Here is a 72089-nt window from a genome sequence, read left to right on the forward strand (position 1 = left end):
AAGTTTGGCATTTAAGCTCATGAGTATTTTGATAATTTTTATAAAGATGATACTGTAAATGATAAAATGAGATATTCATTGATTTCATATCAAAACTTGCGAGAAGGCTAAGGTATTTCTTTAGAGTAAAAATTTAAGCGTTCAAGGTAAGTAAACATTTGTAAATTCCTCCTTAATGAAATAAATTACATGATAGTTGGTATAGGCATCTTTCAATATAATTTCATGTGTTTTAAGTATGCTAGTTTTATTTATCTTGAATAGAACAATGTTTAGCATGCTTAGGGATCCATAAATTGTGATGTTCAGTATGATGCTTAAATATGATATTACATGTTGCATGTTTTTTTATTCATGGCATGATTTAATTATGAATATATCCTGTGTAGAGAAAATCATGACAGTTTTTCATTTATAAGATTGATGTATGATGTTAAGAATTGAGAGTAGAGTTCCAGAGTTTTGGGGTAGGAATTATCCTGAAAATATCATGCTTATGCTTTGAAAGGGGCATTGTAAGTGTTATGACTTAATAAATCTGTGGTGGATTGCTATCCTTAAAGTTTTGATATGTGATCACGTGTTAAAAAGTAGTTAGTGGACATACAGTAATGATTGTGTAATACACTAACTTTAAGATATGAATGTTGAAAAAATAATATGTATAGAATAACCACATAGAGCATAATAAAGAATTCTACTAGGAGGCATGGTCTAGGGCATTGTTAAAGTATATACCTTAGGAATATCTAAGACGTTCCTAGGTGACCCTTAGGGGTTAAAACATTGCCAACTAGACACATGTAGGATGTGGCATGAACCACAAAACCTTGAGAGTAGGTATAACTCCTTGAGACACCTTGGGGGCAAGCATAGGTCCTTGAGTACTTTGGAGATAAGTATAGCCACCCTGGCTCTTCGGCTAGCTACTGATTGAGCTCTTTAGCTCAAGGCTTGCAACCGGCGAGAAGCTGCAGCATTTGTGTTCATAATCTAGGTCTGTTTAGACTATGTTGTTGTGAGTAATTCATATGTTTAGCCAACACCGTAGACTCTAAGTTGTCTACATGGGTTGCTACGCTCGAGGAGGTTATGTCTGAAATAACCGATTAGAGTAGAGCATGAGTTTGAAAATGATGATAGAAATACGGTTAAAAGGGGGATCAAATTTATAAACATGTGTGTATAATTAGAAAACTAAATTAAGACTAGGAGCTTAGAGATCACTACAGTTCTAACGGTTGTATCTATTTGTAAATGGAATCTTACTGGGTTGTAGACTCACTCTCTCTCTTGGTTGCAACTGTAGGTTCTGTTTATGATAGTTGTATTTGGATGGTTTTGACATTGTAAATGGTGTATGGAGCTTCAGTTATTGGATAAAAAATAAAAATAAAAATAAAAATGGTTTTTGAGGTTGTTAGAGAAATTTTCCTCTGAGAACTAACTTCTACTAACCTAAGCTCGAGAGGTCCCGGATTGGGTTGTTACATTTATAGCCAGAGGCAACTCTTTACATTTCTTCATGATATCTCTGTCGATGCTCTTAACTCCATCAAGTTCTCTCTCTCACCCTTTTTTCCTTAGTGCCTCTGTCAGGAACAATGCCCAACTTTGGTCCTTTGATATGTATTTCAGTTCATGTATTCGAGATGCCTTCATCCTCCTTGCAGTGTTCCTGTTTCTAGTGGTGATGAGGACCCTACTCCCAGATCCACCAGTTTGCAAAAGACCATTCAACTCACTCCACCAATGGTGATCCCATACGTCGTCAAGAACAAGCAGAAACCTTTAGTCTTTCAAATAGTTGCTTATCTCTGAATGCAAAGAACTCAGTCGGGTGAACTTGTCAGCGTCGCTCTATTTGCCACCAACATACTCCAATATCTTCCTTGAGAGGTCCAACGATTTGGGCTTTTTCGATATACAAACCCATATGCCTATTTTAAAATATTCTTTCACAACATTACTGTTGTAGAGCTTCTTTGCAAGGGTGGTCTTTCCAAGTCCCACCATACCAACGATTGCTATAATGGAAAGCTTCCCTTCTAATTCTTGTGGCTCTTCCATCAACCACTTGGAGACCAATTCTTCATCTTCTTCCCTGCCAACAACTCTTGACTCAGTGATGAACATAGCAGTCTCCCCGTTCTTACCCCACATCTTGCTTATATTCTTGCCTAAACCTGCCCATTCCTCAAGCTCGTAACGATCTTTTTGGTTGTGAAGCATGTTAAGCCTCTGATTAATCTTTTTCAGCTCATTGGCAGTTTTGTAGAGGAAAGGGACATTGTAGCATTGAAAACAAGATGGAAGAAACCTGCATACCTTTGTCTGTTATTGTTTGTCACTGTCAACCTTGATCTTATACAGGTGGATCACGTCTTGGGTTTGAGTGTCTCTAAGGACAGCTTCAATGGCTCTCAACTCACTCTGCAATTTTGTCAATTCATCTTTTACGAAAGTGACTTCTAAGACTAATCTTGCATACATTTTGCACTTTTATTCATCTTATTTCATGCATGATCCAATAAAAAATTACTTTAAAACCCCATTTTTATTGTTAGTTTTAAGAAACTATATTGAAATTGAATTTATCAAAAAATCATGTATTTCAAAGCTACGTTTTTAGTGTTTTTATTAGTTTTAGATTTTTTTAATTATATTTTAATTAGGTTAGGTTTGAATTAGTCAATATTAATTAGTTTAGGAAGTCATGTTTTTTTAGAAAAACATGTTTTTCATAAGAGACCTTGTTTTGGAAATTATAAAAAAAAATTAGACTCTTTTTGAAAAATCTATTTTAACCTAATTAGAGCATTATAAATACAACTTTTGCAGCAAGAGGAGACATTTTTCCATATTAGAGTTCACCCCCCCCTCCTTCTTTCCCCTCTCTTCTCTCTCTCCCTTGCTCTCTCTCGCTCTTTTGCTGATTTTTTTCTCTCCTTGTTCTCCCCTTCTTCTTCTTCACCTTTTTCTTCCAGCTTTGAAACCTTTCGTCATCGGCAACTTCTTCCTCTTTATCGGGGCAGCGTGGATGCAGCTGGATTGACCATCTTCTCTCCTTAACCCTTCCATCGGAGGTGATCCATGACAGGTTGTTTCTTTCTCTCTCTTTTTCATCGTAGATTTAGGTTTTGCATAGCATAACGCATTGCATCGCATATAGTTTCGTAGATCATCACATCATCTGAATATTCATCTAGGTTAGTTTATGTTTTGCATCTGAAAATAAAATAAAATAAACGAAAAATATATTTTGTTTTGATAGTCTAGCTGTTTCTTGAATTAAGTATTGAATAATCGTGTTTTATAGGTAGATCGTTAGTGTTAACATAGGGTTTCGTATATTTTTTTGAGTTTCTTGATTAAGTTCTTGATTACCTTTAGGTTAGATCTAGTCTAGAATAACTTGTTTCGTGTTGGTTTATTTCAATGTTCTTTAGATCAAATAAATAATGTTTTCTTCATTAGCCGATATATTTTCTTTTATTGCATTATCGTTCTTTGTTAAAATAGGGTAGATTAAAATTAGGCATTTTCTTTTGTTAGTAAATAGTTAGTTTTACTTTATTTTATTTCCAAAAAAATTTCTTTTCATAAATTAGAGTAGAAATAGTCATTTTTTTATTATCATTTTTTTTTCATTAGTTGGATTTCATTTAGTCGATCGTGAATAGTAGTGTTTTTCTAGTTGCTTCAATTCACGTTTTTTTTTCAGCTTAGATTTGGAATAACTCCAGTCAGTTACATTAATAGCAATTCATGTATTCATTTTAGGATAGAGTTTTATTTATCATGCACATGTAGTTGAATCAGGATAGCCGGTTTTGCTTTACCGTTTCATTTGAATTTCTTTTGCATAGCTAGGTGATTTTCATTGTCGTTTGCTGTAGCATTAGATCCATTAGTTAGAATAACTGAATTTAATCTTGTCAATATTCTGGTAGTAATATCTTTTGGTAGTTAGTATCCCAGCAATGTTTCCTTTAACATGTCTTTCTTGTTTTTTTTTTAGTTTTGGAAACTTGTGCAGCAACGTTTTTAGTTTTTTATTAGTCAGTTTTGCATATAACGTTTTTAATTTTTGTCTTTACTAATCGTTTGTTTTTAGTCGGTTTGCCTATTACATGTGGGCTGAGCGTTAGATTTAATGGTTACTTAAGATTTTGGTTTTATAATGCATAGGTAGTTAAAATATCAATAGTCGATTGCTGTTTACTTTTAATAGCTTCTTTCATGTCTAAACGAAAGCCTTTGAAAGATCTTTTTCATACATAGGTTAGATTACTTAATTGCATAATTTTGTCTTTTAATGGGTATTAGGTCCAGTTGTGTGATTCACGTTCAGCTAATCTAGTCTTCATTTTATTATCCATCTTGCATATAGTTAGCATTAGCCTTAGTTGATTATTCAAATTAACCGAGTAGCGTGGTTTCATTTAGCCGATTTTTCTTTAGTCTTGCTAATTGTTTTTCTTTATCAACTTGTTAATGTTAATTAATTAATTAGTTTAGCTGAGTGCTTTCTTGATTTTTTTAGAGTATTTTAGTTTCTTGATTTCTTGAATTAATTTAGCCCTTAGTTTGTTACATTAGTTACATTATAGTTAGTTAGGTGGTTTTGCTATTTTGTCTTGTAGTGATAGTTTGTTAGTAGTTAGTTCATAGTTTAGTTCATGCTTGGTTTAGTTAATTAATTCAAATCTTGTTTTTGCTGAATTTGTTAGTCATTTTCTTGTTAGTTTTCCTCGTACTGCTTTGTTTTGTATTTTTTATTTTTGCAGGAAAGCGGTTGGATGTGGGGTGAGCTCCTTTTCATACCCTCTGAGGTCCCCTCAGGCCCTCAGAAGTGCCTTCAAAGAACCCTAAAGAAACAAGGAAGGGGGCACAACCAATAAAAAGGGAACACAAATGGGACAAAAAGACTTGAAGCACTGAAGCCTTTTTCTTTCTTTTTAGATTAGGATTTCATTTATTTATTAATTAGATCTACAATAAGTCATTTAATTATTTGTTTAAGTCCTTTGAGTAGGGGCAGCACTCTCTTAATTATTTTATTTAATTAATTTTTTTTATTCTTCAAGGCAATAAAGAGTAGTGTAGATTGTGTGTTGAATACAAAGTATTTTCCGTTCCCTGAAATCAACTCGGACTCCACCACTCGTGCAAGTCGATTTTTTTTAATTTTGGTGTCTGGCTTTTACTTGATTTTATTTAAAAATATTGTTTTAAAAAGGGTTTTCATAAAACTCACACCAAAGACCACCTCGTGGGGCGAGGCCAATCACCCCCTTCAACGAGATTGAAACCACCCCCTCTTCCATGAGAGAGAGCTTTGCCTCGGAGCCCCAAGTTTTGAAGCACAGAGAATGATGTTCTCATGGATCAGATCCCGGGAAGTGATTCCCCGATCGAGCAGCCAAAGCCAAATCTCTCTCTCTCTCTCTCTCTCTCTCTCTCTCTCTCTCTCTCTCTCTCTCTCTCTCTCTCTCTCTCTCTCTCTCTCTCTCTCTCTCTCTCTCTCTCTCTCTCTCTCACTCACTCACTCTTATGCTTCGCACCGTCATAGGAGGAACGATGTTCCGTCTATCTCCATTGGGGGAGTCACCTACTCTGTCTGTAATGTCTTATCCGCGGTTTCTCATTATTTTAAGACTCTTTATGCTGCTCTGACTTCCGTGGAAGGCTCCATTGGTCTTGTTTTTGTTCAGACTATCGATCAAGCTCAGGCCAGAGCAATGCAAATAAAGTTTGCTTACGCTAAAATTATTTCAGCTATTAACGATCTATCGGGTTGGAAAGCTCCTGGCTACGACGATTTTCATGTGGATATCTTCTGTATTTTTTTGTCATGCATTAGAATTGACATTATCAACGTTTTTTCTGAGTTCCATCGCAATTGCAGGTTGTCGGTCCACACACACACTTAGCCATTATCTCTCTCATCTCGAAGGGTGAGGCTGCATCTGATATCTCGAGGTTTCGTCTGATTTTGGTTATGTGTGCTCTATACTGTATTATTGCTAAGGTTTTGGCAAATAGGCTGAGAGCCGTAGCTACTCAAATTTTCTTAGACGCTCATTTCGCCTTTATCCCCAATTGGAGGATTCAACACTCTTTCATCTTGTCCTCGAAAGTCATTCACTCTTTGCATATCAGCGACCAACCTTACTTCTCTCTCAAGCTTGACTCCCATAAAGCCTTTGACTTGGTTCATTGGCCTTTCTTATTTCATATGTTATCCAACTTCGGTATCGGTCAACGTTTCTCTCGCTGGGTGAGCGAGTTGGTGACTAATGTTCACTCTATGATTAAGATTAACGGCGTTAGAGGTGGGTAGTTCAAGCTTGAGTGAGGTATTTGGCAAGGTTGCCCTCTCTTCCCCTTGTTATTTAACGCCATTGTGGAGGGTCTCGTGGTGTTGTTCAAGCAGGCAGTTGACAAGCGCATAATTGACCCCATTGACATCCAGGAATTCCCTCATCATATTCTTACTTATGTTGATGACATGATTCTTTTTAGGCGTGCATCCGTGCAGCAGATGCTGAGATTCAAGTTTATCCTCCAATTTTTTCTCTACCTTTCGAGTTTATCCCTTAACGACAGTAAATATTGCATGTCCATGTTCAATGCCCACCCTTCTATGTTGGTCATTGGGCAACAAATTTTTAACTATGTGACATCGAATTTACCAATTTCGTACTTGGGTTTCCCATTACAAGTGAAGTGCATTCCTTCAGTCGCATGGACTGCCACTATTCAAAAAGTCAAGAACAAAATTTTCTCCTGGCAAGCATCCTACATTTCTATCGCTGGACGGCTTACTCTTATTAGACACGTTTTGTCCAGTATCTCGAAATTCTTTATGTACATGTTTCTAATGCTCGTGGGTATGGAAAAGTTGATTTCTCATTTGATGGCAGACTTTCTTTGGTCTGGATGCCAACTCCAGACTAAATGTCACCTGGTCGGCTAAAACACATTAGTGTTACTGAGGCGTATGGCTGGTCTGGGGATTTTCGCTCCCAGACACAGGAGTATTGCTCTTGTTGTGTAGCAATGTTGGTTGGCTCACCATCCAGGCAACCTGTGTGCTCCCCTAATCCAGGCTAAATACGATTCCCTCGACTCGCTCCTTCATAGCCATCGACCCACCGGTCTGCAGCTCTCGCACTTGAGTCGCATGTGGCTAAAGGACCTGTCCTTCTTTAGAGTCCAAAGTGGAGATTTTGGCTCTGTTGTGCAATTTTTGCAGTGGGCAATTGAGCCTAGCAGCACTTTATGCACCAAAATTTATATCGGTCTTTACTTCCTTCTGGGGTTGACTGGCTTCCCAAGCATATTTTATGGGCTAAGGGCTCAACCCCCCGCTCTCGATTCTTAGCCGGGTTAAATTTGCACGACAAGGTTCAAACAGACAACTTCCTTAAAAAGGTGGGTTTTCAATATCTTAGTAGGTGTGTGTTTTGCCAAGAGGCAAAAGAGTCCACCTACCATCTATTTTGTGTCTGCCCAATCTTTGTGGACATTTTTAAAAGTACGTGGAATAAGTCGGACATCATTGTGAGACAGGAGTCTTTCACGCTAGACCTTTTGTTGGGCCCCCCACTGATTCAAAGTTGCAAGCGGTGAAGGTTGATATGGAGAACTTGGCTTCTAACTACCTGGTGGGCTGTTTGGATGGCTCGCAATAATGCGATTTTTGTCAAATTCTGGTTCTCTTCAATAAGCTCGTTCATTGCATCATGGTTGATGTTTACGCAATCCTGCGCTTGTTCTCCGATGTTCTAACCCCCCCCCCCCCCCCCCACACACACACACACACACACATGTTGCTCTCTTCTCTTCAGGACCCTGGTTGATCCTAGTGTTTTGTGTTTACCTTCTGGCTCTCGGCCCGCTGTTTTAGGTTTTTTTTTGCTTTCTGTCTGTTGTATTTTGTTTTCTTTGTCCGTGGGCTCAACTTTGTGTTGATCCCCTGTCGTCGTAATGTTGCCCTCTCTCTCTCTCTCTCTCTCTCTCTCTCTCTCTCTCTCTCTCTCTTCTTTTGATTAAATTTGAACATTAAATATTGTTGTTTGACGACTTCAACGCTACCTGATTATTATTGAATCGAGCTTGAATATTTAGTTCTTATCTGAAGCCCATCCGAATACAAACCGGGTGGGTTCGAGTTAAATTGAGTTACGCCACGACCCACATCCACATGGCATTGTGAGGCAATCAAACCTGACCTGAACCTGAATTCTCGAGTATGGATATGAAAAATGTTGACCCAAATAATATTCGGGTAGACCCAGGTCCAACCTAACAATATGGAGGCTGGGTTTGGGTCATGATTTTGCCGGGTACCAAACCTGAGTATCTTATATGTGTTTTTAATTAAAAAAAAAACTGAAATTATATGGGTCTAGATTACATTTTTGCGATCAGACAAAACCCGAACCCGGTGATTTGTTGTTTGGGTGGGTTCAGATTACTCTAATGGGTTGGATACCCGACCCATTGACAATCCTACTTTTTTTTTAAAATTTATAACCCAAAGAAACTGTACCCAACAAGAAGACCAGGTCTGCCATACCTACGGTTGTCAAGGCTAGGACTCTTGCCCCAGGTCTATGCTACACATTGGCTTGCACAAAGGAGCCATGCCCATGAGAATCGAACCTTGACTACCTGTCTAACAGCCAAGGCCCCACCCACTGCACCAACCCTCGGCTTGTTAAAGACAAAAAGGCTCCCTTTGCCCCCTCAATTGGGAATCAGATGAGGGCTTCTAACTATGTTCATCGATTTTATATTATGAAAGTAAAAAACCTCTAATTATTAACAAATCACTACATTTAATGTGGCATGTTTTTCCTTAAAAACTCAAAACTTCGCCACTGTTGGCAAAATATTGTTTTGCCAGTGTGCGATGTTGAAAGATCGATGGAGTTGACAAAAACATCCTATCGTGAAAGGTGTTGAAATGTGTTGTTTGAGTTACCAACACCATTCCTAATGCATTTTTTTAGCGCCACTATTCTTCAACAACGAGAGAATATGAGAGCATGGCAAAAACCACAACACAACCTTTGATTCAAGGCTCTCAAACATGGCCTGCAGAAACCTAATCCCACAACACAACCTCTGATTCAAGGCTCTCAAACATGGCCTTAATAAGGTTCGCATAAAACCTAAACATTTTATGAATTTACAGATGAAACTTGCATCTATTTTGAGAGAGAGAAAGAGCTCGCTTCACTTCTCAAATTTAAATGGAACGATTTTACCAGAGCGTACGTACGATTTGATATACAACCATCAACGTAACATTAACCAAGTCTTTATAAAATAATCTAAAATTTCAAACTTGAAATTTGATGGGGGCCGCGCGAACGCGTTTCCCCTCTTACCACAAATTATAACGTCCGCTCTCCCACTTGGGAAGATGGTGGAGAGACGCTCCTCCTGAGTGAAATGGAAGCCGCCTCCCTAGGCAATCGGCCTTCTTGATCGCCGATAGACCCCGTCCAGGTAAGTATGACTCCCACTCCAACCCCGTGGCCTTTTATAGCCCATCACCCGCCTTGCATTTCTTCCGATTCTTCGATATGGGACTAATGTTTATCGCCCCTCCTCTCGCCCACCACCACCTCTTTTATTATATACAACTACCTTGGTACTGCTATCAGGAATAAATACAAGCTAAGTCTCTGTTACTCATTTAATGCCTATAGGGATGTCAACGGGTTGGATGGACACCCAATATCCGATCTGAATCCAAATCCCAGTGGGATTCAATAGTCCAGTTTGGATCCAATTAAAAATTGGATTCAGGTTTGGTATTGAGTTTTGCATTGAAACCCGAATCCAAATCTGACTAAAAATCAAATTTTCACTGAAACTTGAATCCAATTGAGTTAAATATCGGGTTTTAAGCTAATTTCGGTTTTATCCTTTTGCATTCAACTCTGAATCCGATTATGTCAGCTCCAATTAAGTCAAATTCGGTAATGCCTAGATCCGACCCAGGTGAGGTAAAAATTATTGCTTTATCCAATAGTTTTTCAACAAAAACTTGTTTCATGTTTCTTTGGACTCAACAAAAACCTGTTTCTTGTATAATGATTTATGCCACCGGCCCACCGGTTCAATATTTGTAATTTGAATTGCTCGATTTGCCAGAGGTAGTTATGGAGCTATTTAGTGTCACAATGATTTTTGTTCTTTTTTTCATTCTCAACCTCTTGGTAGCTGCTCACACGTTAGGTGTCAAATGATAAGTGCTAAATGGATTTTTCTACCCTTCGGTATTTTTTTTGCAGTTTCAACCTCATAAATGTATTGGGCATGGTCTATTTACGAGGAATCCACATGATCATGTGTTTTCGATGAAAAATTGATATTTGAAGCCTTGAAAATTTACAAAAATTTTAGACTGTTGAGTTTTTGAACCTTATAGAAACCCACCCATATATCGAAATGCAATACAATTGGATCAGTTACACAACTCTATATCTTCATGGATACATACTCAAATAAAAAATATCTTCATACAATACATTCAAACATTGCAAATCATTGCAATACATTTTAATACATTCAAATCATTCACATCAAACATTGCAATACATTAAAACATAAGGTATGTATTACAAGATGTATTTCACTAGCTCGAGTATGCTTTCTTATCACTTGTTTGACTTTCATATTCTTCTTCATCTTCCTCCTCTTCTTCTTCTTCATTGGAAGCTCATCCATTTGGTATATCATTTGGATCACATTCTTCCATATGTGTGTTATTAGACAATGGAGATATGACATGCATATCATGTGCGACATCATGACCATAAGAGATGTCATACATATCATTTAATTGATAGTAATCACTCTTTTCAGCAATCTTGTCTTCCTGTAACTGATCATACTTGGGGTATAGTTTAGACTTCACCTTGCAAACTGCCCACCATTCATTTTTATCTGACTTCCTTGTATTCGGATATGAAGTATAGTAAACTTGTTGAGCTTGTGAGGCTAATGTGAATGTTCCAAACCTCGATTTATGATTCACCTCCACAATGCCTGAGGCTTTGTCGACTCTTGTTGTTGTGGGATCAAACCAATGAGACTTAAATAAAGTTACCCTATTATTTAGGCCTAAGTCAACTCCATTATTTCTTCTATAATACCGTTGTAGTCATGTTCATTTTCACCGTATCTGCTACCCTTGACACACACGCCACTATTCATCATTAACTTGTTTACACCATAGTGTTTTGTATGGAATCGATAACCATTTACGATGTACCTGTTATAACATTACACAACTTTGGTCAGACCATTTTGTAAATCACATATTGCTTTATCATTAACATCACCATGGCGGACCTACAAGCATAGACAATGAATGTGATCACGACCAATTAAGTAACTTATTGTTGTTTACACGGAAAGAATGTATATCATCATCCTTACCAACTCTTTCAATCATGCTATAAACTTATTTTCACGTTCTTTTTGTACTTCTGCATCAGTGAGAAGCGAAAGTTCTCTTCTCAACTCCAGATCAAATCGTCTACACTTAACAAATCCTTATATTACCAAACCATGTACGCATGTATAAAACTTACTATTACATATTAAGTATACTTACTCGATATAGGGGTCTATCGCTGAGAAATTAAAAAAGATATAGATTTGTGTTGCGTCTTGCTTTTGATCTTCCAGGAGTCTTGGCCAGCAACTTCCAAAGGCATGCCCAAGTGGTTGAAATATCGACAGTTTGTCAGCTACAGTAAATTGTTCACCATCATAATTACGAGGTGGGCAAGTGTAACGTGTTGGAATGCGAGGTTCAAAGTACATAAATGAGAAATTTGAAATCTCTTCTAAAGTGTACGTCTCACAAATAGAACCCTCTACTCTTGCTTTATTCTGAACATTTTTTTTGAGGTCAAACATGCATCTGTCAACAATATACATCTTGTAATACAATAAATTTCTCAACAGCATTGAAGAGAAAAATATAAAAAATATATATATATCTTTCAAATGGGTACATCCATCGATATTGCATAGGACTACCAACTCTTAGTTCATATGGCAAATGTATGATCACATGTTTCATAACATCAAAAAATACTAGCGGAAATATTTTCTCTAGCTGACAAATAGTAGTGACGACAGAATCCCGATGTGCACAATGTTTTAAAAAATCTACTCAACTCAGATAATACCCTCCATATAAGTTTGTCTAACATATCATGGAATGCTAGGAGAATCAACCGTTGCATAATGACATGACAATCATGGATCTTCAACCCATATAATTGTCCCTCGTCTATCTTCACAGCCCGAGCAATGTTAGAGACGTATCCATCTGTAAATCTCAATTGTCTCAACCATTGACATACCTGCTTTATTTGATCTGGTTCAAGCATGTACCTTGCCTTTGGTTTCAGTATTTTGTCATTGTACTCTTTGAGTTCCAATTCTGGTCTTTTACATATTACTTTTAAATCCATACGGGCCTTCGAATTATCCTTCATTTTTTCTTTGACATTCATTACCATATTGAACATATTATCAAACACATTTTTCTCCACATGCATCACATCCAAATTATGTCTTATCAATAAAGTCGGTCAATATGGTAGTTCCCAAAATATAGATTTCTTTGTCCAATTATAATCCTTTCTAAATCTAAAGAAGGACGTTAGACTACGGGCATCTGTCAGTCTATATGAAAAGTATCGCAATCTTCTTAAAATCTGTATGCCAAATAATCGTGTAGGTGGACCTTCCATTTCAGGTGTGCCTGCTCGAAACATATTCCTTTGTCGTCGGAACGAATGGTCGTTGGATAGAAATCGATGGTGACAATTAAACCAGTACGGCTTCCTTCCATGCGTCAATCTAAAAGATTTTGTATCCTCCATGCAGTACGGACATGCCAACCTCCCATGTGTGCTCCAACCAGATAGCATACTATATGCAGGGAAGTCATTGATTGTCCATAGAACAACAACCTTCATTTTGAAGTTTTGTTTTTTGTGGAAATCGTATGTGAGAATACCGTCATCCTACAAACCGACCAGTTCATCAATCAATGACTTTAAATATACATCAAGATTTTGGCCCGAAGAGGTCGGACCAGGGATCAATAGAGACAAGAAAAGATTTTAATGCTTCATACACAAGCTTGGAGGAAGGTTGTATAGGGTGACAATACTGGCCAACACGAGTATGAAGTTGATCTACCCCCAAATGGATTAAATCTATCTGTACATAAACCAAGTCTAACATTTCTCACTTCCATTGCGAAGGTGTGATGAGTACGATCAAAGTGCTTCCAAGCTTCCGCGTCAATAGGATGTGTGATCTTGTCTTCATCATGCCGGACCAAGACGAAAAAAAAGGTTATTCAAAAGGAGGAGGCAAGGGCTAATGGCCCTTGTCGGACCAAGACAAAAAAAGGGGGGGGGGGCAAAAGGCCCCTACGGCTCTTGAAAAGGAGGAAGCAGGGGCCGATGGCCCCTGCTGGACCAAGACGAAAAAAAAAAGTAAAATAAAGGAGAAAACACAAGGGGAGAGAGGGATCACCTAAGGCAGAGGGAGCGTGGATGGGGGGCTCTGGCGACTGAGGAGGCTCGAGAGGGAGAGAAACCAAGAGGGAGGAGGGGGGTGAGGTAACCGGACGGGGTTCGTCGCTCGGCAAGGAGGCAATGGTGGAGCTGCAAGAAAAGGGGCGGCGGAGGAGGCTCGAGAGGGAGAGAAACCAAGAGGGAGGAGGGGGGTGAGGTGACCGGATGGGGTCGGTCGTCCGACGAGGAGGCACCGATGGAGCTGCCAGAAAAGGGGCGGCGGTGGTCGGACTGGAGGATCGGTGGAGACGGGAGGATTAGGTTCGATTTGGGGAAAATCAAAGAGAGAGGAGAGAGAATGTCATAGCTTAGATGGGCTTATATCGAAAAATAACGACGGAAAATTCTGTCTCAAACTTTGTCGCTAAGTAGCAACTTCCGTAGCGACCAAAAACTTATGTCGTTAATCCATCCCTACATTGCGACGAAGTTGGACACAGAACTTTTCTGTCGCTAATCCATCGCTAATTACCGACGGAATATGAGACGAAATATTTTCATTGCTAAATCTGCAGCAAATTTCAATTTTAGCGACGACTACTTTTCTCTCGCTAAGCCATCGCAACTTTGTGATGGAAATAATCTGTCGCCAATTTTCGTCGCTAATTAACATTTTTCTTGTGGTGTTCCCGCTTCCATCTCTGTTTCATATCCTCCATCTCTGGTTCAAATGCGGTGTCGTTTCCCTCGTCCACTACCATCCCTATCTCCCAAAAGTGGTAGATACAAGAACACTCACGTGATAAGAAGAAAAAGAAAACAAAGGAAGATTATCAAAAGCTAGCCATCTTTTATTGAACTTTCAATAAAAAAACATATTATTAATGAATTTGGAGATGTTTTTATCCTGTTGAAGGATCAGATTATCAACTTATTGTGCCCTCAACATATCGGGTTTAAATGGGTGAGATTGACCTATGATGATTCGGAGAAGGCATACAATTTAAAGGAAAAAAATAGTTAAAAGTTTAAGAATTGGTTATCAATTTATCGCGCACTCCACATATCGGATTTAAATAGGTAAGAAATGGACCTGTCGATGATTCGGAGGAGGTTTAAAATTTAAAAAAAAATAGTTAAAAGTTTTAAGAATTGGTGGGGGGTCGCACGAACGCGTTCCCCCTCTACCATAAATTATAACATCCACTCTCTCACTTGGAAGATGGTAGAGAGACGCTAGTCCTGAGTGCAATGGAGTCCGCCTTCCAAGGCAATCGGCCTCTTGATCGCCGATAGACCTCGTCCAGGTAAGTACGATTTTCCATCACAACCCCATGACCTTTTATGGTCGTTCACCCGTCTCGCACTTTTTCCACTTCTTTGATATGGGACTAATTTAACATCTATGTTACGGCATTATGAGGGACCATGCCTTACTCTTTGACACGACTTAGGGTTTTATGTGGCTTTTTTGTTCTATGCAGTTACTTTGATATTGGCAGATACTTATTTAAGTCCAAATGGGGGAGGGTGTCAATGGGTCTGGTTCGGATCTGGGTGGGTTCGGACTAGATCTGGCTCGAAGAGGCTGGTATTGGGTTTGAACCTGGGTTCAATTGGACCTGTCATAAGAAAAACAATACTTGATTCCTATAAAGATTACATGAACCAAACCCTATTTATACTGGATAAAGTAATGTTTTTTTTTTCAAATTGAAATTTTGTGAATCTTATTTAGAACTTGATTGGACCTTGAGCTGGTACAAAATTTCACAAATCATACGCAGCTCTTCATATACTATTCAGATTTTTGAGTCTTGACTTGCATTCTCATATCAACAAACTCTGACTATAGGTTTTGGTATGGGTTTGCTTAGGGGTCAATTGTAAAATTTCACTACACTGTGAAATTTTGAGATTTGAAGCACATAAAAGAGTTTCATACATAACACAACCCCATGAATCAAAATGACATGTTTTGCTAAATAATCCACGTAAGTCATATCTATGTGCCTTGATCCACGCAATATATATAATGGTTTTTAACTCTGATGCCCTCCCCACCTACGGTATTAACTTCCTATTTTCACACACCTACGAAAGGCCCTTCTTCTAGCCCTACCACCTCATCATCGTGCAGAATGGAAATCCCTTTAGGATGATCAAGGTCCCCAATGACTTTGGCTCCTGCATGTCCTTCAAGGACTCTGCCTGCCGCTACTTCGGCTCCATCGACAACGACGGCTTCATGAGCGCCCTTTCTCAAGGTTGATTGATTTATTTCCTATGTTCTATATTCTTTGTTCTTTTTAACTCTCTTTTCTTCTATTTGGGGATTGGGGATTTTGTTTCATCTTCTTCTTTTGGTTAGTTGTTCTTTTGGTTTTTGGGGGTTGCCTCTTATTAGTTCAAATGATCCTACCCATGGCCCTAATTAATCCGCAACCATTGAAATTGGAAAATGTGGCCATGTTTCATCAACGTGCCCCATTCTTCTATATTTCTTTCTTTTTTGTATAGTACTCAGATTTAATATTGTTGTTGAGATACAAATCATATCTGATTTATCCCTCTTATTGGTGACATTATATGTAATATCGCGTATTTTCACAATTAGTCATTTTCTGATTTGGTCAAAAATATGCTTAAGTCTGAGAGAAAAATCGTTTGATCCTCGATTTTAGACTGATGCTTTTGAGTCTGGGTTTGACCCAGGTCTCATCGACAAGGTCGAGACAAACCAATTGAAGCGTAAGAAAAAGTTTTATTTTTTACCTTTAAATTCAAGTTAAATTTAAGTGAAATTTAAGTTATTTTCAAGTGAATTTCATAATTTAATATTTGTGTAATATGTCTTTGGATGAATCTCAGAATTTTGAGCGTAGCGATATTTTAATTTCCTTGATTCGGGCTACGATTGGCCCAAAAATTGCATTTTTCAAAAATTGAGCAGTTTATCGATTCAGATCCAGACTTAGATCGGACCGGATCGGATGAAATTGATCCAAATTAATATGGATTTGGACTCTATCCAAGACCCATATTAATCTGGATTTGATCCAGCTTAAGACCCATTTGGATTTTTGAGATGGATTTGGATCTTGGATCTGGATCCAAATCCAAATTCATGCCCAATGATTTTTCCAACTTTAAATTCATTAGAAACTTTTAAATTGAAGTTAATTAATGCTAAGAAGCCTCCCAAGTTAATTTGATAATTTTTGAAAGCTTCTGGAAATTTATTTATTGTTTAATATTAAATAAATAAATAAATAAATGATTTTTGGAAGTGTTCTAGTTCAATAATATGATTTTTGGAAGCTTCTAGGTATTTATTTATTAATAAACAATAATTAATTAATTAATTAATTAATTTTAATTAATTCTAGAATTTATTTTTAGAGAGTTTGGGACTGTTTATAGAGCCCTTGTTCATGCCTTAGAAGATTTAACAAAGATTTTTTTTAAAAAAAAAATACTAACATTTAAAAAGTCAACACTTGGAGAGTTTTGAAATTTTTGAAACTCTAAGAGAGAAGAGAGTTCCAGCTAGGGCTGCACTCTCTTCTCCAGCCCATCTGGAGCTCTATAAATAGATAAAAAAAAAAGAGAGAGAGAAGGGAAAATAGAGAAAGGGAGAGAAAAAAAGAAGAAGAGGAAGAAGAAGGAGGCTCCTTCTTCAATCATTCATCATTTTCTATCATTGTTTTTTTTTTCATTTTCGATCTACGATAAAGGTATGGGTTCCTCTCTTGTTTCGAACGAGAAAAAGAGCACAGATTTGTATTCCATGCAATGTTTTGGTAAAAATATATAAAAAAAGAGTAAATCTAGGTATTTGCTTCAATGAGAGTTTGATTTTATCTTTTTCGAAGTCTGTTTAGGAGAAAAATCTATATTCACGTACTTATATTCGTGGATCCCCAAATCGGACAGATTTGACATGTTTATAACATGCGCAAATCTGGTCCAGGTTTGGTGCATGTATACTTTTTGTAACATGATGCAAGAATAAATAGTTACATGTGTTCTTGTGATTTGATTTGTTAATGGATGCATGCCTAACCTGAAAAATCTGTAAAAATGTGTTTGATGGTTGTGAATCATGCATAATTGATTAAATATACTTATACTTTTTCATATTTGATTTATGAATCAGTACAAGCACGCAAAACCCAGTGGAATCATGTATTTATATGCATACTTGAGTGAAGAAATTCCATATATGTGCAGCCTAAGTTGAGCAGGTATAGGCGTAGCTCATTTAATCTAATAATATGTGTTTTGCATGCTACATATATATATATATTATGTTTGTTTTCTGTTTCAAAAAAATTTATAAACATATATATATATATATAATATAGCCATGTTGGGTGCCCTGGTGGGCTGGCTTTCAGGCCAGCCAAATCTGGCCTGACATGTCAAGCCCTGCCAGACGTGGCTGGGGTCAGATCGGGTTGAACCAGACCCAGCCTGGTGCATGCTGGGAACCTGGCAGCCCAGCCTTGTATTTTTCTTGGGTATGCTACAAATTATAAGGTATCTCTGCTTAGACCCTATTGCCAACAGGGTGTATACATCTCAAGGTGTGTCTTGTTTGATGAATGAAACTTTCTGCTTGTCGGTATGAGTCCTCCTTTTACATATATAGAAGCTTCAATTTGGATCAAACCCCATGAGTTGTTACAAGTTCAGCCATGTGACATAGGTATAATATTATGAGATGTGCCATTACCTTTCCCTCACTCGGCCAAGCTGGTGAAGTTCCAATTGAGATTGGCCCTGCTAAGGTGTCTTTTATGAATACACGTGTTAGTGAAGGACTGGATATTGGTCAACCACAATCCTCCTTTTCATTTGGCATTAATCTTATTGTTGATATCACTCCTTCAGTAGAGAGTCAAAAACCCATTAAAACTCATATGGTGACCAGATCAAAAGATGAGTCATTAAAGGCTAAAGTTTTCTTTGCTAAGTATCCTATTATATTGGCTTTTAATCAGTGAATTGACACAAGAATTTGAACCAAAAGATTATTCTCAAGCTATATATGCAGGATGAAAAGTGGTGAGGTGATATGCAGAAAGAGTTTTAGCCCTTATTCAGAGGGGTGCATGGACTTTGGTTTTACCTAATAGAGCTCAAAATGTGGTTGGTCGGCTCGGTTGGGTATGTCAGGCCGTGTCGGGCCAAGTCCAGCCTGCAGCTAGACTAGTGCAGGAGTGACAGCTCTCTGCCAGGTAATCTCAGGTCAGACCCAGCTGATTGGGTTCAACTGGGCCTGAACTGAACCCTAGTCGACTGGGTCGGCTAGGTACTGTTGGTTCTTTTCAAAAAAAAATATTTGTATGCTCGCATATTAGTACATCATGCTTAATTCAAGTGTTAATGCAAGGTGGTTTTTCATGTGTATATGCACACGTGAGATAGACATGTTTTGCATATACATAATTGCATGCATGTTCACAGGTTTAATGAGAATGATTCATGAATAAAAGAATGCATGTGATATGAATATATGTATTGAATGAAAGCACACACTTATCATGAATGTGTAAAATCATGTACATGCATATGAATATTGTTGGCTCATACACATGGTTAAATGGATATATATATATATATGGATGTGCATCGAAATGCATATGAATATTGTTGTTTCATGTACATTGTTAAGTTGGCATACATGGATGTGCATTGAAAGCATGTTGACATCATTACATATATGGCATGTTGTTATAAGTTTTGCTTATGGTGTATCGGTGATCAAAATGAATCATCATAGTCCTGGTGAGCCTTGAGTATTGTATTTGCTCCACTTTTATTTATTTCAAATGCATCACAAAAATCACATTAATGTTGTTGCACTGTTCTATGCTTTTTCGCGGGCGATAATCCTGTCATGGTTCTCGCAGAGGAATATGTGAGTTTGTGCCTTTGTTTGCATGTAGAATTACAAATTAAAGACTTAATTATTAATAAGTAAAGATAATAGAACAATGTAATATACGTTCTGAGACCTCTCATCGTTAAAATGAGAATCTTAGAATTTTGGTTTTAAGGGACCACGAGGATACAAAAACTCTGTGTGCATTATTGATTACTCTTGAACCCGATATTGAGGTTTTTTCTCGTGGTCACGATTTTAGGAAGAGTTGGACACTTTACCTGGAGGTGGTGTGTAGACACAGTTGTTGTTTTGGTATACCAAGAAAGTGACACTATTGGATATGGAGGTTCTTAGTGTCCCAACATTAGATGTAGAGGTCTAATGTTTCGAAGGTGATTCGATCGAGGGCTAAGTTTGGAACCCAGTAATAAAATACAACTTATATGTTAAGTTACCCTGAAAACCCTACTTGACCTCACAAAATTTTACCCGTTTGATGTATCCGCAAGCAACGATAATAAAAAGTGAAACTTAAATTTATGTGAATTTAATAGGGGCATGCATATAATAAGAGAACTTGACCAAAGATAATAAAGTATTCATGCAATTGCACAGACATCATGCATTTTCCTGTTATGCATATTTACTTGCTTCAATACTTTTTCTGTATGATCAAATGCATGATTTTATATCATGTTGCATGTTGAATATTCTAAATGCTTATCTGAACCATGATCTTATTGTATTAGTATTTTTCTAAATTATTGTATGAATTCTTATTTATATTCTTTATGCTTATTTATTTTATTAGAGGGATTCGTACACAGAATTTCCCAGATTTCTGACACCCCTACTTTTATGGTTTTTGCAGCCTCAGGGGATCAATGAAGTGACTTGCTGTTGTGAGAGCTACGAGCGTTATACGTTTGCTAGACAGCTTTACAGACGGATAGCGTGGCTCTACTTTTCTTTACTTTTTTTTTTACATTTAATTGTCTATGGACTCTGATTTTATTATGCAATTGTCCCGAGACTATTGTTACTTATTTGATAAAAATTTGGCTTGCTATGGTATGGATAATAAATGTAAGATCCCTGATGGTTTGTTTGATTATCCAATTGTGAGTGGAACTATAAAGGTCTCGGGTCTTTGAGAATATTTTCGCAATGGTTTTAAAAAGAAAAAAGAAAAAAAGTATGCACTTTTTAAGGGGTATGAGTTGGGGTCGTTAAAGGTTTGGTATCAGAACCACCATAAAGTTTATCATCTTTTTAGCATTAAGTTTTTTATTTTGATAAGTGAGCGCTATCCTGAAGTGTCAGCAAGTCGTGCCTCATGCTCCAAAGCAGTCTCCTTCACTGACAAGGCTATTTAATACTTTTATTTAAAGCATGTAAGTTTCTTATGCATAATTGCATTCATAGTTTAATTCTCTTCTTGTGTGAATTAATATCCTTGGTGTGACCGTATGAGTGCTTTTGTTCGGGATCAATCCTAAAGGGGTAGGATCGATTCAGGTGTAATTTTTCAAAATTTTCATGTTTTAGATGTATCGACGCAAGGGTGCTTTAACTTTTTCTGGTGCTCCCGCGGATTGGCAGGAGTAGAGAGATTTTATGATGAATGCCCTCAACACTCTGACTGAGACGATGATGGCACAAACGACGTAGATGACACAGGTGGCATAGGCGGTGCAGGTTGTGCAGGCAACTACCTGTGACCACCCCCACCGAGGTCGTTCTGGACACAGGTGGCATTTTCTTTGAGAGATTTCTGAAGGTGGACCTGCCAATTTTTTCAGACAAAGCCGACCTAGAGGCAACTGAGAGCTGGGTCGAGGAGATCGAGAAGAAGCTCGACGTCCTACCTATCTCCGAGGACATGAAGACTATGTTTGGCACGTATCGTCTCAAGGGCGATGCCAAGAAGTGGTGGGACACCCTGCAAAGGGTGAAGTATATTAATTTGGATATGATTCTCTAGGAGGTGTTTAGGGAGGAGTTTCTAGGCACATATTTTCCTTCTTACACTCAGGAGCATATGCAGCAACGGTTTCTTGAGCTTACTCAGGGAAGCGTGAGCCTGGTGGGCTACGCCACCAAATTTAAAAGCCTGGAGTGATACTGACTGAACCTTTTCGCTAACGATAAGTCAAGGGGGTCTAAGTTTATGCATGGGCTGAAGGATGGACTGCAAACTCGAGTGTTGATGAGTCGGCCTACTACCTTGGCTGATGCAATTGAGTCTGCTACGGTTCTGACAGAGGATTTGGAGAGGTCCAAAAATGCATTTTAGAAAGGAGGCGACAACGATGGTGGTTCTTCGGGTGGAGCAAGGAAGACCCCACCTGCAAGTGAAAAGACTCAAGGTGGAAAGAGGCAGCGGACCCGTGAGGGGCAACAGTAGGGAAAGGCCCAGTCAGTATGTTGCAAGTGCGGCAAGAGTTATCCTCTGAGCTTTTGTCTGATGTTCAAGGGTGTCTGCTACCAGTGCCAGCAGCATAGGTACATTGCTCTGTATTTTCTGAACAAGTCAGCGGCTCAGGGAGGACAGCAGCAGCAACAAGGTCAGCGTAGGACCAACGGGAGAGTTTATATCGTTACGACTATCACACAGGACGATCAGACTAATTTGATCGACGGTATTGTCTTAGTTGTCGATTATTAGGCTTGTGTGATATTTGATTCTGGTGCTACCTATACCTTTTTGGTACGTTCTAATTTCGAAGATGAAATTCTTTTAAGGGGGTAGGGATGTAATGTCGTGTATTTTCGTAATTAGTCATTTTTTTATTTGGTCACAAATTTTGGCTAAGTCTGAGAGAAAAATTGTTTGATCCTCGATTTTAGACCGATGCTTTTGAGTCTGGGTTTGGCCCAAGTCTTATCGACAAGGTCAAGATGAACCAATCTAAGCGTGAGAAAGAGTTTTATTTTTTACCTTTAAATTCAAGTGAAATTTAAGTAAAATTCAAGTTATTTTTTAGTAAAATTAAGAATTTAATATTCGAGTAATATATCGTTGGATGCGTCTCAGAATTCTGAGTGCAATAATATTTTAATTTTCTTGATTTGGGCTACGATTGGCCCAAAAATCGCATTCTTTCAAAAATTGAGCAGTTTATCGGTTCAGATTTGGACTTAGATCAGACCGGATTGAATGGAATTGATCCAAATTAATATGAATTTGGACTCTATCCAAGACCCATATTAATCTGAATTTGATCCAGCTCAATACCCATTTGGATTTTTGAGATGGATTTGGATCTTAGATCCAGATCCAAATCCATGCCCAATAATATTTCCAACTTTAAATTCATTAGAAACTTTTAAATTGAAGTTAATTAATGTTAAGAAGCCTCCCAAGTTAATTTGATAATTTTTGGAAGCTTCTGAAAATTTATTTATTATTTAATATTAAATAAATAAATAAATAAAAAATTATTAATTAATGTAATTCCAAATATTTAATTTGAAAATTGTTTAGAACTCTAAGTAGAGTACTTAAACCCATAAAAATTTACTTTAGAAGTGTTCTAGTTCAATAATATGATTTTTGGAAGCTTCTAGGTATTTATTCATTAATAAATAATAATTAATTAAGTAATTCTGAAATTTATTTTTAAAGAGTTCAGGACTCTTTATAGAGCCCTTGTTCATGCCTTAGAAGCTTTAACAAAGACTTTTTTTTAAATACTCAAATTTAAAAAGTCAACACTTGGATAGTTTTGAAATTTTCAAAACTCTAAGAGAGAAGAGAGTTCCAACTGGGGTTGCACTCTCTTCTCCAGCCCATCTAGAGCTCTATAAACAAATCAAAAAAAATAAAAAAGAGATAGAGAAGGGAAAATAGAGAAAGAGAGAAAGGGAGAGGAAAAGAGAAGAAGAAGGAGGCTCCTTCTTCAATCATCCATCATTTTCTACCATTGTTTTTGTTTCTTTTTCAATCTATGGTAAAGGTACGGGTTCCTCTCTTATTTCGAATGAGAAAAAGAGCATAGAATTGTATTTCATGCAATGTTTTGGTAAAAATAACATAGGAAAAGAGTAAATCTAGGTATTTACTCCAATGAGAGTTTGATTTTTATCTTTTTCGAAGTCTATTTAGGAGAAAAATCTATATTCATGTTCTTATATTTGTGGATCCTCAAATCGAATAGATTTGCCATATTTATAACATGCGCAAATCTGATCCAAGTTTGGTGCATGTATACTTTTTGTAACGGGGTGCAAGAATAAATAGTTACATGTGTTATTGTGATTTGATTTGTTAATGGATACATGCCTAACCTGAAAAATCTATAAAATCATGTTTGATGGTTGTGAATCATGCATAATTGATTAAATATACACATACTCTTGCACATTTGATTTATGAATCAGTACAAGCATGCAAAACCCAGTGGAGTCATGTATTTATATGCATACTTGAGTGAAGAAATTTCACGTATGTGCAGCCTAAGTTGGGCGGGTATAGGCGTGCCCCATTGAATCTAATAATATATGTTTTGCATGCTACATATATGTATATTATGTTTATTTTCTGTTTCAAAAAAATTATAAACATATATATATATAGCCATGTTGGGTGCCCTGGTGGGCTGGTTGTGAGGCCAGCCGAATCTGGCCTGACATGTTAGGCCCTGCCAGACGTGGCTGGGGTCCGATCGGGCTGAACCAAACCCAGCCTGGTGCTGGCTGGGCACCTAGCAGCCCAGCCTTGTATTTTTCTTGGGTATGCTACAAATTATAAGGGTATCTTTGCTTAGACCGTATTGCTGACAGGGTGTATACATCTCAAGGCGTGTCTTGTTTGATGAATGGATATGAGTCCTTTTACATATATAGAAGCTTCAATTTGGATCAAAGCCCATGAGTTGTCACAAGTTCAGCCTTGTGACACAGGTATAGTATTATGAGATGTGTCATTACCTTTCCCTCACTCGGCCAAGCTGGTGAAGCTTCAATTGAGATCGTCCTGCCAATGTGTCTTTTATGAATACATGTGTTAGTAAAGGACTGGATATTGGTCAACCAATGTCCTCTTTTTCATTTAACATTAATCTTATTGTTGATATCACTCCAGCAGCAGAGAGTCAACCACCCATTAAAACCCTCATATGGTGACCAGATCAAAAGATGAGACATTAAAGGCTAAAGTTTTCTTTAATAATTATCCTATTATCTTGGCTTTTAATCAGTGAAATGACACAGGAAGTTGAACCAAAAGATTATTCTCAAGCTATATATGCACGATGAAAAGTGGCGCGGTAATATGCAGAAAGAGTTTTTAGCCCTTATTCAGAGGGGTGCATGGACTTTGGTTTTCCCTAATAGAGCTCAAAATGTGGTCGGTCAGCTCGGCTGGGTATGTCGTGCCCAATCCAGCCTGCGGCTGGACAAGTGCAGACCTGGCAGCTCCCTGCCAGGCAGTGCCAGGTCTGCTCAGGTTAGACCCAGCTGATTGGGTTCAGCTGGGCTTGAACCGAACCCCAACCGATTGGGTCGGTTGGGTACAGTTGGTTCTTTTCAAAAAAAAAAGTTTTTTTATGCTTGCACATTAATACATCATGCTTAATTCAAGTGTTAATGCAAGGTGTTTTTTGAATGGAAGCATATACTTACCATGAATATGTAAAAATCATGCACATGCAGGGCCTGATGGGCCTCGAGCTTTGGTTTGCTCTTCGTTTATGTATTTTAAATGCATCGCAAAAATCACATTTATTTTTATTGCAATATATTGTACTGTTCTATGTGTTTCCGCGGGCGGGAGTCCCGTGATGGTTCTCACAGGGGTAGATGTGAGTTTTTGCCTGCATGCTGAATTGCAAAACTCAATAATTAACTTTTAATAAAAAGATAATGAATAAGAATAGTGTAATATACATTCTAAGATCTTTCATCGAAAGAATGAGAATCTTAGAGATTCGATTTTGAGAAACCACGAGGATACAAAAACTCTGTGTGCTTTACTTTGACCTTTGAACTTGATATTGATGTTCTTTCTCTTAGCGACGGTTTTAGAGAGAGTCTGTCATTTTACCTGAGAGTTGTGTGTTCGACACAGTTATTGTTTTGGTATACCAAGAAAGTGGCACTTGCGGGCGTGGAGGGTCCCTAGTGTCTCTGACATTAGATGTGGAGGTCTAATGTTCCGAAGGTGATTTGGTCGAGGGTTAAGTTTGAAACCCAGTAATAAAATACAACTTGTGTGTTAAGTTACCCTGAAAACCTAACTTGACCTCGAAGATTTTACCCGTTTTGCGTATCCGTGAGCAACGATAATTAAAAAGATGAACTTAAATTATATGCATTTAATAGGGCATGCATATGAAAAGAAAAACTTTAATGAAAGATAATAAAGTATTCATGCATTGCACATAAATCATGCATAATCCTGCTATGCAAATTGAACATGCATATTTTACATATTTCCTTAATTGTTAAATGTTGATGAATGTGTATTATTGTTCCCTAATACATGTCATATAGTTGTATTGCTTAAATAGTTATTTCTGTTATTGTTTATATGATCCTTCATGCTTAATAAATGTTCTGTTGCATGAATGTTTAATTGAAGTATTCTTTATGCTCATTTATTTCATTAAAGAGATTCGTACGCAGAATTCTTTGAATTTCTGACACCCTTTATTTGTGATTTTTCGCAACCGCATGAAACCAGTGAAGCAACTAGCTTCTGGTAAAGCTACGAGTATCACACTTTTGCTGAACAATTTACAGAGAGACAATGTGGCTCGATCTTTTTCTTTATTTACTTTTATGTCATTAAAATAACTCTGATATGTCTTTTGCAATTATTGTTAGATATTCTTTCTTTCATGATTAATAAATAATGAGTTGCTATGAGTTAGATGATAAGTGTAAGCTTTATTGTGGTTGGTTGTTTTATGCAATTGAGAGTGAAATTGTAAAGATCCTGGGTCTCTGAAAATGTTTCCGCAATGGTTTAAAAAAAAATCGTATTTTCAAGAAGTATGAGTTGGGGTCGTTACAGGCGACTTTTGAGAATCTTGAGTTTTTCTGGTAAAAACATTTTTAACAGTTGAATCATTTATTTTTTGAAACAGCGGCATAAATAAGTTATTTTTTTAAAACATTGGCATGAGTCATAATAATTATGTCTGCCTGTGGCAGCAGGCCTGGGGAGAAGGTATTGACCCCTTCATCCCAGGTTAACTCCCACCAGCTATGCAGGTGCCTTTAACATTTCGTAGGCTCTTGGGTGTCAGTGACCCCATCCAGGGTTTACCTTGCAGGGGACAGGCCCATTAAGTGACCCAGTTCTTGGTGAGTGTTTAGTGATACTCATCAAAAAAACAAAGAAAAAAAAAGCAGACAAACAAGCAATTCTGTTCAGCTACATCTGAATCTACATTCAGACACCCTTACCAAATGCAATTATCTATGCAAATTCAGATCAGATTTGGTTTCCAAATTTTGTTCTGATCCACATTATTGGGTGATGCCCAAACTGGATCCTACTTTGAATCACACAGATCCACACATGACAAACTTAGAAATACATTGATCCAAAATGAATCTGACCCCATTACATCCTTATGGCAACCACCACACCTGAAGAAGTTGAGCAGAATTGGCTGACCAAACAAAACAATGTTTCGAGTTCAACAGTTTTATGCATGCTTTAAACAGCAGCTCAATTTTTGTTGCCTTAGTAGATGCCCAAGCATTCGTAAATGGGAGGTCTCAGAGTTTTGAATCCACAGGGAACCCCAAATTTGAACATCAAGAATTACAGACTTTGCACAAAAGTGCATGCATGTGTGGAAAATACATATATATTCTTTGCAAATTCATGTTCCATAGTAAGCATTATCTTCTCAAGGTCAAAACAGTAAACTCCTAAGGATGAATTAATCATACTACATGACATACCTTTGAATTCTCTGCTTAAAAAAGGGTAGAAGGTTCCTCTTTCATGAGTACAAAACAATGTGGTTGAATTGCTTAAAGAGAGTGGAATCACAAGAAAAAATAACCTCAAACAGCATTCTGATCACCTGATAGAAGACTAGCTCCCATGTTAATCGTTCAAAAAGCTTACCAGAACTACAACTTAGATGAGCAATAGTCTTCCTGCAATCGTGTTTTTCCCTTTCTGTTAAGATGTGGGAATACTATCTGAATCTGTCCCTTCAAATAAATGAAGCATGATTACCAACTCTGAGTTTTAAGCATGCAGTAGAACATGTAAGCACAACACCCAACAAGGAAGCTGGACTAGCAGTACGTATAGATAAGTAGCACTGTTCCAAGACCATAGAGTTTCAGCCCAGTCCCAAAAGTCGCCTACATTGACATTACTGAGACCCTCAGACATGCCCTTCAATAGTAAAAATGCAGCAGGTGGGAAACCAAGCACCCCAAACACCAGATTAGAAACCATGAGAGTGAATGATCTTGGTTTCGCAGCTTTACGGATATGCTTAATGGGGTGGACGATAAGACACATCGGAACCAGAAGAATTGCCCCGATGAGAGCTGTTGCAAAGTTTATGATCGACATTAAACCTAGGCCTATGGAAGCAAAACCAATTGTTGCTGCTTTAAGAACAGCCCAATCATTGGCACAAGCTTCCTTAACACCTCCCACAGGGCACTGACAAGTGGAGCATGAATACCAATACAAAAGGAAGAGAAATGTAGAAAGAAGAACCCATATACAAAAACTGACTGTTGATGTTCGGTCTGGAATTTGATTGATGAGGTAAGGCAGCACTGAAACAATGGCAGCCCATGCATGGACTAGGAAGACCATCTTGGCTGCATAAAGCCATTGCCAAGATGACAAAAAGGAAGAAGGATCCTGATCATGGCAGTCATCTGATTTATTTTGTTTCTTGTCTACCTTAGAATAGTCCATCAAGTTTGCAGCATTAGAGAAATCACTGGAGGATTTACCCAGATACAGTGCAGCAGCAAGTATGGGGAGGGGCAAAATAAGCAGTGCAAATGGGATCATATAAACTCCAACAGAAACAAACTTGCTAGGAGCAGTTAATAAGTAGAGGAAAAATGATTGGTGGAACTTCTCAAGGAGGTTATTGACTGACCGTATGATCCCTTCAACTAGCCTGCAGAAAAGATATGATGTCAGATGCTTTCATTGGACATCCTAACAGGAACCTGAATATGATGCAATAAAAACGATTTCAGAGAATAAAAGTAGAACGACTAATGATGATTCAGAGTTCAGACAACTCAAGTAAAAATTCTACAATCCTTTCCCATAAAAGACATGTTAAGATGTGTTACAAAAGTAATCACAGGAATATCAAAGCAAAATAATTTAATTAGGAGACACATTCTAAAATATGCCAGCTCCCTCTTACTGGTTACAAGAATTGCTAGTCGAGAAAAGTAATCAAATCGCCTTCAAAGGAAAAATCATCTGTAACGGAAGGATACTGCAGAAAAGCACTACATGCCATCATTTCTCAACATCTAATAAATCATTTCAAATTGATCAGTGAGCCAGTTTCCAGCAATAAAAAAAAAAGAAAACATTTTCCAGGATATTGACTTGGGAAATCTTTAGCATCCACACGAGATATAAGAAAGCAACTATAACTTTGTAGGAGAAAATGGCCAGAAAGATGCATTCTGGAACCACTAACAAGAAGATGGGACAGTTCACCACGTAAAAACAAGGCACTGCATGAAAAACATCTAAATAAAGTTAACTATTGAGAAGAAAACATATGGATAAAGGGTTCTAGGTAAAACCATTGCTACAATCTATGTCACATGGGTACGGGTGTGGGTACGAAGGGTATGACATGGCAATTTCAAAATTTGCAGGTACGGGGACACATCTATATATATATATATATATATATGAATCAAGAGGATGATATTTTGGAAAGATTGAACAGTAGAGGAATTTTTTTAAGAGGGGTCAGTTTGATATACTTTTTATAAAAAGAAAAGCAAAAAGGGGGCAGGGGGTTGTTCTCTCTCTCTCTCTCTCTCTCTCTCTCTCTCTCTCTCTCTCTCTCTCTCTCTCTCTGAGAAGGGTAGGGTTTGACCCCAGGTCAAATGACAAAAAAGTTTGTTTCGGGGTCATGTTGGGTCGGGTCAGGGTTGGACCCGACCCAACCCAGCACGTACCCCTGTAGTGTCCAATACCCATACCCGTGTCAGGCAGTGTCTATGTAACATAGGCTATAATGAGGTTTTGACTTTAACATTTGTTGAGGAGTGCATCAGACCTTGCCATGGTCATGACTAACTCTTCTTAATATGTAGAGATGATATAAGCATTTGCTACATAATATATCTTGTATGTGGGAGGAATCTAAAATGGAAATATGCCAGAGACAAGGCAATTTATTGGATTCTTGGCCTACTTTTGTGTTCCAGCATTGGCCTTCATATGAAAGAACCAGTCCTATATCTCCAAACATTCAAGAACCACTCCATGTCAAGCAATATTAATAGAAGTCAGCAAGAACCCCTCAAGATACCCTGATTAACAAAGAAACCAGCACTCAAATAGTGGCACGGAACCAAGATACAAAGTAAAAAATTATACCAAATCCTATTAGACAAATGAAATCCAAATGTCAGAGCACAAATGCATTTGGATATAAACATCACATAGACAAAAAGTAGGAACCAAGAGTAAAAAATTAATAATTTTATTAATAAAAAATATACACAAATTACATATAATCCTCACTACAAACACACTCATGCACACACCTAAACTATCCATCACTCTCACACACACTTATATATACAAGGGGAGGGAATAGCCTAACGGCTAGTTGGACCTCCTCCAACTAGCCCTTAGGCATAGTCCTAACCGCTAGTTTTCGTCAACCTAGCTTGACCAAAAAGAAAGAAAATAAAATTAAAATAAAAGTACAAAAATCAGTCATTTAAATAATGACTGAAAAATACAAATAAGAAATAAGAAATTCCTATTCTATCCCTATTAAATCTACTTATGCTACTAAGGACAAAAAACAATATGTATACAAAAAGTATACCTTAAGAAACAAAAGAAAGAGCATAAAAGAATAGGAATACAAAAAAGAAATACCCAAAAAAATATACATAAGTATACTTAGGTATATACAACAAGTAGAATATTACATTCATCTTAACAAATAGCACTATCAGAAACTTCCACGAAGTTAGTGGACCATTGAGGAATTGGATAGTTCCTCTTGGCAAAAAGTTCCCGTCCCTCTATCAACTACACTTAAGGAATTTCAATCCCTCTATCCTTTAACCATGGTTGTCAGTCGAGGAAGCGGGAGCGGGAAGCGATACGGGAAGCGGGAAGCGAGGCACTTTCAAAAATTTAGGAAGCGGGAAGCGTGGGACTACTTAGAAGCGAGTCACGAACTGTCTCGGAAGCGACCTAGGAAGCAAACCGGAAGCGACCTAGGAAGCGAGGGTGAAGCGTGGGGGAAGTGCGCTTCCCATAAAATGGAAATGTGCTTCCCAAAAAAGGGGGATGCGCTTCCCAAAAAAGGGAGACGCTTCCCCATGCGTTTCGGAAGCGCAACGTTTCCCGCTTCCGAAGCGCGCTTCCGGTAACTCTGCCTTTAACAGCCCACACTTTGGAAGGGGTTGAAGTAATACAACTACAAAGAAACCCTACTTTACAATAATTAATGTGTAAAAAGTTAAATGAACGTGAAAAATTTATCAGCTCTTACAAACATATTCCACTTTTGATAATTCATAATGTTGTATATGTCCGTGAGTGCATATTAGAATAGGATTCCAGGACGAATAAATGTAAAATGTTGTATGCAATATAAGTTTTATAATCATGTTTATGATCTCAAGTGCAGTCTTCAAGCATGAGTTTCAGAAAGGTTCCAAAAGTGGAACATAGTTAAAGCAGAAACCCTACGACTGGACTACTCCCTCTAAAATTCTGATTCTTAAATCCTAGCATGTAATCTACACTCCCCTAACAGTTTGAGCACTTATCCTTGTTTGGATCACTTTATAAATCCTAGCAAGTTTTGGTGTTCGGATCTTATACTTTTATTTTTTTTAATGGCATTTTATAAATTTCACCCCTTTTTCAAAAATAGGGAGAGACCTGTTTTTTTTATAACTACTTATTTTATTTTATTCTACCCCCATCATCCACATCACCACCACTTCTCCACCACTATTATCACTACCACCACTTCTCCGTCATTACCACTGCAACCACCATAGTCATTTGTATCTTTCAAGGTAATTTATCGGTGAGGTTTTTCTCAAAGATATTTTCAAGAAGCAATTTGTCAAAAATCTCAAAATCTTTAGAAATTGAAAAAAAAATAAGAAGAAAGATAGGAAAATAACAGGTTTTCTATTATTTTTCTTTCAAAAATATAAGGAAACAAATTTTAAAAGGTTTTAAAACACAAAAGAAACCAAAGAATAGAAAAACTTTTATTAAAATAATATATAAATAATATTTTAACAATTTGTAAAAATATAGTGATAATATCACAATATTTTCATTTTTGATGATATTTTGAAAATATCATGATATTTTGCTGATATTATTGGCCTAGCTGAAAAAGCTGATAATATTGTGATATTTTCAAAACATAGGCGATATTGGTGACTATGGTTACCAGTTACCACCACGACCATACCATCATCACCATCCTTAATCAATGCCATTACCACCACGACAATTATCACTACCATTACCATCACCGCCATTACTACCACCACCATCATCACCATTGCCACCACCTCCATCCACCATCACCATTACCACCACTACCACCATTGCCATCATCACCATTACCACCACCACCACAACCATCCACCACTGCCACCACCATCATCATCCACCACCGCCACCATCTATCGTGACCATCATCACCACTATCCACTAGTCTTCTTTTCTTCATTATAATTTAAACAGTTGTTGATGAAAGAGTGTAGCAATCCCCAACAAGGATTGTTTCTTCAACACTCACAAAGAGAATTCACAAATCAAAAGCATTCACAAAAGAGCTCAAGCTCATACACAATACCCAAAAAAGGGTATACATAAAATGAAAAATAATATTTCATAAATTCGGGAGAGAACTCCCACAACAAAAGATTATTTACAAGGGGAAATAGTCCCCATATTTATAGAGGAAATGAGAGGAGCCTCAAGGGAGTCGTTGGACTCCCAACGGCTCTATTAGAGCCGTTGGGAGTCCAACGGCTTCCTTGGGGCTGCACCTTTTTGACTTGGTAAAAAAGGCCTTTTTGACTAGTCAAAAAGGTGAAGCCTATGTATGTCCTAAAATATGGATTTTAGTTAGTTCTAGTTGGGTTTTAACTAGAACTAATCAAACTAAAAACTAACTAGAAAAAAAGAAAAAATATTACAAGGAATTACATGAATTGTCTATGAGATTACATATTTTAACACTCCTCCTCAAACTTACCGTTGGATAACCGAAAGTTTGTCTAAGAGAAAGTGAAATCTAGGAGCAGCAAGAGGCTTGGTGAAGAAATCGGCTAACTGATATTCTGAAGCAACATAGGGAAGATTGATGGTGCCGCACAAGAATTCCTCCCGAACATAATGGCAGTCCATTTCTATATGCTTGGTGCGTTCGTGAAACATCTGATTGCTTGCAATGTAGATAGAACTTTTGTTGTCACAACACAAATTTGATGCTTCTGAACTTTCAACTCCCATGTCGAAAAGTAATCGTCGAAGCCAGACTACTTCCATAGTTGTGGTAGTCATTGTCCTGTATTGAGCCTTTGTTGATGAAAGGGATATTTTATGTTGCTTCTTACATCTCCATGAGATCAACAATTCCCCCAAGAAGACACAAAAGCCTGTCGTTGAATGACGATCATTCGGATCAGCTCCCCAATCTGCATCAGTATAAGCAAGAAGTTCGAGATTAGAAGAAGCAGACAAAAATAGACCTCGAGAGATAGAATTTTTAATGTATCTGATAATTCGCAAAATTGCTCCCATATGGACAGAGGTTGAAGCATGTTGAAATTGACGGGTTGTATGGACAACATGGGCAATGTCAAGTCTTGTAATAAAAAGGTATGACAAAGCCCCGACGAGTTGTCTATATGGAGTTGGGTTTTCAAGAGGTTCTCCATCATCACTCTTCATCTTGACCAGAGTTGTCAGTTGAGGAAGCAGGAGTGGAAAGCGATACAGGAAGCGGGAGCGGGAAGCGAGGCACTTTCAAAAATGTAGGAAGAGGGGAAGCGTGGGACCACTTAGAAGAAAATTACGAACCGTCTCGGAAGTGAACCGAAAGTGACCTAAGAAGCGAACCGGAAGCGAGGGGGAAGCAAAAAAAATGAAAAAAATGAGGAAGCGTGGGAGGAAGCGCGCTTCCCATAAAAGGAAAGTGTGCTTCCCAAAAAAGGGAGACGCTTCCCCACGCTTTTCGGAAGCGTGACGTTTCGCGCTTCCGAAGCTCGTACCGGAGAAGCGTGCTTCCCCATTACCCTAGGCGTTTCCGGTAACTCTGATCTTGACATTTATAACTTCTTGAGTGTCCACATGTCTTTCATCTGAAATGCCTGACCTGACAACAATATCCCAAGCAAACTTAGATTGTGTTAGCAAATATCCTCTAGAAGAATATGCAACTTCTATACCAAGAAAGTACTTTAAGAAACCCAAATCACTCATTTCAAAGTGAGTTTTGAGAAATTTTTTAATATTGCACACTCCCTGTTTGTCACTGTCAGTGATGATCATGTCGTCGACGTAGAGAAGGAGGATAATGATACATGCATTAGAATTTTTAACAAAGCAATGTCAGTAAGACAAGATAGAAAACCAAAATCAAGTATCACATTGCTAAATTTATCATACCAAGCTTTCGGAGCTTGTTTAAGTCCATATAGAGGGCTTTATTTAGGCGAAGAGATTTTCCTTTAGGAACATCAATTCCTGGTGGTGGATCAATGTATACTTCTTCAGTTAAACTACCATTTAGGAACGCATTCTTAACATCCATTTGATATATGAACCATTTCTTTATAGAGGCAAGGGCTATTAGAATTCTAACAGTGGTTATTCTGGCTACTGGAACAAAGGTTTTCTCATAGTCTATTCCATATTCTTGAGAGTAGCCCTTGGCAACTAATCTAACCTTAAACCTCTCAAGACTGCCATCGCTCTTAGTCTTTACTTTGTATACCCATCGATAACCAATTGGTTTCTTGTTAGGTGAAAGATCGTGTATAGTCCAAGTGTTTGCCTTTTCTAAGGCTTCTAATTCCACTTGCATGGCTTTAACCCATTCCGGTTGAGTTTTGGTTATAGCATAACTGGGAGGTTCTTCATAGGAGTGAATTAGGGCTATAAAGGCTTGAAATTTTGGCGAAAAAGATTTGTATAACACAAATTTCTCAGGAACTTTTGAGATCCTAGTAGATTTTCTAGTTAAAATCTCGGGTTGTGGTTCTACATAGTACCTCTCAAGGGCACATGGTCTTTCTGAGTTTCCTCGTCTAGAATATTGAATGTACTCTTGGTTACCCCTGACTGGTTCACTATGAGAGATAACATTTTGATCATCTTGCTCAATGTTACTTTCATCATTCTTTGAGACTAAATCCAATAGAAAGGAATACTCATCTGTTTTTGCAGACTCTTTGGTTTCAAATGGGCTCTCATTTTTACGTTTCTTGAGACATATAATTTATCTCTAAAGTCAAAACATCTATAACCTTCTTGATAACTTGCATATCCTAAGAAGACACAGGGAATAGCCTGAGAAAAAAGCTTATCATTTTTATCTGAGAATACAAAACATTTGCACCCGAATACCCTTAACCTAGAGTAATCAGGAGTTTGTTTAAAAAGCTTTTCGATTGGAGAAATATTATTCAACGAAGAAGAGGGCATCCTATTGATGAGATAGACAGCAGTTAAGGCTGCTTCAGCCCAAAAAAAAATTGGTACTTGATGTGATATGAGGAGGGTTCTTGTTGTCTCAATAATATGCCTATGCTTTCTTTCAGCTAGGCCATTTTGTTGAGGAGTGTAAGGACATGACTTTTGATGTACAACTCCACATTGATTTAAATAATCTTTGAATTCCTTTGATAGAAATTCTCCCCCCGAATCGGTACGAAATATTGAGATATCCTCTTTAAACTGATTTTTGACCATATTATGAAAAAATTGAAAATGCGAGAAAACTTCGAATTTATATTTAAGAAAATAAATCCAAGTATGTCGTGTAAAGTCATCTACAAAGATAACATAATAAACAAACCCACCTTTTGATACAATTGGTGCCGGACCCCAGACATCAGAGTGAATCAACTCAAGTGGTCGTATAGAAACAAAGGTTCTTTCCGGAAAAGATAGTTTTTTCATTTTTTCAAGAATACATTTTTCACATGTAAAGGTTTCAAAATTACAAAATTTTTCCATGTTTGGAAAGTATTGAATCTTGGATATATAAGGATGTCCAAATCTTTTGTGCAAAAGATCCAAATCCAACTTTTGAACATTGCAACACAATGTACTCTTGGGAAATTCCAAAAAATCCATGTAGTACAAGCCTCCTTCCCTATGGCCTTCCCCAATCAGCTTCCTTGACTGGTGATCCTGTACTCGACAATCACGAGAGGAGAAGGAAACATTACACCCATGATCAGTTAATTGAGATACGAATAAAAGGTTTAGATGAAGTTTGGATATATATCTAATTTTTGGAACACGAAATTTGTTTGAGTTTTGAGAAGTATTTTCAAAACATCCTATTCCCTTAATCTCAAGAGAAGTTTCGTTGGTCAGTGTTGTGAGAGGCGTACGCCTCAGTACCTGAAGCATATGCCTCAAAGGTGAGGCGCACGCTCAAGGTACTGAGGCATTGAAGTGAGGCGTTTCAGGCTTAAAATGCTTTCACTCATGTGAAACCCACGCTTCTTATTTTTCTTTCAGCTTTGAGAAGGTAGTTCCTCTTTTTTTTATGTTTCCTATATGTTATAAATGCAGATGGTACCACTATCGGCGTGAAAATAGAGACGTGAAACAATGGTTGTTCATGGACCTGTTAAGCGTAGGTTAATTGTAAGCAGTGATGACGATGATGATGTTCCTTTGGTATTCAAGAGAACCAACACACTATCCAAAACAAAACAATCAGATCCATCAATGAGTAATCCGCCTCAGAAAAAGCCTGCCCCTGATATAAGGGCTCCTAAACCCCAAAACTAAAGTTTGCAAATGGATAAGGGTGCATCATCTACAAAGATAGTGATAAAGAAGACACTTACTGCAGGCTCACAGGCTTCAACTCAAGTATCTGCTCGGTCAGATTCAAACCATTCGTCAAATCAAACCTTAATAAGCAACAAGTCGACGATTTTGATTCAGATGATGACAAACCATTGAATTTCACAAGACCAGTAGTTCCAAAGGTGGTTGCTAAACCTAAGCCTGATGATTTGAAGGATCTGGAAAAGGAAAAGATAAGTTCAAAGGCATCATCTGAAGATTCTGAAGATGATAAACCGTTGGCTTTGAGGGCAACAATGAAGTCTTTAAATCTTGTTGGTATTTCTATTAAAACGGAGTCAGACTCTGGTGAGGACAAAAAGCCTTTAGCTTTTAAGTTTCAGCAAAATGGTTCTACAAAGGTTAATTTTCTTATGATTTTGTACTAAAATAATTAAAAGCTAGTAGTTCTTATTTAAAAAATTTATTATTTTTATTAATATTATATTTTTTATTATTTTGATCATGAAGCTTACGCTTTAACGCCTCGCTTCATAACATGCTCAACGCCTCGCTTCGCCTCATCGCATTTAACAACCTTGTCGTCGGTAGTCAAAACGTTTGAACCACTTGAGTTATGATATTGAGACAATAATTCTATGTTAGGGGTCATATGAAAAGATGCACCATAATCAAGAAGCCAAAGGGGTTTACCTGGATCGGAGATGCTTAAAGAAGAGACCGCAGCTCCAGTAGATGGGGAAGCTCCTTTAAGAAGTGATTGAAGTGCCTCCAATAGTTGAGATAGTGACATGCTTTCAATTGATGTTTCTTTTGTCTCTTGTTGGGCTTCAACAGTAGCAACCTTCTTTTCATAAGGCTTCTTTAGCTTTGGGCAGTACGTCTTGACGTGCCCAGGTTCTCGACAATAATAACAAATTATTTCTTTTCTTTCCACCTTACTTCCGTGTTTCTCATCATATGTTCTTCCAAAGTGTGGAGGTTTATATGGACGAACATGATTCCCGGGTCTTGAAACTGCTAAAACCGAGTCATCATCATTTTTTGAAATTCTTTTCTCCAGTCGGTTTTCTTCCATACTCAATTCTTCAATTATGTCTTCGATAAAGGGGACCTTTCCCCGATGAAGAAGAGTGGATTTGGTTGTCTCAAATTCTGGTCTTAAACCATTAATAAATTGAAAAAAACGCTCTGCATTTATTTGATTTTGACGAAGCTCTATATCTTGTGGACAATGCCATTTTGATTCAAGGAGAGTCAATTCTTCCAATAGCTCGGATAAGCTATTGTAGTATTCTCTAATACTTTTATCTCCTTGAACCGTGTTGCGAACCTTTTCTTGAAGATTACATATATGGGCAACATCTTTAAGAGAATACATTCTCTTGAGATAGTCCCAAGCATCATTAGCATGTTCAAATTTCGCAAGACTTGAACACTTCTTTATATCCACACTAGAAATGAGCCAAGACATAATCTTGGCGTGACCCATTCTCCATTCTTTCCACTTTTTCTCATAAGTGGAAACGGCTTTAACTTTTTCTACCTCCAAAAGAGGTATTTATTTTCCTTCTTCTTCTTTAGTGAGCATTAGTTTGGGTTCCTCATTGATTCTATCTACTGATCCCCATAGCCCATTTCCCTAAATAAGGTGCTTCATAATAGAAGCCCATGTTACATAGTTTGAATCATTGAGTTTTATGGGCTTAATGGTGACATTATCATTGTAAGCCATTTTACAAGCTTAGGAACGGAAGAAGGAGAGAAAAAGAAAAGAATAAGAGAAAAATACACCACCACAAGCAAAAATATCTAGCCTTCCAAGCTTTCAAGGCTCCACACAACTACCCCTTCAAAGAGGCTTCTTTCTTTTGAAGAAAACTCGAATGGCACGCTTCCCATAAAAGGGGGGCGCCCCCCTTTTATGGGAAGCGCGCTTTCCTTTTATGGGAAACACGCTTTTCATTTATGGGAAGCGTGCTTCCCCCTCGCTTCCCCATTTTTTCGCTTCCCCCTCGCTTCCGGTTCGCTTCCGAGACGGTTCATAATTTTCTTCTAAGTGGTCCCACGCTTCCCCGCTTCCTAAATTTTTTAAAGTGCCTCGCTTCCTGCTTCCCGTATCGCTTCCCGCTCCCGCTTCCTCGACTGGTAAGTTTGGTATACATAAAATGAAAAATAATATTTCATAAATTCGGGAGAGAACTCCCACAACAAAAGATTATTTACAAAGGAAAATAGTCCCCATATTTATAGAGGAAATGAGAGGAGCCTTAGAGCCATTGGGAGTCTAACGGCTCCCTTGGGGCTGCACCTTTTTGACTTAGTCAAAAAGGAAGGTGAAGCCTATGTATGTCCCTAAAATAGGGATTTTAGTTAGTTCTAGTTGGGTTTTAACTAGAACTAATCAAACTAAAAACTAACTAGAAAAAAAGAAAAAATATTACAAGGAATTACATGAGCTGTCTATGAGATTACATATGAGATATGAGATTACATATTTTAACAGTTGATCCAAACATTCACTTAACTAAAAATAAAGGTAAGAAACTTCTTCATAAAATGTTCTTAAATTTATACATATAAACAAAAAATAAAAATGGATCCAAATAGGACCTTAGTGGCTGTTGATAAAAATAAATTAAGGTTGATTATACAATATTACTTCAACTAGCCATATAATTTCAGTGTAAACCATTTTGTAGAGATTAATTTAACCAAAATCTAACAGTGTCAGCATTTGATGATGAAAGCGTCAAGTTCTCCTGCACTTAAATTTGATTTACCAAAAATTCTATAAGTGAACTTGCTTTATGAGATCATAACTGTTGGTTTTTAAGTTGATCCTTTCTCAGTTTCTTTATTGTTAATTTCTCGATTGTTTCGTTCATCTGAGCTCCTAGTAGAAAACTAGCACTTGATATGTGTTCGATTGTCACAAGAAAAAATATTAATTCTCAGGGACCGAGCAAACTGCATGCATAGAGCTGAATTTCTTATCATGACAATGGCCAAATAAATAAGCATTTTTTATATGTATGAGCATCCCTTTCTTATTTTCTGGGAGGCATTTATAATGCCTCTGTCAATGCAAGCATCTGTTAGGGACTAGGGGTGGGCAATGGGCTGACTTCGGCAGGGATAAGGGTCTAAAATTTGATCAAGATGTGCCCAGATGGGCTGGGCTGCCCAATGGGAGAGGTCTAACTTGGACAAGGCTGACCAGCACATTGACGGGCCATGGGCCAGTCATACCCAACCTGGCCTTTCAGTGGGCTGGGCCTAAGCCCAGGCCAGGCCAAATCAGGGCTCACATAATGCATCCCCACCCCAGTCCAGAAGAGCCAAGTAATAGGCAGCCCACAGGTCGTCCAGTCAGATGTCTAACCACAATAAGGGCATCCTACACAAGTGAGCAGCATAGACAAAAGAAAGGACTGAGTAGACAGCTAAGACTTACTTTTAAAACAGCAAATACAGAAACTTGAAAAGGAGAAAGAACAAGAGAAACTGGCATAAACAGGCATGAGTGAAGAGCCAACTTGTCCTTTTTATGATTTCATCGCAGTAGTTACAGGTACTAATTAGCACAAAACAATTGATAGAAAAAGAAGAAAATTTAGATAGTCATGCATAAGCAGAAAACAATTACCTGCCAGTTTTAAGAAGAAATGCAGCTTGCACCATGTCATTGACAAAAAACATTTTTGGAGATATTTCCAGGGTTACTGCATCAACCTGGTAGTCCCTAAAAGCCCCATGAGGACCTGTGGGAACACCAAGTGCCTACCAAAACAATCAAAAGAAGAAAAAGTAATAACTGGCATACTTTAAAGGAGAGTTACCATATTTCACTTAAATTGACAAATCAAATAAAGTGAATTTAAGCAAAATCAGTGGTGTGTACCTGCTGATATATCGAACTTGAAAGGGTAGCTGTGCCGTCAAGAAAATCTGAAGCAGGGACCCCAAATCTCCATTGAGGATTCAAACTTCCTGCTATTTCACTAAGCCATTCCAATAAATCTCCAACCATCTTTAGCCAGACAGAATTAAGCAAAGAGGATACCATGCCAATCTTCACATGCAAACCTTGTCTATGAACTGCCAAATAATGCACAACATTGATAAGGTCAAGGTTTGGCATCTGGCCATTAGATGCCTCTGCATATATTTGAACAGTATCCTTGCCATTGTCTGATACATCCACTATTTTAATCAAAAGAGCAGCAGCCATAGCCCCAGCTCTCTTAAAAAAATTTGAACTAACCTCTTCAATGATATCCTCACTTCTTTCAAAAGAAATATAGCATTCACTGCTGGTTTTGATAGAATTCTCTAAATTGCTGAAGAAAATAGGATCATAATAAGCTCTAAGCCATGAAGCAACAGAAGTATACTCTCCATAGCGTGAATCTGCAGCCAGCCAAACAACATCTTTGGCAAGCCATGATACTTGGCTAAGGTGAGAGAAAATAGAGTATGCAAGTCCTACTGAAAGAGCATCAGTCACTTCAATGGTTTCCGAGTTGTAAGGTGTCACCAACACAATTGCTTCCTTTCCATCACCTTGGGCAGCTCTAATTATGCCAACAACATTGACGCCAGGTGAAGAGGAGTTAACACTCTCTTCAACCATCCCAGCATAAGAAGATCTTGAGAAGAATTGCAGCGGATGAAATTGTTTCATTGATGGCTGAAACTTATGGTAATAAACATCAGAACCCGTTGCAGTCATGTACTGTGCTAACAACCTTGGAACTCCTCTGCAATAAGTATGCATGATAAGATTCAAATGAACATGTTGATCATGGACTGAGAAAGCAACAGACAGAGCATGCATGACAAGATTATATTTGAACCAAATTAAAAAAAAAAATGACGCGAACATAAAATTCAACAAGTTAAAAAGCATCTTTTGTACTAGGCCATTTAAAATGTGACCGAGTACCATGAATATTTTCACATTTGCTTGATAGAAAGAACCATCAATGTGAAATCCATGTCATAATCCTTGTAGAATTAAAGGCTTCGAGTTAGAGCAGCTGATATTTCATTCATAATATTCATGAGAACAGGCCTACACCAGTAGCATGACTTATCCACATATGCATGATTAGTAACATATGAAGCAGCAAAAGCAAAGAATTAGATGTTGAACCCATCACGAAGTGGAATACAGATCAATCTGAAGTTTTATATGCTTTCGGAAATGCATGATTGACTTAGTGAATTGAATAGGAAGATTCCAAAATTTATTTCATACTCTGATAAACAAATTGCCGAAAAAAGTCCTTGAATCTAATAGGAGTCTTTAAAGAGAAAGATTGAAAATGTAATATCGCGTATTTTTTCATGATTTTTAAATTCGAAAAATATGAATTTTTAATTATATATTTAATAAAATTGATAAAAATCATGAAAAATATATTAAAATATAGGTGACGTCAACTGGGTCCGGGTGTGGCCCAGAGCCCTCTGACAAGACCTAAATGAGCCAATTATAATTTGATAAAATTTTCATTTTTAACCTTTAAATTCGAGCAAAAATCAAAATTCAGAGGCGAAAATCAGGTATGTATACCGTTAGATGCGCCTCGTAATTCTGAGCACATTCGTGTCCTGTTTTTCTGAAATTGGGTTACGGTTTGCCCAAAAAATTGCATTTTTCAAAAATGACCTGCCTCTATTTTTACCCTTTTCTAGATTGAATCGGACTCAATCCGGTTTGATCTAAATTAATATGGATTTGGACCTAGTCCATGACCCATATTAACTAGGATTTGGTCTGGTAGGATCCATATGGATTTGGATATGGATTTGAATCTTGGATACAGATCTGGATCTGAAATTCATATATGACAAATTTAAAATTTTAAAATCAATTTAAATTTTAAATTGAGTAGATAGAGTTCTACCTTGAATAGAACTCTACTCTAGGGAGACTTCCAGGGGGGGCAACACCCTCTGAAATATTTCATAGAATATTCTATTAAATAAAATTAATTAATAAAAAGGATATTATCTAAAGGATAATGTAGAGTTCTACATGATATAGAACTCTACTTAAGTTAAGCTTCTCTAGAGGGAACGTCACCCACTAGATTTATCTAAAATTTAAAAAAAAAGAAAGTAAAAATAAAGAGATAATATTATATAATAGGGGATAGTCTCCCCCTCTAGAAAATTGTATTCTAGAGAGAGAGGGAGAGAGTTAGAGAGAGAGAGAGAGTTGAGAGAACCCCAAACTCATGTGGGGAGAAAAAGAAAGAGAAGAGAAAAAAGAAAGAAAAGAGAGAAAAGAAAGGAATAGAAAAAAGAAAAGAAAGAAGAAAATTTTGTTTTCACCATACATCCGTTGATTTTTCGATATTTTCTACGCTACGATTAAGGTACGGGTTTCTCTCTAAGTTTTTATGAGAAGGGATAGGAAAAAAATCGGATTCATGTATAGGTTTAAGGGAAAAGGAAAATCTGATTTTGAAAAAACATATATTTATGTATATGTATTGTCGATTTTGGTAGATTAATGTATTTGTATCCTTATTCACATATATGTCGATTTCCCTAATTCATGTGTTTGAAAATATATATGCAAATACATATTTAGACCCATTGATTTTATTCATGATTCATGCATCAAAAGTATGTTTATGCCATAGATTCAGTTGATTCTATTGATGTATTTGAGATATGCATGCAAGTTTAGATCGTTGATATTCATATACCTGATTATTTCATGTTGATGACTTCTTTTTTATAGCCATGCATGTTGAATATATATATTTTTATTTATTTTAATTTTTTTTGCCCTGATTGACCTTGGCATTTGATGATTTTTGTTCATGTTCTGGAAAAGATATTAATTGGATCAGATTTGATCTTATTAGATTCGCCAATTTCAGAATATAAGCAAATTTGATTAGGCTTGCAGATGTTCTTGCATGTCAACTTTGCCAATTTCAGCATATAAGCAAACTTGGTCAGATCTGCCAATATCTTGTGTTTGTGCAGTTTGATCAAACTTGTCGATATGTGTTTGTGAGCAATCTGATCAGACCTACCGATATGTTTTTGTGTGCAGTCTGATGAGATATGCCGATATGTATTTGTGAGCAGTCTGATCAGATCTGCCAATATGTGTTGAGTTGATCATACTTGCCTACATGTTGCGTGTGTGCAGTCTGATCATACTTGCCTACATGTTTGCCAATGTATATGTGCAATCTGATAAGAGTTGCCAATATATGTTGTGTTTGTAATGTGATCAGATTTGCTAGTGTGTTAGGTTTGCAATCTGATTAGATTTACTAGTGTGTTGTGAGTGAGCATTATGATCAAATTTGACGATGGTTGTGCGTGTGCAATCTGATTACGTGCAATCTGATCAGAGTTGCCAATGAGTGATGTGTTTGCAATTTGATCAGATTTGCTAGTGTGTTGGGTTTGCAACCCGATCAAATTTGCCGATATGTTGTGTGTTGCAATCTAATCAGATTTGTCAATATATTGTGTGGATGCAATTTGATCCGACTTGCAGAGTTTCACTAGTGTGTGAATCTGATCAGATATGCTAAGTCCATAATATATGTAAAGCTGGCTAGATTTGCTAAGTTTCATGCTATGTAATCGCCAAGAGGCGGTCAAGGTACAGTCTGCTAAATATGTGCCTGACCCTTCACACATGATCCACTATGAGGCGGTCGAGGTACAGCCTGACTTGACGACAAAGGAATGGCTGGTGGAGATTGTGGATCGTCAAGGGAGAACACTTCGTAATAGGATGATCTCATTCGTGAAGGTACTGGACGAGTGTACTTGGGAGCCCGAGGCCGATATGCGTGACCAATACCCACATTTATTCGATACGTTTTAATTTTGTGGACGAAATTCTTTTAAGGGGGTAGGGATGTAACATCCTGTATTTTTCCATGATTTTTAAATTCAAAAAATATGAATTTTTTGATAAAAATCATGGAAAACATATTAAAATATAAGTGACGTTAGCTAGGTCTAAGCGTGGCCCAAAGCCCACTGACAAGACCTAGATGAGTCAATTATAATTCGAGAAATTTTTCATTTTTAACCTTTAAATTCGAGCAAAAAATAAGCAAAATTCAGGTGAAATTTGGAGGCAAAAATCAGGTATATATGCTGTTAGATGCACCTCGTAATTCTGAGCACGTTAGTGTCCTATTTTTTCTGAAATAGGGTTATAGTTGGCCTGAAAATTGCATTTTTCAAAAATGAGCCGCCTCTATTTTTGCCTTTTTCTAGATTAAATCGGACTTGATCCGCTCTGTTTGATCAAGTTAATATGGATATGGACTCAGTCCAGGACCCATATTAACTAGGATCTGATCTAAAGTAGGATCCATATGGATTTGGATCTTAGATCCATGTCTGGATCTGAAATCCATATATGGTTAATTTAAAACTTTAAAATCAATTTAAAATTTAAATTGAGTAGGTAGAGTTCTACCTGAAGTAGAACTCTACTCTAGGGAGACTTCTAGAGGAGGGCAACACCCTCGAGAATATTCTATTAAATAAAATTAATTAATAAAAAAGATATTATCTAAAGGATAATATAGAGTTCTACATGATGTAGAACTCTACTTAAGTTAAGCTTCTCTAGAGGGGACATCACCCTCTAGATTTATCTAAAATAAAAATAAAAGGATAATATTATATAACAGGGGATAGTCAGAGTTGTCAATGAGTGTTGTGTTTGCAATCTGATCAAATTTGCTAGTGTGTTAGGTTTGCAACCTGATCAGATTTCCTGATGTGTTGTGTGTTGCAATCTAATCAGATTTGCCGATGTACTGTGTGGATGCAATCTGATCCAACTTACGGAGTTTCGTTAGTGTGTGATTCTGATCAGATCTGCTAAGTCCATGATATATGTAAAGCTGACCAAATTTGCTAAGTTTCATGCTATATAAGTCTGAACAGTTTTGTCGTGTTCAGACTCATAATAATGTTGGTTGCAGGATTATGTATCATATTATATGTTTTGATTGGTTATGTATGCTTATGTATTTAAATACCATGTTGCAAATGTACATATCATATGCATTAAATCTGAAATATATTTGATGTTCGCATAAATATGATCATATGTATGTTTGGGTGCTTGTACATGAAATTGATCATGATAATGATTGTTGCAAGCATCTGGTCGCATGCGTATCCGTTTGGCTTTATATGCATTCATTTTGTGTATTTGAATGTTCATTCTGAACATGTTTTGAAACAAGGTGTTTATTGCATGTTCACAAAAATTTTCCAAATGATGCATAAATCACTTTTAAGATGTGTTGCTGGTTAGATGTGAACCATTGCGGGCCGTGTAGGCCAGGAGCACATGTTGCTCCACTTATTGTTGATTTTATTTATGCATTGCAAAATTTATTTTTGAAAATTATTGGTTTTCCAAAATTAATTGCATTGTTAAAATGTGGCGGGCCAGGGCCCGAAGTTGGTTTTGCATGTAGATTTGCAAAACAGTTCTTGTGTAAAGAACTTGAAATTATTTGAAAAGGTAGAAGAAACCAAATAGTGTAATTAATTTCTTCCTTGATATCCATTTCATAGTGTAAAAATCTTGGATAGCGATATTGGAAGACCGTGGGGATACTAAAACTTCATGTGTGATTATGTCCTTGAACCTGTTGTGGTGGTTTACTTCCTGGTCACGGTTTTAAGAAGATTTAAGTCACTTTGTCTGCAGGTCGTGTTCTTGACTCAGCTATAGTTTTGGTATATCAAGAAAGTGAGGTCAATGGTTGAGGATTTGCATTGATGTCCCGGCATTAGGTGAGGATTTCTAATGTTTCGATGGAATGTGAAGATTCCTGACATCAGTCAAGGAACAAGTGTTGAACCCAGTAATAAAATACAATTTGTGTGTTAAGCTACAACTAGGAACCTAACTTAGACTTTAGGAATTTGTGCCCGTTTTGAGTATATGTGGGTTTAAGAAAAAGTAAAAACTAAATTTGTGTGCATTTAATAGGGACATGCATGCAAAAGCAACTCTGATAAATAAGTTATTCATGCATATACATTGAATCATGTATATTTACTGTTTAGCATTAGTTCATGCATTCATGCTTATTTTGTTTTGCATGATAATTGGTTAAATGCTTGAATGGTAAGTTGATTATGGTAGATTGTTATTGTAATATTCCTCTGAAATTTATGCATGAATTTGGTTTACGTTATTTATTTACTGTTTGGATTTTTAGAGGAATTCGTACAAAAGACTTTGGTTCTTACTCGTTTTCATAAAATTGTTTTACAGGATCGGATGCTCAGTGATGTCCTGACTCGCTGACTGGAGACTATGAGCCCTGTGTGACTGGTTTCTGGATTCTCTGACAGAGTGGCTAATTATGACATAAACGATTTTACTGTCTCTGTTTATTTGACATTATTTATTGACTAATAAAGTTTGATTTATTCCTTTTTTATTCAATGCTAAGTTTAGTTTTGGTTTGGTATATTAAATCTGTGAAGCCTCAAATCCTTGAATTTCTGCAATTGTTTTAAAAAAAAAAACACTATTTTATCGAGAGTCAGTTGGGGTCGTTACAGAATACCAAATGACCAACAATCGGTATGTTAGTAAGCCAAGTTACAGGCATATTCGCAAAGGCTAATACAAATTTGACATTTTTTCTGAAGTTCAATCAGCTGATGGGAAGGAACCAGGTATGCTTGATGAAGTTTATTGAGAATGACATCATAAGGGTGCATATTCGTAGGCATATTACAACACAAAGGATGTATTACTCTCTCACCATGCTTGTTCTATTCAGTATTTAGTTTGTTGTATAATTTTTTTTCATCATAAGATGCCATAGTGTGAAGATATCAATCTAGGTATCAAAATCTATGTCAGAGTGGCAAGCCATTTAGAGGTGTGTCATCGGTGACACGAGTCAGACACACTATGACATGACTCTGAAATGTATGGATATTATTTAATGGTTTTTAATATAAAAGCTTTTGATTACTTAAAATTTTAAAAAAACATGTTCTTGTGTCTTACGAACTTGTATGTCAAACTCAAGTTGCATGTCAGGTCATACCCATAGTTCTGTGACATAGATCAAAACACATTCTAGAAAATTTAAAAAACACTTCTAATAATTTCCTCTCACATCTATTTCCATTATTTACATCTTCTAGTAACAGGATCAAGTAAGACAGCTGAACTGGTTAGAGCCACATTATTGCACTTGAAGGATATCAGGTTTAAGTTCCATCAGGGGTATCCCCCAGCTTGACTAGAGAGAGATTCTAATGCCAAGTTTTTCTCCATTCCAGATCTCTGTTGTCATGATTTGGATACGGGAACAAGGTATGACCTGAATATTCAATATTAACATGCTGAAATCCTGTTTAGAACATTTAGTACTAAAATAGCTGTTACTTAAAAACACAATGACACCAAAATAGCTGTTACCTAAAAATAGAATGACAGCAGTGCATTTAACCTTTGACAAGCTCTGGATCAGGTAATTTGGGTTTTGGACTTGACAAACTTTTGTCATTTGTGCCTTTTATGATGGCATGTGGATAAAATGAAACAAGCAACATGGATCAGGCTTTCTAGATGGCACCCAATACATCATCTTTACCACATCTCATGCAACATGTGCACACAAATACACATACAGGCACACAAAGACACAAGCAGAGGTTATGTTTAGAACCCAAGGAATTTGGAAGAGACAAACTCACTATTGTATTTTATGAACCCAACGCATTTTTAGATGTGCTCCGGTAATCAATGCATGAAAACAGGATGGTGCCTTTAAGTTTGTAAAAAATGAGGTGAATTTGTGAAGGTCCACACAAAGCCGTGAAGATTAACTACTTGTAAGATACAGTATGATCATGCTATGTCTTGGTTTGGCACCCCAAATAGATATTCTCACAAACTAAGAAAAAATCCCTGCTAATATAAATGTGTAACAAACTAATCATATTTTTAGGTTGCAATAATATAAATCAACTACGAGCTCAAAAGAGAAGAATCGTGGTGATCCAGATAAACATGAAAATTCTTTTCCTTTGACCGAGTTAGCATCTCAAGAATTAATAAGGTTACAATAAATTTGTGGATAAGTGTGAAAGCTCCTAGACAGTCTGATTTTAGAATGCAACAAAGGTGTAATGAGTTTAGATCCCATTTTGAAATACCAGTGCACTAAAGCTATGTCACAAGTACACAGCAAAAAGGACATGGGACACTATTCTTGCACAAGTTTCTATTAATAATAGTAAGTGAGAGGACAGGACCTGGGAGTGAATTGGAGTATCTGTGACATAGAAGTAAAGGTTAGTGAACCTGTTCAAGACTTCAAGTTCATAAAATCAATCATATCTGAACTAGGAAAGTTACTAACAGGTGTTTTTTTTATACACAAATTTTGAAAGTTGCAAACAAGATATTGACATATAGGAATAACTTGGTGCAATCAATTTTAAGGGTTATTTGACAAACAGAATATATATAGTTCAAGTTCAGCAGTAAAGCAAATGAAAAGGAGGTCATGGCAAAGATACCCGAGCTATACTAATATAATAAGTTTAAGCATTCAAATACTAAGCATGTGCTTGAATTAAGACATTGTTAGTAGCATTAGACTTGGTTGGACAAGGTTGAAAGAATTAGAATATTTGTGCTGCTAAATGTTAGGCAACAATTGCAATGAGAAGAGAGAGTGACTGGTAAGGTATACATGCTAAGGTAGGTGTGATGTAGCAATCAAGAGTCAGAAAGAGGTATATTAGAAGATGTGTAAAGGATTAAAAGCAAGGAACATCAAATAAGATAGTCTAGCTTGAGTCATAGACACATGAAATAACACCAATAAGAAAGAGTGAGAAGCTTAGTTGTTAAAATGGGCGACTAGGCACAAACTAAAAGTCCAAGACCTATTTTGAAGACTAATGGGCAACTACTCTGTCCCTGCCTAGGCAGTGGGGACAGGATAGTCATACCCTTTTTATAAGTTTTGAATTTTGATCAAATCTAAAATGGCCATTTTTGTCTCACTTAAAACGTGCTTTAAAATTTTAAAGGGTAAGGACATAGCGTCTCTCTCTCTCTCTCTCTCTCTCTCTCTCTCTCTCTCTCTCTCTCTCTCTCTCTCTCTCTCTCTCTCTCTCCTTTCTTTTTCTTCCACTTATTCTTCTTTTATTTTTCTCTTCTTCCTCCTCTCGCCCCTCCCCTTTATTTTTCTTCTTTCTTTCTTCTCTTCCTCTTCTTCTTTCTTTTTTTCTCTTCTTTCTTTTTTATCTTCTTCCTCCCCTGGCCCTCCCCTTCTTCCTTTTCTTCTTCTTTACTTCCTCTTGTTCTTATTTTTCTTATGTTTTACAAATAAACATATACATATATGTATTGCACATATCTGTTTCTAAAGATATATCTGCCTTTTTGCAGTTACATTGTTTTTCACATATATCTATATACACTTTTCCATGTATTCACAATCATATGTTTATTACTAAAATTTAATAATTTATTGTAAACGTTTTCTTTTATGTTTTATACTTTTGGTCCAAACCAGGCCAACTAGTCCAACCTAGGTCCTGATTACTCCTAAGGGTCTACCGCCGAGGCACTGAATAACATTTTTGACAACAGATGAGGATATACAAGTTGAGAGACCTATGAACAAGGAGGTCACATGGAGAAATGAAAGATTTTAGGGAGAGAGATTGAAGAGCGACATAAATTTCAACGGAATAAGAATGAAAAATGTGACTAAGTATATGTTTGATTTCTACATAAAGTGCCTAAGTTTCACTAATGCATCATACTTCTGTAATGAAATATGTGAAAATACAAAATGATGGCCTCTAAAGGCTTAGAAGATCATAAACACAAAGTGCACATGCACATGCACATACATAAGTCCAAGTAAGGGACAATACAATAGAACAAAGGCACAACGCAAGCCCTAAGTGCATTCAAGACATTATAGAACTAAAGAGAAGAACACAAAATATAAAAAATATTGCCTATTTATACATAAGAGGTAGCTCAAATAGAGTTGTTGGACTGTTCCTACAGCTCTATTGACTAGTCAATTGACTAGTCCAAAAAGAACCCAACAGCTTTATTTGGCCTTTGACCAAATAGTCCCTATAAAAACAGAAAAGGACAAAAAGAACAAAATAAAGTAAAAGCACTAATGTGACTCCTAATGAGCATTTGAAATAACCAAAATACTCTTAATAGGTATTTACCTATTACATCATTATATATATATATACAACTTAACACTCCCTCAAACTTACGGTGTGATATACCGAAAGTTTGGAAATACAAAAAAGAATCAATAAGAATGATTCAAGTCTTCAAGTGTCTTCAATAAAAATCTCCATCTTTATGATATATCAAAGAATTTTGCAAATAAAAGTCTTCAAATGTCTTCATTGGTGATCATCCTCAAACACCTTTATCGGCTATCTCCATCTTCATGATGCATCTAAGATGTTCCTTTCTCAATTTATCACATCTTTAAGAACCTGTAAAGAGAACAAAACAAAGGTCCCAACTAAACAAAAGAAGGTATTTTAACCAAATAGTTATGAAGTTTCAAAACAAATATATATATTTTGAACAAGAATAGCACTTAAGTAGAATTTTTCAAACAAAATAGCAATAATTTTTAGACAATCATTAAGAAAGATAAGAGAAACATACCCTAGAGAAATTTTTATGAAATCAATTTTAGACAATCATAATCCCAAAATCAACATATTTTTCAAGAAAACATAAATATTATCATAAGAGAATTTAATCACTAAAGAACATATAAGAAAATTTAATCACTAAAGAACATATAAACTATCAAGAAGAGATAAACAATGATGTATTAATAATATCCCAAATGTTTAGAAAAACACTTCAAAAAAATAAATCATCAATTTATACTAAAAACAACATGCATATAAAGTATAACACCTCAAAAAAAGAACCCTCAAGAAAATAAGAGTTAATTAAATTTATGCATACAACAATATGAACAAGATAATCAATACGAAACATATATATATATATGCAATATTTTTAATGCACATAATAATGAATGAGAGCAATCTCATAAATCACAGCTCATTAAAATTTACTCACAAAACCTAGAATAGGTTTAAGTACAATGAACCAAATAACAATCTTTAAAACATATATGTTATCAATGAAATGCATGAAATTTTATCAATAAACATTTTTCCATACAAGGAAAAAACTAGTAAAAGTTTAGAAATTTTATAGAGATATTTAAAAATGCAACATAATAAATGAATGATATTCGCAAATCTCAACAATAGTTCGACTTCGACCACCACAAGTAATCACCTCACTAGACCTCCAATCCTTAAAACTCACGTGTACCAACTACTACAACAAGAGCACAATCACAATGATACTTATGGGTTTAACAAACACACAAAAAGTATGAATAACCAATGGGTGCACATAATTCACCACATTAACAAAACAACATCTCCTGTCTACATAAAATGGCACTTAAATAAGAGACAAACCTCAATATTCAAGTGTATCAGCTAGTAGAACAAGAGCATAATACAAAAACACAAAAAAGTGTGAATAACCAATGGGTGCACATAACTCACTACAAAATAACATCTCTTGTCTACATAAAATGACACTTAAATAAGAGAGACAATAACAGAAAACACACGAGGTAAGAGAACTTGTAATCAAAACAAACTAATGTCATCAAGAAGGTCGGGGAAAGATTTACAAATCAAGGCAGAAATATTGAATTTCACAACCTTTCGAAACACCATGATTTCAAAAAATAAATAGCCATCACAAATAAAAATAATTATAAGCACCCACGATACAAATCGCCAAATATCCAAATGAGTGATACAATACACTCATGGAACCATAGATCAAACAAACGTCAATTAGAGCTAAACTATAAGATAACAATCTAAACTGACAAAACTGAGGTGCACACAACCTACCCCAGCAAACAACTTTGGTTCAACAAAAGCAACATGGATCCAAATGCCAATCACCTAGCAATTAGATTCAAAACATGTGGCAACATGACACTCATAAATTTTGATAATTACAAATTGATAAGATGACTTGAGATGCACACATAACTCACCTCAATGGTTAACTCTGACCCAATCAACAACAAGACCAAAAACAAAAGATGCATCATACAAAAAAATTGTGATAAAAAAAACAAATGTCATAAGAAGACAACAAATACTCACGGAAATCAATTTCCAAATAAGTGAGTTAATATATAAGAATCGATTTGAAAAGACAAAGTTTAAAATCAAATCAAATGACGGTAAATGAAAACTTACAATGAATATAGTGCAATCATATACACAACAAGATGTCAATTGATGCAATCTTATACATAGTCAATATAAGCAAGCTATATAAAGAGATAGCTCAATCTAGATTACAAGTCTACTATGAGACAACAATGGCATATAACATTAAAGAGGGCCAAAACATATATAGATATTCTCAAAGAACCATATAGAAAACCAAATGCATACACAAGTACAACTAATCATGGATACTCACAAAAAGATCAAAAACTCATGTATATGCAATAAATCAAGAGTCATTAATCAAAAACACACATGTCCACCATAGATCTAAGTGGACAAGCACGTCCATTTAATTAATGGACAAGTACTAAAGTGAACCATGAGGGAAACACTTATAACACCCACAAAGGGCAAACACAAAGAAGTTTCTCATAATGTTCAACTTAATGTTTTATTAAAAATTAAGTATGTAATGAAAAACATAATATTTAAATCTCATGCAAAACATGTAAGATAATGTTCATTAAAGAGCCATGAGACTAAGAAAAAAACACAATCATAAGGACCAAACAAGAGACATTTATTAAAGTGAATGGTTTTCATAAGAAATCATGCACAATACCTTATGCACGAATAGACAATCGCACTCATCATGTAAGGCAATTACAAGTGCACAAGGGTCAAATATCAATATAAAAATTATTTATTCATAAGCTAGATCATAATTTTTAATACTTCAAAAGCTAATTTAAGTTTTGAATAAGACTACACCAAGAGTAAAGAGAGAAAAATTAAACTCAAGTCAAGCACAATTTCATAAGATCATACTTGTGAAAGACACACAACACCATTTCAAATTATTTTAAAATATATGACCATTTTTCAAAAAAGAAACAAAACAAAGTTCAATAATAAATATGAACATGATTTGATATTTATAATCATGAATTTTTCAAATAAAGCATCTAAATGCCAACAATACATGCTCAAGAATACTAAATCATATAAGTATATATCAAATAAAGCAAGTTTTGAAAGAAAAAAAAGATTCAAACTAGATCTCATAAAAGCATACACATATAATTTCACAAGATCAAACAAATATTATAAACCTTATAAACAATAAATCCAACAATAATTCTAAAAAGAAATATTCAAAAAATTTAGTCTTTAATAAAAAATAACAAATAATTTTTCAAAGATAAAGAAAAAAAAAGTTTTCTCATGCATAATGCATGAGATAGATAACACAAGAAACACTTAAAGATATAAGATACATATCGAATCAAGATTTTCCTTGAATCCAAACCACACAACGATCATGAATCCTTCACGAAGCACGAACTTGAACCAAAGAATCCCAAGACCCAAAAGAGGCAAAATACCAAAAAGGATTTCTTGGCTCTAATACTATGTAATAAAATATGTGAAAATACAAAATGATGGTCTCTAAGGGCTTACAAGATCATAAATGCAAAGTACACATGCACATACATAAGTCCAACTAAGGGACAATACAAGAGAACAAAGGCACAACACAAGCACTAAGTGCATTCAAGACATTAAAGAACTAAAGAGAAGAACACAAAAATATAAGAACTATTGATATTGCATAAATGCTCAAGAGAAGCATTAAAGAGCAAGAGGGTGGTTCACCCCTATTTATACACAAGAGGTAGCTCAAATAGAGTTGTTGGACTATTTCCACAGCTCTATTGACTAGTCAAATATATGTTGACTAGTCCAAAAAGAACCTGAGTGCTCTTTTTGGTCTTTGACCAAATAGTCCCTATAAAAACAGAAAAGGACAAAAAGAACAAAATAAAGTAAGAGTACTAGTGTGCCCCTAATGGGCACAGCCAATTACAAGGACTGAAATAACCAAAATACCCCCAATAGGTATTTACCTATTACATCATTATAAATATATATATATATATATACATACAAAGCATATATATATAGAAATATATATATATATAACTTAACAACTTCTACGTCTCAATGTACCAAAATTATCATTCATGGATCATATCATTAAATTCTCACATAATCCATGATCGTCTGAAATAAAGCACTAGCACATAGACTTCAGATATTTTCACAGCCCACCAGTATTTCTATAGATACAAGTTTAGAGAACAGAAAAGTATATAGCATTTCAAGTTCATGGAAATGCAAATATGTTCCAGGTAGTCTAGAACATGGTAACTTCCACTGTCTGGCTGCTTAACCTTATAGTCATGCAGGTTACTGATCGAATATATCCCACTTGGTTTAAACTTACATTCACTGACGTGTAAAAAGTGAAGAGGGCTTATTCACAAACATGTCCATAAGGTGTAATATAATTTCCCAAGGAAAATAAAAAGGTCATTCTTCCAGCTTATTCTTTTAAGACCACCTGCTAATTGAGAAGCAGGCTCACTCACAGTGTTCAAAAGATTGCAAAAAAGTTACACGAGTAATGAGAAATGAAGCTTACATAATTTTACAATTTTATGCAGATTCTAAGACATTAGCCTAGTAACATGAGTATTTAAGTGACACTGTGTCATAAATGCAGCCCTCTAGGACTGTGACACATCACTGAATAGTATATAGACACAGCAAAAGAAGTGCATTACTAGAAAGTTAGAAAACTGAAATATACATTATACATTATACATTATCAGTATACATCTTACATTCCAGAATCAAATTTTTTGGTCCTCCAGTGCAAAAGCTCCTCCATCAATTTGTTTGCTTCTGATACATCCTGATAGGAGAACATGGGATTGGCAGAACCTGTGGAACAATGATTATTTAGGCTATGAATTGTGATAACAAATTTAAAAGAAAAAATGACATAACAAATCTTTGATGTATAGGAGTATCTTAAATTATGGTACATATAGAATTTAAATAATCAAGCCAAGATGAGACAATACATTCAGAATTTTCCTTCAAGAGTGTCAAGCTATGTAACACGGACTCTTTTAACAGGAGTGCAGGTGCAACACTTGGACACGGCTTCCTTTGTGTCAGGTGAAGTCAACCACACTGAGGTCTATTTCTGTCCCAAAAGTAGATTTGGTCAACCCTAACCAAGTCCAGTTTTATCTAATATTATATATATATATATGTGTGTGTGTGTGCACACACACATACATGTGTGAGTCCGTGTGTGTGTGTATACAACCCAGCACCCAAGGTTTTTGAAATTGTCATGTCGCACCCTCCACACCCACACCTATGTGACATAGGTGCCAAGCTGGTCAGAGTTTCCCAATAGAGGAAATGAATTTTCTATGATGTTTTTCCCTTTCTTCTCAGGAATACCTTTTTGTCCTATGGAAATGCATGATTTCTTCTTTTCTTTCATTTTGAAAAATAGCATCTTCTCTCTCCAAAAGTCATGGTTTTTCTCTTTGATCTTAGCACTTTCATTCTTAGCAACATGGGCAGCTAGTTTCCCATTATTAGGTTTTGGAATAGTGGTAAACATTCAGCTTGCACACCAACATTGGAGCTCTTTTTCTGTTTTCTTTTTGCCACATCCTTAGTAGCGGGTCGGTTACATCTATAGCTGAAATGGAAGCCAACGATTTTGTGGTTAAAAAATGCCGAATCTCATCTCAATAATCATTTTTCAAGGCTCCTCATAGCAAGCTCCTTGTCTTGAGCAGGACATTTAGTTCATGTCTCTATTCCCGAATCAAAGAGTAAATACATCATATGGATAATTTCTTAGACGTATAAACATATCCCTAAGGATTGGGGCCACTCTTAATCAGAGTTGCCAAATTGGCATGTGGAAGAAAGAAGCAAAACATTTAAAAAATTTCAGGAAGCAAGAATCATAAACCAAACTAAAAGAGAAATAGAAAACCAAATCGAAAGCAAAATTGGAACTTAATCAGAAGCCAAACAAAAACAAATGTGTAGCAAAACGGGAATCAATAAGAAGCAAAAAAATCGATTTGGTGTGCATTTCACAAAAGAAGAAAAAGAAGGCAAAAATAGAAGAAGCACACGGGAAAAAGGATGGAAGAACAAGAAACATCATGCATAGGGAGAGAGAGAGAGCATTGCATGAGGGAGAGGACCCACTAGAATAATGCCAGGCCTTTTCACTAAAACATAGATGGATTGTTGGCAGAAGCTTGGATGCCAAAGGAGAAGGGAAAGAACAGGAAGAAATGGAACTGAAATCAACAAGGCGTAATTTTTAAGTTTTAACCCTCTTAAGTAAAAATTGCTATTTTAACTTTATTTAATGGTGTGTCTTAATGTAAAAACAGAAAAAAAAAACAAGGCATCTATGAATCTCACTTCGTATATCTTGTGAATCATGCTTCCCAACACCCAGGGAAGCCCAGTTCCTATGTATGAGGAATCATGCTTACTGTCAAACAGAAATAGCATTTCTCATTTTGACACATCACTTCCCATCCTGTGTTGGAAACAATGCAACCTACACTTGCAAAGTGCACTTCCTCAAAAGCATTTCCCAACCCTATATTGCACTTATAATAACCTTATTTTAAGTAAGCAAGCACTTCAATGGCTTATGAACCAGAAATCGACAGCTTATAACTGACAAACAAACAAGCTAAAAAACCATTTCAAGAAAAAATGAAGATTGTTCAGTGGAGATGGCAATCAGAAGCTCAAATTCTTTATTTCCTTAACTTTTCCATGAAAAGGCAACCTTCAAACTTAACAAGTAGCTAGCAAGAAAGCAACAATAAGCATCAACTGAATAATTCTACGACCAATCCACTAGCTGCCAACTTTGAGGCTTTTTAAGAAATTGTTTGGTGCAGGGGAATTATATCAAGATTTAAAAGATTATACAACTTAGAAGCAACACAAATGAGTATAACTCAGGTTTCACAATGAGCCGCACCAGTCTTCAAAGTTCAAACCATGTTGAAATACCACAGGTAATGCCTTCATATAACTAAAGCACAAATACAGAAATATATCAATTAACCCATACTTCCAACTTGCATGAAATCAATGTAAAAACGATAAAATGTGCAACAGAATCTCAGAGATATGGAGGACAAAAGCTCAGATTTGACGAGTTCACCTTATATCCCAATAGATCTCCACAAAAAGATCAAGGAAAAGGACAAACCAACTTCAGAAATCTTCAAAAATATGACTATAAACAACCCACTAAGGCCTAGTTTTAGCATTTAGCTATTAATTTGATCAAATGCTCATATCAAAACTCGTCAAATCTCTTCGTAACCATCACCACCAATCAAAAACTGACCAACAATAACACAAAATCCCCCTAGTTCCCTACAAAATATAAGAAATCCACAAATTGTTTCTCAAATTTTGGGTGATTTCCCTGGGACTAACCTGGCATGAGCGCGTTTTCCGAGACATACGTGTTCTTGGCCAAAATGGGTAAGAGAAGAATGGCAATAAAACCTGCCAAGCAGCATAGCGCACTGGTTTTTTACCACCAGATGCATCAGAATCAATGGAGATAACAAAAATATCAAAGAAGGCAAATGGTGGGAACAATGACAAACCTGACTAAGCCACTGTGAGAGATGAGAAGAAGACCGAGTCGGCCAATCAATCGTGGTTTTCTCTTGCCTGTAGATTCGTCACCATCACCACCCTCTTGCTTCATTCTCTTCCCCCAGCTTCTGTTCGATGTGGGTCTCCTCAGAAGAAGAATAAACTATGTATTAAACTTCGAAGGCTCGCCATCGACTTTGGTGGCTTCGTGGTACAATGGCTTCGAAGGACACTCTAGAGAGAGCGAGAAAGAGAGAGAACTTAAAAATCAAGTGAACAATTTCTTTTGCTGCCACTTGTATCCGAACAAGGCCTGTTTTTTCTCTGTGGGGTTGATTACCTGCCGGATATGGGTCGGTTCAAGCTTGACCCGTCACTGGATCCGAAATCCAGACTGGGTACGGAACGTGCGGTTATGAGTCCGGGTCTCTCATAAATTATGTCAGAGTTCCAGGTCCATATGTGATTTGATGTATTGTGGTACTGATCGGATGAAAACTGATCATATATGTTGATTCCCATTATGATGAATCCTACGTTGATCGGCGTACAGTTCCTCACTCCTTGTTCATTTTGGTTGGTGGTGGTGCATCGTGGATGTGGACTCCACTGACTCGTCTCATTACGAGTCAGAATGCCCTTACTCAAGTCCAAAACTTTGAAGAACTTAAGGGGTGTTTGAGAGCGCGTTCTGTGCGTCGTTCCGGATGTCGCGGATGCACGGGCGTTGCCATCAAACTTTGGATGCGGAAGTGTGAATTTGTGTTTCATTGTTCCACCACCACCCCTGTTACTTTGGGAATGGGGTACATCAAGGTTGTTAAATGCGCTGAGGCGAAGCGAGGCGTTGAGCATGTTATGAAGCGAGGCGTAAGCCTCGAGGCGTGAGCGTAAGCTTCATGATCAATCGGGGGTCCAATCGAACCCGATCCATTTTCACCCCCGAGTCCCGAACCCCTAGGGCATCCTTATCCATCTCTCTCTCTCTCTCTCTCTCTCTCTCTCTCTCTCTCTCTCTCTCTCTCTCTCGATCTCGAGGTCTTTGGCACCGTCCGCTCCCTCGCCCAGTTCTGCCTCACCGGCTCCCAGAAGGACTTCGGCTGCAGCAGCATCCTCGAGTACAACAAGGAGCACAATGCCTTCGACAAGGTCCACCAGGAGACCTTCGGCAAGTTCGGTTGCCGCCGAATCATCCCGGGTATGTTCCTCGCCGTCGACCCCAAGGGTCGCGCCGTCATGATCGGCGCCTGCGAGAAGCAGAAGCTCGTCTACGCCCTCAACCGCGACACTGCTGCCCGCCTCCCCATCTCCACCCCTCTCGAGGCTCACAAGTCCCACACCCTCGTCTACTCCATCGTTGTCATCGACTGCAACAACTCCATCTTTGTCGCCATCAAGCTCGACTACTCTGAAGGCAACCAGGACCCCTCCGGCCATGCTGCCATCGACGCTCAGAAGCATCTCACCTTCTATGAACTTGACCTCGGCTCTCCCGCAAGTGGTCCGAGCCCATTGACAATGGCGCCAACCTGCTCGTCAGTGTCCCCGACGACGGATTTTGGCAGGAAAGGGGCGGTTTGTAGGGACTACACAGATGCGTACGCTTTAGAAGCGAAGCGCGTTTCGACTTGAGGCGTGCGCTTCACATGAGTGAAGTGTGTGTTTCAAGCCTGAAATGCCTCAATGCAACGCCTCAATACCTTGAGCGTGTGCTTCGCCTATGAGGCGTACGCTTCAGGTATTGAGGCGTACGCCTCTCACAACACTGGGGTACATCACTTTTAAAAAAGAACTCAGGAGAAGACCTCCCCAACCCCGAGAGCATATTCTAACCACAAAACCCACCCCTCGAGATGTTAGCGTCGAGGCTAGAAGCCAAAGGTCGGCCCTCGATCTTCCTTTTCTTTTTTCTTTCACTTCTTAGTTCATCTCTTTCTTCTTTCTTTATTTTTTTTCTTCTTCTCTCTCCATCTTAGATTAGGGCTTTAAATCAAATTTCTTTAATTAGAGTTTTTTTATTTAGTATGATTCGGGTTTTTTATTTGATTAGGGTTTTTTTTATTAGGCTTTGAATCAAGTATCTTTATTTCAAGAGAATTTGATTAGGGCTTTTTTCTTTGATTTTCTTTTATTAGGGCTTTGAATCAAATTTCTTTAATTAGAACTTTTTATAGTTAATCTGATTAGGGCTTTTCTTGTTTTTTATTAGGCCTATTTTTTTATTTGATTTTATTATAGTTTGAATTAGGAATTTTTATATTTAATTTTATGATTTATTTACGGTTTTTTCTTGTATTTGTATAAAAATATAAATTCTTATTTTTCTCAAATTACCCCAAAAAATAATAAAAAATTGGTACTTTGATCCAATTTAAGTTCCTTATTAGGGGTTAAAATATTTTTTTTATAAATTTTCATAATTAGATCCAATATGATACATCTTAAAGCATTTATATATCAAAAAAATATCAATTCTTATTTTTTCTAAAATTACCTAAATTTTAAATAGCTTTTGGTATTTAGATCCAATTTGAGATCCATATCTAAGGCTAAAATATATAATGAACATGTTAAAACACGTGGCAAATCGAGTTGTATGATCCAAAAGGAAGTTATATGACCATTATACATATGTGCCCAAGTTATCTGCTTGTATGGTCCTCAATCTTCACCGTTTGTTAAATAGTCGTTGCATGCAAATTGAGCATTTACGGTTATGGTCTGCATTTTTGGATGGTGGATCATGCTCAGATTCTTTGTATATAGACAGAGCATCATGTGTGCATTGCTGTAAATCGTGAATTTTGTATAGTTAGCTTAAAATTTTGTATGTTATCTTTTTTACTATTAAAATATGCTTGAAAATGGGTTGATTTTAAAAGATGTGATTTTCAAAGGACTTAGAAATTAGGTGTTGTCTTGTTGAACATTAATGTTCAATTTTGATAAATCATACGGTGAACACAAGGAACATAACTTCTTGTCCAGTCAAAACAAAAGATAGTAGTTACGGTTGTGTTATGTTGTTTTGTTCAATACTAAACATGCAAGCAGACACACCCTTAAGGTCGAAAACATGCTACTAGACTGGTGGTAGGAGTTTCATTGCCATGAGTGTCAAAACCTTTGCATTAATGAGCAATGGATAAGCCCTTGCTCAGCCAAAGTTGGCGAACTCACTGTGGGCGAGGGGTGCACCACAGGCTTACACTGTCGAGAAGTCGTCTGTAAGTACGAGTGGTTGAGCTAGCATGACTAGGTCTTCAATTCCGAAGGTGGTTTCCCCGTCCGGTGAAAAAAAAATAAAAAAATGGGTAGGATAAATAGTCATACATCCCAAGTAATTGGGCATTCTAAAAGAATGTGGAGATTGGACTCATTAGATAGTTTGCATAAATAACATCTGATGAGGGATATTTTCAAGTCTCTAAGGAGGCGTTTGCATGCATGGGCACGGTTGCTTGAACGCTTGTGTCAAGGACGCAAGAGTCAGACGTCAAGACACACGAGGTCTTGCATGATTACATCCCAAGAACCTGCCCATACGTTATTCAGATGTGGGACAAGCCTGTCGTGGGGACTGCTTTGCTCTCACGCAGCTTCTGTCCTGTAAATGCGTCCTCAGGTATGTCATGGGTTAAGAGTTTATATGAGAGCATGCTAAATACAAAATCCAAGCAACTCTTTTTCTTTCAATAGAGAAAGCTGGGGTTAGGTAGACCCCTACCAGTTATACTACTATACCATTGGGATTCGATCTTGCAATGTCCCAACACAAGGTGACATGCACTAACTGCATCTGCCAGACAAGCGAAGACACTGTTGGTAAAACGAGGCTCTAGGCATTTTTTTTGAAAAATGAGAGTATTGTACAAAAAATAAGATGTATTTCTCAAAATGCCCTGAATTTTTTGCTATTATTCTCATGTCCAAAATTGCAAATACCTAACTTCACTATGACCTCTTTAACCCTCGCATGTGTGAAATTGGTGAAGTGCGTGTGATATGTCACCCCGCTCTTCAGGTAATACAAACTCTCGCTTAAAAGGAGATCCGCACTTTTTTTCTCGCGGACATCACGAAGGTCTATAAAATTATGTATAAACTTCGTGTTAATCTCAAACTTTAGAACATCGCACATATGTTACAAAGTTCGCACATATGTCACGAAGCTAGCACATAATTTTATGTGAACCTCATTTTACTCTCAAACCTCATAACATCGTACAAAACTGACGCAGTTCACACATATGTCACGAAGTTCACATAAAATTATGTATAAACTTCATGAGTATAAAAAAGGAAATACCACAACCCATAATCTTTTTGCATAAATTTTTAGGGTTATTTGTGATCCCCAACTAGTGGTCCCAAACTTGCTTTCTGACAGTGACTTTTTCGGCAACTATTGACATCATTCTCAAGTATTCCAAAATCATCGATAGTGATTTTTTTTCGGTAAGCATATATTTAATGGTTGAACCAATTATTATTTTTGAAACACAATTATTTTTTTTTTTGTTTTCACGATTCATATGCTTTTATTTCATCCTCTAGTTTTGTTGTTTATATTTTTTGGGAGGGAACTTGTATAATAAATATGATGTGTTTGGCACAATGTTTGTTTGTTTTTGTTTCTTTAACGATTTGGATTTTTGTTTTGTGTCTTTGTTGCACAATTGTTTACCTATATTCTTTGTCTTGATATTGTAGAAAATTCTTAATTTGTTTGATACAATACGCAAATTAAGAAGACTATGTCATAGGGGCCCACACCTAGATCATCTTCTATCGTTAGTATACAATAAAAAAACCAATATAAAAAATTTATGAACTGAGTCATCCTTTGTACTATGAAGCAAGGAGCTTGCTTGACACATGGATAGCGAGGGAGCCGCATCCAATGCCAAGAGTTTTGTTGTTTGATATTTTACATAGAAAAGGCATCTTTCCTTAACTTAGAAATTTGTGCGCAAACACTCAGCAAGAAATGCAAAGCAAGTTGGTCAGATAGTTGCTAGACATTTCATATTGGCCTTATATCTAAGAAAGAATGTGTAGAAAAAGTTAAACAGTTTGTAGTCATAATCTTGTCTCTCGTCCTGGAAGCATCAAAAGAGCGAGAGGGTGATTGAGTGGTAAAGAAGAGTAGCTCATTGGCTCACTCTGATGTTGTTATTGACCTGCAAGCGCAAATAGATAAGGCTAAAGATGCGGTGAGCTACAGTGACATTGGCGAGATGAGTATGGAGGTACCTCACCATGGAGAGGATGAAAAACTTAAGGTTGAGGTTAATATGGACCATCCTTAAAAAGTGAATGTATCTCAAGGTCTTGTATCTATTTTTTATGTTGAGGGCAATTTTCAGGCTGAGTAGGAAAGTGTACTAAACGATCATAAGGAGATCATCCTCATAAGTCAGAGCACCCGATCCTAGAGGAGAAAGTTGCAGTGAAGAACAAGGTATGGTACTCTTGGACAAGCATCAATTATATATTTATCTTTTAGTATAATTCAATGTTTAAAATGATATATATATATATATATATGTGTGTGTGTGTGTGTGTGTGTGTGTGTGTGTGTGTGTGTGTGTGTGTGTGTGTGTGAAGCATGAACTATTACTTTCTTGTTGATTCATATATGTATAAAACATGTTAGGAAAACTAGTTTGTGTGTGAAGTATAAACTATTAAAATGATTCATTTAACTGATTCCAACAAAATTAATTGTGATTACAGGATTTGCAACCAAAAGATTCATCATCTCATATGCACCGATTTTTCTAGTTTCAAGCACCCTAGTAGTTTGTAAGACTAATGGAGAAAGTGGAGTTGTTGCATTATATGCATTTTCGTTAATTCTTTGAGTTCACACAATGTAACATCGGTCACCCTCTCTTAAAGGCCATTGTGCAATTCTAAAATTCGAAAATCAACACATTCCATTCCGAAGATTTTGAGATGACCATCACATTGAAAGATGTGGCACGAATCACATGATTGAAGTGTCATGAGGAGCTAGTGAGTAGACATCAGTGGAGAGATTTCAAGCAGTTGCGTCATATTTATTTCGGAGTGAAGGAGGTCGATAGAGAAATGATTAAGTTGTCATGGTTGAGGGACCTTTTTTTACCACAAGGGGGGCCAAGAAGGATAAGCTTTAGTGTTTTGGATGGAAGGTTGATAGTAGTGTAGAGAAAGAAGTGAGAGCATTCTAGCTCTACTTTTGTGGGACATGCGTATTTATCGACACTCATGGAAAGTTGATATATTCATCGTATATATAGTTTTTGCAAGACCTAGATCACTTCAATCAATATGCATAGGGAGCAGCATCACTTGCATACCTATATGCAAGTTTAAGTAGCACGAGGAGTGAATGAAAAAATGTGATCGAGATGTTGATGTTGTTGGAGGTATTTATTTCTTCATTGTATAGTAGGACTTATGATTTATACTTAAACATTATTTAGCCTTATTGATGTACTATACTATGTATTAATTATTGCAGGTTTGGATATGGGAACACATAACTACTATAAGGCCTCCAATGTGTGACTGTCTATATGGATTTCCACGTGTTGCTATATTTTATCTGTCACATAGCGAAGAGATAACCAGTGAAAGATTTACGGGACATAACATGAGATGTGCCCAATTTGTAAAATTGTTGCGAAAGTAAAGCAGAGCAAATATAAGTTTTGATGATGATTTTTCTTATTTTCTGAAACATAACGTGATATGTGACTAACTATGAATTATTAGAGTTATAGGTAAATTGGTGCCCCTATAAAGATGCAATGATGGAGGAGGAGAACATTGATGTGTTTGAGGGAGGCAAAGGATATTGCGAGGAGAGACATTTGGTTGCACAACATGATAATGAGCATGTGGTTGTTGTATCCCAGCAAGTCACAATCAATCCCTCCGCAAAGTGGGTCATTGATAAGGAAGAGGAAGTTGGGGAGAAGTTGAGAAAGACTGATTCTATAATGAATACTTGGTTAGCTCTTACACTAAACAAAATCTGCATGTTGAAACATATGTTATAAACTCAAGTTGACCTTCTCAAAAATGCAAATAAGGTCAATGAGGAGCTATGAGTGTGTATAAGGCATCTACAACAATAGTGACTGCATATTCACATATATTTGTTGCAAACTTCTTGTTTTTGCATGTATTTGTTGCAAACTTACTTTTATCATACTAAAAAACTGATCAGTTCATACATAATATATTATTTATAGAATCAAAACCTACTCAAATAAAGAATCTCATGCATCAACTATGAATTTATAGAAATATCATACTTTTAAAGAAATTCATGTAAAAACTCATAATTTGTAAGTTGTGTTTCAACATTGAATTCATACAAATTATAGTTTTATATTGACAATTCAAAATAAATTCATTGCAAGTATCTGTGATTCAGCTATACCGACCTCGCCAGTCGGCACCTCATTATTCGTACCATCTTCATTCTACTGTAGTTCAACCTTCTATTTGACACTCTCCAAAGCCTTCTTCTTTTTAGTGCATAGAATTTTATTATACTTCGACGAGACTCGTTAATTTTTTTTTAAAAAAAAAGGTTATTAGCAAATAATTAATTATAGATTATATCTCAAAGAAGTGCCATATAAACACATATATGTGTGAAATTCAATTCTCAGTTTCTAGCCAAGTACTTTATATACTTGAGGATAAATATACCACAATCATACATGTAACAATCATATGCTTAATCATAAAGAATATGTATATATATAAAACACACCGCAAAAATTGGCAGACATATGCAAAGAAATTACCTATTTTCCTATTGAGGAATACTCTTCATGACCTTATGTGTCCAATCGTTGTAATAGTTACAGCCAAACCACGTAGTAAAAAATTTAACATACAAGTGAGTTAACAAACTTATGCAACAACAGATAATGTTATTGTACCAGTTGTTTGACATTCTTATCTGTAAATTCTATGGACCTCATAAAATTGTACAGCTTGAACATTTTCTCCTCCATGTCTATTTCTCGAAGAACCCAGTGGTAGTTGCTCTAATTGAAAGAAATTAAAACCTACAACATAAATCGGGTTTAAGGTTGTTGTGCACGTGAAAATTTAAGTTTTCTAAGTATGTAAAGTTGTAAATTACACATGATTTATCTAGGCATAACCATGGGTCGGCCGTTAAATATCAAGTTAATAATAAAAAGCTCCACTCATTTGGTATGACTAACTTGTGAACATCACCAAGTTGATGGAACCTCTCGAGTTCAAAACTCAAGGAGGGTTTTTGAATGGCAAGCTTGGGTTAGGCAGACCCCCTATGAGTTATACAACTATGCCATTGGGTTTTGAACCAGCAACCTTCTAACACAAGGTGACGTGCACTAGCTGCTCCTACCAGACAAGTGGAGCCCCCCGTTGGTTCTAGGCATACGTTGCACGATATCTCCATTTCTTTGCAGGATGTTGAGTGCAAATAGTTGACTATAGTGGATTTTTTTGGGTGACTTGGGCCAAGTCCTTTCATTGCCAAACTACCAAATCTAGAGTAGAACGAAACATAATACAATGAAAAGGGGACTGCATTATCAATAATGTGCAAAATATCCTTATTGAACCGATACTTAAGGTTGTACCAACAAAAATATGGAAACGTTGCTGCCATAAGTTGAGACATCAAGTGTATCAATAAGAGGGCATCCACCACATGGTTCAATCTAGAATCTTACAGTCAATCCATTGCTCAACTTATAAGATACTAAAAAAGAAACCCTCATCCAACCCTAAAGAATACCACGCCAAACCCATGATCCACACTTAGTAGTTGTGAATGACCAGGCACTTAGAGCATAAGGCCTTGGCTCTTATAAAAGTAGTCCACTTTGAATCTTTTCATGAGTAATATGCAAGAATAAAAGGAGGTTCCATCTGACTAGGTGCAACTTCAGATGTTCAGAGCTCCCATGTCATAAAAAACTGCAGTCTGACCAACGGGGCTCCGCCTGGTTGGTAGGAACTGTCAGTGCACATCTCCTTGTGGTGGGACGTTGCAGGTTCAAACCCCAGTGGTACGTTGAATAATAACTGGTGGCGATCTGCCTAACCCCAGCTTGCCTTTCAAAAAAAAAAAAATTGTAGACTTGACCATTCAAATGCTTTCAAAATGGATGCAGGTACTTTGAAGGTAAGTAGCTAATGCAAGAGAATGCTTAACAAAATATGCCTAATTAGATAAAGTTGGCCAGAATATGATAGCAACTTGGGGCCTCCAACCTTATAGGCAAATATTAACTTTCAGGATAATATATTGACAATGCAATAACCGTAGTTTTCCATAAAGAAAGGGAGACCCATATATGTATTTGGTAGCTCAACTAAGGGCCAATAGAGCAGGAACCAAAATGATGTGGTCGATCAAAATGAATAAGCATCAACTTGGCTGAGTTTGTTTTCATACCAACATGTGGATTAAATACAACGAATATGTCATTTAAATGGCGTAAAAACTGTTATATATATATATATATATATATATATATATATAACGAGGGACCCTCGCCAAAGCGAGGAAAACCTGGGTGGGGCCCCACGACCACCCTGCCTTGGCCCACCACTGAAAGCTAAAAAAAGATATTGCATGACATCATTACCAAATAAAGGGATATCTCTCACACGATTGACCGTCAATTTTGAGATGATCTTATAGGAGATTAGAGAGATTCGATGGGTCAACAAGGGCTCTAGCTCCTTCCACTTTAGGTATGAGAACTAGATGTGGAGAATTCAGCTTTCGAACTAGTGTTTCGTTTTGAAAAAAAAAGGTCTAATATCTTGTGTTACATCTTTTCGTTCAATGTCCTAATAGTTTTGATAGAAACAAACTGTGATTCCATCAGGCCCAGATTGGAACACTGCAGTGTGCATTTCATCATCTAGTGAGTGTAGCCCTTGTGTGTGTGTGTGTGTGTGTGTGTGTGTTAAGTTAGAAGAATTAGGAGATTTAACTAGTTGGGACCTATCAAACCTTCACTTGATCTCTTTTAGTCCTTCAGGTCACATTTGAGTGCAAGTGAAAGTTTTTGAATGAGAAAAAACTTCTTCCAAAACAGGGTGGGGCCCACATATTTCTCATGTCCTAGCAAACATAAAAAAAAAAAAAACTAGACTTTTTTGCCAGTTTGGTCTGTTTTTTATGGGAAAAGAAAGATCAAATGTTCGGGATATTCAACTTTTTTGTATCATAAAAACTTTGCACTACTTTTTGTTCTTCCAATTATTTATCCTGCATGCAAAGGGAACCTTAGAGAAAACTACAAAGATATGCTTTCTTTACTGGTCCATTTTGAAATAATTGCCTGAATTTGAATTATTATATTAACTGCTTGGGTTTTTTATTTTGAAGAAAAGAAACATGCTTGCATGTTGCTCCCATGTTCATTTGACCTTGAATTAGTCAAATGAATATCAATACATGCTTATATTTATTTTATTTGAGCAAAAAACTGGGTAAGTTATTTCATTAATTAAGGCCAAATGATTAACAGAATTTTCTAAGCAGCTGTTTAAGATAAACTAAAAAGTGCAGGTGGTTAATATCATAAGCGAAAAGGCAACCAGTTATATACCTAAATAATTGATTGAGTCACGGTCATTTACATTTTTTCCTACTAATCATGCTACAATGGACTATAACTTGAAAATAATAATATTAAAAGAATAATGTAAATGTGATATTTTCACGTTCTTTATGATCTAGTGTCATTTATGATCTTTTTTTTTAGGTGAAGTGTCATTTATGGTCTTCAAATACAATATGTTATTGTTAACTTTAAGTATATACCATTACTATCAGCTTAAAAGAAGAAACTATTCTTTTAACAAACAAAAAGGGCAAAAATTTATGGGCATCTCCATATGACTCATTAAGTAAAATTGTTCTAGTTTTTTTGCAAAAGGTACAAAACTCTCCCACACCGCCGCCCCAAAACAAAAATCAAGGATTCTTGGTTCGTTTGATCCCTATTGTCAGAGTAGGAAAGGTTTTTTATCTTGATGAATGGTCCCCACACCCTCTAAAAAATCCTGATCTATTTCAGATTCATTTTAGAAAATATTTTAAGTGAAAAACCTTATTTTTTTCTTATTTTTGAAAACCCGCGAGGAAGGTATCCACATGAGGTACGTATGATTTTTATGTGAGTGTACTCTATTATTTGCAAAAGGATATTTATATGAAGTTTATGCGAATGTACTTTATAATTTGCAAACTTGATGACAACGAGGATAGAGAGGTCTGCATGATATTTATGCGAATGTACTCTAATATTTATGAACTTGTGTATATTCACATGAAGTTTATGCAAATGTACTCTATAATTTGCGAATTTGATGACAATGAGGATGAAAAAGTTTGCATGATGGTTTTGTGAATGTACTTTAATATTTATGAACTTGAGGACATTCACATAAAGTTTATGCGAATGTACTCTATAATTTGCGAACTTGAAGACAACGAGGATATGGAGGTCTTAATGATGTTTATGTAAATATACTCCGTTATTTGTAAAATTGAGGGCATTCACTTGAAGTTTATGCAAATGTATGAGGTCTTCATGATGCTTATGCAAATGTACTCTATAAATTGTGGATGTCGATATAAGTGAGTACTCTATTATTTGCACATGTAACATGTATTTGCAAATATCCTCCTAAATATGTTATTTTTTTATGTTTGCGGAATGTGACCTTGTTACTATAGACAATTTACAAAATATCTAAAATTTATAAAACATTCTAAATGTACAAAACATTTAAATTTTACAGAACTTCCAATCTGAACACAACACATTCAACCCAGACTGAATATTCAAAATTGATGAATCATTATGTTTTATAGTTTTGTCAGACATATATAGAACATTCAGCCCAAACTTTATAAAACATCAAAAATTTACACATTCATAACATCCAAAATTTACAGATTCAAAATATTTGAATATTCTTGTAGGATTTGCATATTTAAAACATTCAAAATTTATAGAACATCGAACATATACAAAACATTCAACCCAAACTAACAAACATCCAATATTGACAAAACATATAAAATTCTATCAAATTTATATCAAATATGTCAAATCTATATCCCCCATAACAAATGAAATATTTATTAACGAATCATTTTATTTTATAATTCTATAAAATTTACTATACTAATCAACAATAATGACCTAGAATTGTCCACAACTCAACTTCTTGAGCAAGGTCATTTGATACCTCATCGTTCGATGCATCCTCCTCTTCTTCTTTCTGCTTGGCATTTAGACTTTTTGTTTTCTACTGCAGTCATTCTTCGTTCTTTGCCTCCTCTTCAGCCATGTGTTGGGCAACTTCTTCTTCTTCTTTATGCTTTCTTATGCATTTATAGAATTTAACCATATGCTTTTTGTAGTTTATGACATCATCCTGAAAAGAAGGTTATTAGCAAACAACTAACTATAGCTTACATCAAAAAAATATAGCAAAACATGATATAGACACATACTTGCATACAATTAAATTTCATGTTTCTACCCAAAAATTGCATGTACAATATAACAAATATATCATAATCAAATATATAACAACGAAGAATACTAAGTCAAGAACATGTACATGTACATGTACGAATTAAGTAAATAAATATATGCAAAGTAATTACCCATTTTTTTGTTGAGGAATACCAATAATGGGACATGCCATTCAATCAGTGTAAGCATTGTAGCAAAATCACTCGCAAAAAATTAACTTGCAACCCAATATTAAACCTAATTAGCTATATTTATTAAAAATAAGGATATTATTGGATAAGTAATGGTATCATACTAGATTTGTTATGTTTTTATCTCTATGAGTAGTGGTGTCAATGGAGTTGTATAACTTGAACTCCCTCGCATTCATATTCATTTTCCAAAGAACCCAGTGGTGGTTGCCCTAGTTCATAGGAATTAAGATCTGCAATAGAAATCGAGTTGCAGACATAAGCACATAAAATTTTTGATATGATGTAAATGTAAATGTAAGTATCAAAAGTTACTGATACCTTATCACTTTCTTTGAAAGGGTACAATAATTTATGATTCTCTAAGAAGGAACGAGCACATTATTTTTGCTTTGACTATTTATTGTAAACAGTTAATGATAAGCACGTAGTCTTTATTGGTTGATAGCAAAACATGAGGACTATCATTTTATATACTTATCGAGAAATAAAGAGTAAGGTAAATGATCTTTGGTAGTTTTGTTCCATCTGCCCTGTCTTGTTTATTTTATTGTTGAAGTCTTTCTATGAATATATGTTGATGCTACATAAATTCACAATATGTAATACATTCATATTAGATTTATGAGTCTACATACAAATATAACAAACAAACAAACAAAAAAAACTAACACTTACGTTACTGCTCAACATAGTTTTCATATACAAATCATGCTCGCT

At 36.4% G+C, this 72089-nt stretch overlaps 2 protein-coding genes and 2 non-coding genes across 4 annotated transcripts in view; all 4 read right to left on the bottom strand.

Moving 5' to 3' along the window:
• LOC149811703 (putative disease resistance protein RGA4) overlaps nucleotides 1–2163 on the bottom strand; it is an 11131-nt gene extending 8968 nt beyond the window's left edge. The window contains exons 1-2 of the mRNA XM_089992901.1: nucleotides 1880–2163; nucleotides 1574–1789 (exon numbers count right to left, since the gene is read on the bottom strand). Coding sequence (XP_089849027.1) covers nucleotides 1574–1789; nucleotides 1880–2163 — 500 coding nt within the window. The remainder of the gene's footprint in view (nucleotides 1–1573; nucleotides 1790–1879) is intronic.
• Nucleotides 2164–9371: 7208 nt separating this feature from the next.
• Nucleotides 9372–9533, bottom strand: LOC149811704 (U1 spliceosomal RNA). Its single transcript, XR_016428663.1, has one exon. It is a non-coding gene; the product is annotated as a U1 spliceosomal RNA (small nuclear RNA).
• Nucleotides 9534–14730: 5197 nt separating this feature from the next.
• Nucleotides 14731–14889, bottom strand: LOC149811705 (U1 spliceosomal RNA). The gene has a single exon (XR_016428665.1). It is a non-coding gene; the product is annotated as a U1 spliceosomal RNA (small nuclear RNA).
• Nucleotides 14890–27204: 12315 nt separating this feature from the next.
• On the bottom strand, nucleotides 27205–58824 carry LOC149811706 (GPI transamidase component family protein / Gaa1-like family protein). The gene is made up of 6 exons (XM_089992669.1): nucleotides 58609–58824; nucleotides 58433–58524; nucleotides 55762–55861; nucleotides 40626–41484; nucleotides 40371–40504; nucleotides 27205–28586 (listed from the first exon to the last, which is right to left on the bottom strand). Exons 1-6 carry the CDS (start codon nucleotides 58710–58712, stop codon nucleotides 27683–27685), a joined length of 2193 nt encoding a protein of 730 aa, XP_089848795.1. The 5' UTR covers nucleotides 58713–58824; the 3' UTR covers nucleotides 27205–27682.
• Nucleotides 58825–72089: the final 13265 nt, after the last annotated feature.

This window comes from Nuphar pumila, chromosome 17, assembly GCF_984573655.1.
Source record: "Nuphar pumila chromosome 17, dmNupPumi1.hap1.1, whole genome shotgun sequence".
Lineage (NCBI taxonomy): Eukaryota > Viridiplantae > Streptophyta > Magnoliopsida > Nymphaeales > Nymphaeaceae > Nuphar > Nuphar pumila.

What these genes read in the sequence shown, in the direction of transcription:
- LOC149811706 (XM_089992669.1), bottom strand. Translation starts at nt 58,712, where the DNA reads ATGAAGCAAGAGGGTGGTGATGGTGACGAATCTACAGGCAAGAGAAAA. An exon ending in GGAAAACGCGCTCATGCCAG is followed by an intron (nt 55,862 to 58,432) that starts GTTAGTCCCAGG and finishes ATTGTTCCACAG; the next exon opens with GTTCTGCCAATCCCATGTTC. An exon ending in TTTCTTCTTAAAACTGGCAG is followed by an intron (nt 28,587 to 40,370) that starts GTAATTGTTTTC and finishes TCTTTTCTGCAG; the next exon opens with GCTAGTTGAAGGGATCATAC.